At 37.7% G+C, this 72,089-nt stretch overlaps 1 protein-coding gene and 1 non-coding gene across 2 annotated transcripts; both read right to left on the reverse strand.

Annotated features, from left to right (window-relative positions):
* Nucleotides 1-29,162: 29,162 nt before the first annotated feature.
* LOC116115956 (geranylgeranyl pyrophosphate synthase 7, chloroplastic-like) lies at nt 29,163-34,335 on the reverse strand. The gene is made up of 3 exons (XM_031402082.1): nt 34,313-34,335; nt 33,208-33,226; nt 29,163-30,293 (listed from the first exon to the last, which is right to left on the reverse strand). The coding sequence occupies exons 1-3, from the start codon at nt 34,333-34,335 to the stop codon at nt 29,163-29,165; spliced, it is 1,173 nt and encodes a 390-aa protein (XP_031257942.1).
* Nucleotides 34,336-48,570: 14,235 nt separating this feature from the next.
* On the reverse strand, nt 48,571-48,677 carry LOC116115968. The gene has a single exon (XR_004125752.1). It is a non-coding gene; the product is annotated as a small nucleolar RNA R71 (small nucleolar RNA).
* Between the last annotated feature and the right edge of the window lie 23,412 nt (nt 48,678-72,089).

Here is a 72,089-nt window from a genome sequence, read left to right on the forward strand (position 1 = left end):
GATATTTTCTTCTCTAAGGGCAATTTGACCATTCTACCCCTAATTAGTAAAAGTGGGGAGTAAATTGAAAGGATTTTTCATGGAGAATATGTTTATTGTGGGGTTGTTTTTGTAATGAATCAAAGGATATAGATGGAGTTCCTAAGGAAGAGTAAGGGCAAAAGGGAATGCTTGTTTAAAATTGTTTAAAAGGATTAAGTCTTGCAAACCCCTCATTCTTCTTCTCCACCGCCACTCTCCTTTCTCACTTCCTCTCAAATTCTCTTTCTTTTGTTCAGGGATTTTTAGAGGGCTTTTGGAGTGATTTGGGGTAGGAAATCAATCTAAGCATCCTTAGGTAAGTATTCTTGCTTTGAATGTGAAGTTTTGTGTATTTTGAATATTAAGGTCTTTGGTTGATGTGTTTAATTGTTTTAAGGGTAGAGAAAAGTCAGTAAACCAAGAAAAGGAAGTGTTAGTGAGATCTCTCTATCACAAGGTAAGTAAATCCCAACCCATGGAGATTTAGAATTTTCTTGATTAGGGTTTTAATAGCAATTATGTATGTATTGTTATACATGTCATATGCTATGTTATTGAGTCTCAAATGGAGATTATTATTGCTTTGTGATTGTTCATACATTTCAATTATGAGAAATGAGATGTGGGTTGAAAGGTAGTTTGAATGAATTGAAGGTATTAGAATCCTTTTTGGAAGTGTTATTCTTTAGCAGGAATTTGACTATGTGAGGGAGTTTTCTCCCATTTGGGATGTTTTAGAGAAGACATAGAATCTTGTTATAGTAGAGTTTTATTATGCACTTGAGTTTTTTGTGATGAAATGCCTAATAGAGGTTTGAGTATGAGTAGTGAACCTTAATTCTTGCAACATTGCATGTTGGCATTTCATAAGTGCATTAGTGGAGATGAACCATCCATATGCATTAATTGTGCTTTGAGAAATGACTTAAGAAATTGTAGTTTACTTTGTGTAGGCACTTGCTCTATGAGTAGAGAACTTTGTGAACGCAACTACTCTAAGGGTAGAGAGAATGAGAAGTGCTATAAGAAGAGTATGAGAAAAGGGTTGATGCTTTGTGATCGTCACCCGACAGTTATTAGAAATGGGTTGATGCTTTGTAATCATCACCCAACAGTTATTAGGAACGGGTTGATGCTTTGTGATCGTCACCCGAAAGTCATGAGGCACGGGTAGGTGTTTTGTGGTCTCCACCCGATAGCTACAAAAACCGGGTAGGTGCTTCGTGATCCCCACTCGGTAGTCACTAAGAGCGGGTTGGTGCTGTGTGAACTCCACCCGACAGTCATGAAGAGTGAGATGGTACCGGGTAGGTGCTTCGTGATCCCCACTCGGTAGTCACTAAGAGCGGGTTGGTGCTGTGTGAACTCCACCCGATAGTCATGAAGAGCGCGTTGGTGTTGTGTGAACTCTACCCGATAGTCATGAAGAGCGCGATGGTGTTGTGTGAACGCCATCCGGCCGTACCTCCGGTAAGATGAGGCCATGACATTTAATAGAAAGCAATAGAAAGTGTGAGGAAAGGATTAAGAGTTTTACATGCGGGGATAGACAGATAGAGGGTTTACTTACTGAGCATTATTTTGTGCTCACCCCGTTCTTTTCCTTTGTGGATGCAGGAACTAGTCGATGATGTAGTCGGAGGGGCATCGGCAAGCGAGAAGCAATAGCTACACTGTTTCCCCTGTTTTTGTCTTTTTAAATGGCATTTTGTAAATAATGCTCTTTGTGTATAAAAGACTTACTACTTATAATAAAAAGAAAAGTTTTGGGCCCATTTTCTATTATTATTATGCATGCATTGTACTAGTTTACAGCAGTTGTTACACCTTAGGAGAGGATAAAATAAAGAAGCTAGAGTTCTGTGATCACTGTGTTTATGGGAAGATGAGCAAAATTAGGTTTAGTGTGGGAAACCATTGTTCTAAAGGCATTTTAGATTACATTCATTCTAATGTGTGGGGGCCAACCAAACATCCATCTTTGGGAGGATGTAGGTATTTCATTAGCATCATAGATGACTTTTCTAGGAGGGTGTGGATTTATTTTTTGAAAACTAAAGGAGAAGCCTTTAGGAAGTTTAAGGATTGGAAGATTATGATAGAAAACCAATCTGGGAAGAAAATCAGGAAACTAAGGACCGATAATAGGTTAGAATTCATTAATGAAGAGTTTGATAGCATGTGTAGGGAGAGTGGAATTCTTAGGCATAGAACAATTAGACACACACCCTAACAAAATGGTTTAGCAGAAAAGATGAATATGACCATCCTTGAGAAGGTTAGAAGCCTGTTATCCTATTCTAGATTACCCACCAGATTTTGGGCAGAGGTTGCTCATACAGTAGTTTACCTGATTAATAGAATCCCTTCCTTAGCTCTTACTTTTAGAACACCCATGGAAAAGTGGACTGGGTATCTTGCAGATTATAGTAATCTTAGGGTGTTTGGATGCACTGTTTTTGTTCATGAGAAAACTGACAAGCTAAAACCAAGGGCCATTAGATGTGTCTTCTTAGGGTATCCTGATGGTATAAAAGGTTATAGGTGTTAGGATATTGTAGGACAAAAATGCATAATCAGTAGAGATGTTAGGTTTAATGAGGATGAAGTGATTGGCCTAAATCAAAATGGGTTGAGTGAGAGTGAAAATACAGTTAGGACAAAGACAATAAACCTAGATTTAGGTGGAGATACGTCAAACCTGGACAGTATTGATCCAAATCCTAATACTGATGTCCAAACCTAGGAAGATGAACCTAGCCTAGAGGACAGCGGTGATAGTGATAGAGTTGAAAATGAGCTACAAAATTATCAACTAGCTAAGGATAGAGAAAGAAGGGAAATCAGATTACCTAGTAGGTACTCACATGCTGATATAGTTGCTTTTGCTCTTCAAGTTGCTGAAGAAATTAATGAGGAACCTAGGATTGTTAGGGAAGCCATGAGTTATAAAGAATCTAGGCAGTGGAAACTGGCTATGCAAGAGGAGTTTGATTCTTTAATTAAAAACCAAACCTGGACTTTGATTGACAAACCTGAGGCAGCAGGGTAGTTAAATGCAAATGGGTTTTTAAAAGGAAGGAGGGCATACCAAGGGTAGAAGCACCTAGGTTTAAAGCAAGATTAGTGGCTAAAGGGTTTACACAGGTTGAAGGGGTGGATTACAATGAAATTTTCTCACCTGTAGTAAGACATACCACCATTAGGATACTGTTATCTTTGGTAGCTCAGTTTGGTTTAGAACTAGAGCAGTTGGACATTAAAACAACTTTCTTAAATGGTGATTTAGAGGAGAAAATTCTGATGGAACAACCTGAACTGTTTGAAAAAGGGTCTAAGAATCAAGTATGCTTTTTGAAAAAATCCTTGTATGATTTAAAGCAGTCACCTAGGCAATGGTATAGGAAATTTGATTTTTTCATGTTGAATGTTGGTTTCATCCGAAGTAGTTTTGATGGCTGTTTCTATTTTAAATGTTTATATGGTGAATGCTACATATACTTATCTCTATATATGGATGACATGCTGCTAGCTTGTAAGGATCTCTCTGAAATTGATAGTTTCAAAAGGGAAATGAGTAAACATTTTGAGATGAAAGACATAGGACAAGCTAGGAAGATTTTGGGTATGAACATTGAGAGGAATAGGAAAATTAGAAGCCTCATACTGTCATAGAAAGAGTATGCTGAAAAACTAATCAAGAAGTTTAACATGATTGACTCTAAACCTGTCAAAACACCCTTAGGTCAACATTTTAAACTCAGTGTAACCCATTGTCCAGAAACTGAAGAAGAAAAGAAGGAAATGGCTTGTATACCATATGCCAATGCAATAGGGAGTCTGATGTACTTAATGGTCTGTACCAGACTAGATTTGGCCTCTGCAGTTAGTTCAGTTAGTAGGTTCATGAGTAACCCTGGAAAAACTCATTGGGAAGCAGTAAAATGGGTATTTAGATATGTGAAGGGTACACTGTCCACTGGTATAGTTTACAGTAGAGGGAAAATTCAGGAAAACCCCATCATGGGATGTGTGGATGCTGATTATGTTGGAAATGTTGATAATAGGAAATCTATGACTGGTTTTTGTTTTACCATTTGGAATAACCTGGTTTGCTGGAAAGCTAATCTGCAGGCTATTGTAACTCTGTCCACCACGGAAACAGAGTATGTTGCAATTACAGAAGTAGTCAAGGAGGCTATGTGGCTCAGGGGAATGCTTGATGAGATGGGACTGGTTCAGAAACAAGTTCTAATCAAGAGTGACAGTCAAAGTGCCATTTTTATGTGCAAAAATCAGATCTTTGATAATCATATTTTACACTATGATTTTGCATTGAATTTTGATAGGATTTATGATACTTTTCATTCAATTTGGGCCATAATTGCTACCTAATTCTATTAATTTATCTTTGCAGGCCTAAACGATGATTTTGAGCGTAAATTGTGTAACTTGAGCTTGAAAACTCGGAATGACCTGAACTAAGAAGCTTTGGAAAGCTAAGAAGAAGAGCTACAACTTTCATGTTTTTGGTTTTTCCTAATTCTGACTGGACAATGGTGAAAACTTAGCTTGAAGTTGTGAAAAGTACGCTGGGAACTGAAGAAAAATGTCTTTGGACATGCTTTAGTATTTCTACCATAAATTGAGCTGTAGACCTCGGATTGTGCTGAGTCTTGAACGACCAGAAAGATAATTGAAAGAGCTACAATTCATATGTTTAACACTTTTCCAGATTCAGATTATATCATGCTCAAATTTGGCCCAAAATTCTTTGCCGTGGCGAAGATAAATCTTCGCCGCGGCGAAACCTGCCAGATGTAAAAATAAAACGATGCGTTTTGGCTTGCTAGGGCTTTGTCCTTAAGTGAGAGAGGTATAAATTAGAGCGAAAAGGAAGAGAAGAGAGGCTTGGTTCGTCATTTGGGAGGCAGCTCATGGAAGGAGAAGATTATTGAAGATTTGAGCTTCAAATTAGAGAAGATTTCTCCATCTTTTGCTTGTTTTTCAATGATGAATCTTGATTCAGTTTGTTTTTGTTATTTTATTTCGTTTTTGAGTATGAACTGAGTTGTTTAGCTAGGGTTTGATGTAACCTTGATACAATGATTCAAATTTATATGAATTGATTTACTTTGAGTTTTAATTTCATGATTGAGTGTTTATCTCTTTGCTTAATGACTTTTGGATGCTTGATCACCATTCAAATGTGTGTTGTTCACAATGAGACTGAGAAGTGATTTGTGATTGTGCCTCTTGGGATAAATACCGTAGATTAAGCAAACGCTAGAGATAGGTTTAGCGATCTATGAAATCTAGATAGAATTCCATAAAGCTTAAAAGACTTTGAACTATTAATCTTCAATTTGTTGGGTGCGGAAGCTTAATAGGGATAAGTAGGGAAATGTAGCCTAAGAATGTATGTTTTACAACTTAGGGAATTCGATTTTCAATCAAGGAATTAGAATTTGGGTAATAGATTCTATGATTTAGGTTAGCGTATCTAGGTGAAATCAACACCCTAGCATTTTTTTAGAATTGTTTAATTAATTAAGTTGTTGGGTTTTGTATTTGTTTTTAGTTTGTTAATTGTCCATCAATCCAATTTATTGTTGCTTCAATTAGGACTTAAACTAGGGAAATCGGTACTTAGTAACACTATCCTCGTGGGAACGATACTCTACTCGTCACTCTATTACTTGTGCGACTAGTATACTTGTTATTTTTGCATGTTGTAGTAAACACGCATCAGTCTTTCATGAGAGGTCGAAACACATAGATGTTAGACTACATTTCATCAGAAACCTGATTGAAGATAAAGTCATTAAGGTGGAGAAAATTCTTGGAAAAGAGAAACCAGCAGATATGTTCACCAAATCAGTGACTTTAGACAAGTTAAGGCCCTTTAAGAGCCTTTTGCATGTTGAAGAGAATTAAAAGGATTTTTCAGGGCAGTAAGGAAGGGTGAAGATCAAATGCCAAGGTGGAGATTTGTTGTGATGTGGCACTTGATACTCACACGTGGAAGTCAATTTATTTATTGGGTGGTCAATGTAAATTGTTAAGGCTTAAGGGGCATTTCAGTCTTTCTGGCATCTTCAATTGACCTAATCTGTTTTAGGTCGTGCGCAGCTCATTTCTTCACATTTCTCTCTTGGTTAACAGAGAGAGAAAACAATTAGAGATGCTGTGCTGGAAATTCGAAGAACGTCGATGGAATCAACGGTGATGGTAGGTCTTAGCTGTCCTATTTGGTTTGCCTTTTGCTTTGCTGTATAAATTGATACTAATTTTTGCCTATTTGATGTGGTATGAGTGGTGAGAGCATCTGGGTGTACGAGTGTAAAATCAGAGGGGTTTTGTTTCGGGTTTGTGCCTTGTGTAAAAAGGGTGAGCCGAATCTCTGTAAGGTTTCTCATTTTCTCATAGTGGATCTTTTTCTTTTGCCCTGAAGAAGTGGATGTAGGTAATCTTTCAGATTACCGAACCACTATATATCTGGTGTTATCTCATTTTCTCTTACCTTTTATTTTTGCTTAATCATTATTACTGTATACTTGTGGTGGATGCTTGGTTTTGGTTACTGCAATATTTGTTCGTGTTGGGTTTCATGTTACAAGACTTAAGAAGGAATTATTATAATTCTAATACACCAAAGTGAGTTGAATGAATAGTGTTTTGTAAAATAAACATCAAAAGCTAATGGTTGGTTACGAGGGCTCCTCGGAAATCGCGAGCCCAAGTGGAGTAATTGTTGGATCCAGTTAATGTTTGCTTGATGAGAACAATTTTTGGCTCATCTAAGGCCAGCAAAAACAGCACATCCCCTAGTTCAGGGCGATGAGCGATGACTAGAAACATTTAGAAGGTGAACTATCCCGTATTGTAGCCCGGAATGGCAAATGGGTTTGTGTCAGTTGTGATGTTTGGACCAGATGTGGGAGTTCGGCCAGTTGGTTGGTTTGGCTATATTGTGGAGTTTGGGCCATTTGTGGGAATTGGGCTAGTGTGGAGTTTGGGCCTAAGGCTCAATATACTGTGGGTTCATTTTGGGTTTGTAACGGTGGGCTTTGTTCTGTGAGCTGTGGGCTTTGAATGGGGTTTGTGTTTTGGTTGGTTGCCACCTGGATTTTGAGTGGATTGATTAATCTTAACCGAGCATTTGTGTGTTTTTGCAGGGACAAAAAGAGTGGTTAGATAAGAAAATCTGATTGAATATCTATTTGCTTTTGCAGGGACAGAAAAAAAATTGAGAATAGCGGAAGCTAATTAGAATTGAGAGATGAGGTCTTTTACCATGTCAAAGTTTGAAGAAGAAGGCAAGAGAAGCAGAAATATACTGCCAAGAGAAACAGAAAGAGATGCAAAAATGTTTTCTTTATATTATTTTATGTGATGTACTCTGTCCAATTTATACAAACATACAAATGTAAGAATGATAATACAATGAATACGTAATTACATGAAATCAAGGAAACAGATAAACCGTAATTACACAAATCAAGCCATAATCATTGTAATTATGGAATCATGTCGTGATCACAGCACTCTGGAATAAAGGCACCATCACTGTATTCCATCACTACTTAATCAAGCTATTATCATAAGTATTTTTTTTTAGTTTACTGATTCACATTTCGTAAGAATTGGCCTTCAATGAGTAATGCTACAGTTACTGAAAGGAACGCATTAAATGATGTGGCACAATTCTGACCGTCAATTAATATTAATTCATAATTAATCGACGGTCAAAATTACGCCACGTTATTCGGTGCATGAATTTGGTACACTCCTTTCGATAACTGTATTATTTTCCGGCCTTCAATTGTTGGTAAGTTTTCACCAAATTCCTTTGGGTTTTTGAAAATTGACAAGTGGATGTTAACTTTCACATTTTTAATCTAAAAAACTGCGGACTAAGATCCTCCTAATCTCGGTAGTTTTGAGTTTTTAAAGACTTGTGACTGATTGTTACACAGTAGAAATATACTACACAAATAGATCTTAACATAAATAAATACAAATGCAAGGTGTCGATCTTTAAAAGTTAAGATGAGCTTAGATCAAGACATGATCTAAGCTCATCTTAACTTCACCTATCTAAAATTGCATCACCCACTTATACATCTAAGATGGTCCAATTAAATTTAAGATTGATGACAAATTAATTGTGACCGTCGATGGTGGCTCGCTCTTGGTCCTAGTGTTAACCATCACACAATTGTTTTTAATTTACATAAACTTATACATACATACATACTAAATAATATAAAATTTGCTAATAAATAGTTTAGTATGATTTCAATTAAATACTAATAATTTTGTATACTATATATGTTAAAAGTTAAATACTTAAAATATTAACTATGGTATATTTAAAGTAATATTATATAACTAAATAAACATGTTTTTTAAGTGCTTTTTATTTGTCAATTGGTTGGCTTTCTATCCGTAATGTTGGCAAATAGACGTTCTAAACTTTTGTCAAATGTGATGGATCATCACAAATCTCGTGAAGGAGATGTATGTTGTAACTAAATCTCTTTGATAACCTTAGGGGTTGGCCTAGTGGTCAAGAAGGTTTGCTCTCTTCATTGATTTTCTATATTCAAACCATCTTATGGTCACCTATCACATTTATGACTTACTTGGAACATTGGACTTGTATGGTATTCAATAGGTCTTAGGGATTAGTTGAGCTTGCATGCAAGCTGACTCGGACATCCCGGTCATCAAAAAAAAAAAAAAAATCTTCTTCAATATTGGATAATAAAATTTTAAAAAGATGTATACAAATGGGAAATGACTTCAAATAAAATTAAACTAATTAGGCACATGATTACATAGACTTAACACGGATTACTATTGCGACAAGCCACATGATAATTGGTCCTTAAAATTATAATAAACTTTTTAAAGTATAGTATACATCACCATGTATTCATAATTGTTATGCCTAAAAAATCAATGTTGACGTAAGCTTACATCAACGAGCACCAATCAGAATTAAAGAAGGCTTTGCGCCACCTAGAATCTGAGATGTCGCCCCAAGATAAAGAAAATACAGCTATCACCAACTCAGTAAGCTCAAATTTTGTCTGTGAATGAATATGGTCCGCACACCTATCCAAACCCCATATAATTTAAGGATATTTCCTAAGTTATCACCCAATGGGATACAAGGAAGGACTTGCATGGCATGTAGACTTGTAATCATTGCCTTGAACTTAGCGGCTATAAATAGAGGACTCCCCCTCACAAATACAGGATCAAACTCTTTGAATTCAACAAAGCAAATAGCAAAGACAATCCATAAGAAAGAGATTGGCTTAATATTCACTAAGAATAACAAGTTCTTGTAATTCTGCTCGCCGCTAGCAACCTCTTGTAAACTTAGCTAATCACCAAGAACACTCATATAAAAGATAACAGTGGATGTAAGAATCGCTTTAAGCATTTAAACCACTATAAAAATTCTCACTATCTCATTTATTATTCAGTTTTTTCATGTTATTTCTAACCTTCAATCAATTGTTCACATGTAATTTCTAAGACCCTCTTAGCACTTTACATGTGCAAAGTCGTTGGTGTCAAAATTCTGACAAGGCGGTACCACCTCCAAAAATGCTTGTAGGTCATGCTAAAGCATGGAAACGAGCAAAAGCTCATACCACATGCACTACAGTGCATAAAGATAAAGGGAAGCAAGTGGTCGAACATAGGCAGAAAGGCTTTAAAGGGCAGGCGAATACTAGTCGCAAGCCAGGAGAAAACCTATGGCCCGATGACTCGACAGTATGTTGCATCAAGAGCCATCCCATGCCACATCGCAAGGGCACCCCCACAAGAGTACTCGACAGGGAGATTCCCACTATCGTCGACATGATGGTCCCGACCATCACCGCAAGAGAAGTATCTACCATCAGTGGGTCGGTTTTGACCACCATAGAGGTAGGGAAAACTCCCCAAGCTATTCAGTGCCTTCACAAGGCTTCGACCAACATGTGTCAAGGCATGCCGAAGGGTCCAACCAAGGCAAAGAAAGTACCGACTTGTAGTCTTTCTTTAATCACAATCATAGGGAACATACCTACATTGCAGAAAGTGATCCCTAGAGGGCTCCACTTCCTCAAATAGAGGAATTACAGCGAGCTCTAGATCAACTTAAAGCTTAATAGAACAAGCAGGGGCAGGTCACTGAGCATCTCCATTTTTTCCAGTAGTTTTGAATACTCCTCTCCTATCAAGATTTAGAATGTCCAACATTAGGGCATTCGATGGAAATTCTGATCCACAAGATCACCTCTATGAGTTCAACGACCTCACGAAGTTTCACCAAGTTTCCAACTTGGTGAAATGTTGCTACTAAGCAATGACTCTGTCTGCCCATGCTAAACGTTGGTTTAGATCGCTTCCATCAGGGTCTATCAACTCGTGGCAACAGATGAGCTCGTTGTTCTTAAGACACTTCCAGACCAATTGGAAGTTCTCAATGCCGTTAAGCTACCTTAACAACATATGACAAGAGAAGAATGAGTCTCCCTAGTCTTATATTTATAGATTTCACAAGGAACTGAACAAGGTGGATAATACACCCAAGGATTCAGTTTGAACTCTCATGATTGTCGGAGTTCACCCGCAAATCGACCTATGGTAGAAATTGCAATCTGAGGATGATATTTTCCTCACTCGTTTCCACAATCTAATAGAGAAATATCTATAGATAGAAAACTCGATGGTAGCTTTAAATCGCCACGACCCTGGGCCTTTGATTAGCACTCTTAATTAGAGGGAAGAATACCGGGGAGAAAGTAGTAGAAGATCTTATCGTAAATAGGCTAATGACTATCAAAGAAAGGGAAAGAAACAACAGTTTGAGCCCAAAGAAATCCTATGCTCCAATTCCTCGTCGTAATTGCAGCCGTGATCTTTTTACTCCACACTTCACTTAATGCATCGGTTTCAGCTATTTTGGATAAATCAAAAAAAGCTAATATGCTCGGAGAGCCAAAGCCCATGAAAAAGCCCGCCTGTAAAAGGAGTGCCAAGAAATATTTTTGTTACCACTGGGATAATAGGCATCACACCGATGAGTGCTGAGCTCTTAAGTAGGCAATTGAAGATCTCATACAAAAAAGGGGCACTTCAAGAAGTATGTTGATAGTCCAACTCCCTCTAGGGAGAAGGATCAAGAAAGTGATGGGAAAAGGCGTCGAGGTCGTAAAGGTCTTTACTTGGTAAGGACCATCTTTGGGGGACCTCACATAGTCGAGAACTCTTGGAATGCATAAGAAAAATAAGCTCAAGAGGCTCGGCATGAGCCTTTAAATGTTCTGAATTTGGAACCGCAACCCATTAAGTTGCGTAGAGAAGAGGAGATTACCTTTTCTTTGTGAGATGCAAAACGAGTGCACCACCCTCATGAGGATACACTCGTTGCCATGGCTGAGATAGGAAGGTGCAAAGTCCACAGGATGTTAGCGGACAATAGGAGCATCGTGAATATCCTATTTTAGCGAGCCTTCGAGGAGATGAGGCTAGAAGAGACAAACTTGAAGCCTGTCTCCACTCCTTCATATGGTTTTATCAGGGACCATCTAACTCCTCGAGGAATGATTTCTCTTCCAGTCACTTTGGGAGATCTCCACGAAGTGACCAAAATGACAGAATTTCTAGTAGTGGATTGTCCTTCAACATTTAATGCCATCTTTGGACGACCTCTACTATGAAATTTCAAGGGTGTCATCTCAATTTACTATCAGAAGATGAAGTTTCCCACTCCAACAGAGTGTGTGGAAGTCAGGGCATCACAATGTGAATCTTGTGACTGTTATAACCAAGCAGTCGAAATAGCATGTAAAGGAAAAGGGAAAGGGAAGCAACCAGAGGGCGTTCTTGAACAGGCAATGACGATCAACAAGATCGAGCCATAACCTGGTCTAGTGGAAGATAGCATTGATCCTCATGTTCAATAGGAATATACTCACAGTGGGCCGGTTGAGACTTTATCTAAGGTACCTGTCGAGGAGAATGAGCCGACTCTTTTGCTGAGAATCAGAAGCAATCTCAACCCTTAGCTCGCTAACAATTTAACGAGCTTCCTCAGATAGAATGTAGATGTTTTTGCATGGACTCATGCCTACATGATCAAGATTAGCCCAGATGTTATATGTCATGCACTCAACATCGATAGACAATTCAAACCAGTTTGCCAAAAGAAAAGAGTTATGGACCCAGAGCGCTATGCGACTCTTAAGGTTGAAGTGGATAAGCTCCTCTCAATCAGGTTCATTGGGGAAGCTCATTACCCCTGTTGGGTCGCCAATCCTATTTGGTGAAAAAGCCCAATGATAAGTGGCGAACCTGTGTTGATTTCATCGATTTCAACAAAGCTTGCCCAAAGGACAGTTTCCCTCTGCCAAGAATAGATCAGCTTGGTGATGCTACTTTCGGGCACGAGCTACTAAGCTTCATGAATGCTTATTCGAGATATAATTAGATTCTGATGTTCACGTTTGACGAGAAGCATATCTCATTTGTCACAGATTGGGGACTATACTACTATAAAGTCATGCCCTTTGGTTTGAAAAACATTGGGGTGACTTACCAATGTCTGGTTAACCATATATTTTTCATGCAGATTGGGAAAATAATGGAGGTCTATGTTGTGACATGCTGGTCAAGTTGTAAGTCACTTCAGATTACATAGCCAACCTCACTAAAATGTTCGATATACTCCGAAGATATAGAATAAAGTTTAATCCTCTTAAGTGTTCATTTAAAGTATCCTCAGCAAAATTCTTGGGGTATATGGTTAACCGTCGAGAATTGACGTCAACCCTGAAAAGATCCAAGCTCTTCTAGATATGAAAAGTCCCACAAATCGCAATCAAGGTTAGAGCTTGAATGGAAAAATAGCGGCTCTCAATAACTTCTTATCAAGAGCAATAGATCGTTGTTTGCCATTCTTTAATATACATAGAGCCAACAAGAGATTTGAATGGACTCCAGAGTGTGAGCAGACCTTCTAGAACATAAAAGAGCATCTTGGAAAACCACCTCTTCTGTCTAAGCCTCTTCTTAAGGAAATATTGTTTCTCTACCTGTTCGTCTCTAAGTATGCGGTCAACATAGCTTGCATTCGGAAAGAAAGCAAAATTCAGTGGCCAGTATATTACACAAACAAGTGATTACTGGATGTCGACTCAAGGTATCCAAAGATGAAACAATTAGCCTTTGCCTTGCTGATCGCTTCCAGAAAGTTATGACCTTATTTCCATGCCCATACCAGCCATGTGTTAACAAATTATCCGCTTAGACAGGTCCTTCAAAAGCCAAAGGCCTTGGGTAAATTGCTCAAATGGGCTATGGAACTAAGTCAGTTTGATCTACGTTACAGACTGAAAATAGCAATCAAAAGGAAAGTTGTAACTGACTTCATATCAGAGTTCTCTTATCAGCCAGATCAAGAACTCGAACAGCCAGCCAGTGAAGACACCCAAGAAACTATTTGGAACTTGTCAACATAGAGTCTCTATGTTGATGGGTCTTCTAACAAAAGAAAAGCGGTAACTGGTCTTCTGCTCATTAGTCTTAAGGGAACTTGTATTTATGGAGCCCTTAGGTTCGTATTCAAAGCCACCAATAATGAGGTTGAATATGAAGCACTATTTGCTGGTTTGTGACTAGCAAGAAAGATGGGGTCAAATATGATCGACATCAATAACGACTCCAAGTTGGAGTCAATTAGAATTTGGGAGAATATCAAGCCAAAGAAGAGAATATGATCAAATACTTAAAGAAAGCTAAGGCTGTACTCGAGCCTTTCAAGCACTACATGATCAAGCAAATCCCGAGAGATAACAATTCTACCACGGATGCTTCGGCAAAGATAGCTTCATTGCTAGACTTCGATGCACCGGATGGTATCCCGATCAAATACATTGAAGTTCCCAACATCAACTCACCCAACTAAACAGTGACTACAACTGAATCTATGTCTTGGATGATATCTCAAAGAAGAGATTTTTCCTAACAACAAGATTGAGACAAGACTCCTACAGACTATAGCTGCTCGTTACACCTTAATTGGAGATCAGTTGTATAAGCGAGGGTTTAACACTCCCCTCCTCCAATGTGTGACAAATGAAGATGCAAACTACATCATGAGAGAGATACATGAGGGGATCTGTGGTAATCACACTGCTGCACGATCTCTCACCAATAAAATTATATGCGCTAAAAGATTCCTCAATTCCAAAGTCAGGATAAGAGACTTCCAGGTCAGAGACTTCAAGGTCGGTGACCTGGTCCTCAAAGAAGTCTTTCTCGATACAAAAGAACCAAGCACAGGGGTATTGGGGCCTAGTTGGGAAGGTCCATATCGACTCGCTAAGGTGATACGACCTGGGACGTATCATCTCAAAAGGTTTAATGGTTCTCATGTACCGCGAGCTTGGAATGTTGAACATTTGCGCCCCTATTATCAGTAATTCCAAACTCTTGTATAGCTTATATGATCTGTTTTGCTTGTAAATATCTTTAGTAAGATTATTCTCATTTTTCTTCAAGAATTACTTGTGTCATAATCTCAAGTTTTAATAATCTTGATTATTTGCAATGTTTTACAAGTTTTACGATGAGAAAAGTTATATGTATTTCGTGAAGTACTTAAGCTAAAAAAGTGCTATCACAAATAGTCAAAAAGTCTATTTATATATTGGCAAAATATGTACATGGACAACCAGCAAGCTACAAAGAAAATGAAATGAAACAAAGGAGGCTTTTCCAGAGTAGGCGGAAGGGAGGTTGATAATTTATCTTGAAATTCAGGATCCTTGACTTCAGTTGCAACGACGTTAGGGTCGGTTGCTTGGTCTTTAGGGTTTTTTGTTTCTTGTTGATCTTCCTCTTGGGCAGTCTCTTAATCTTCTTGTTTGTCAACTAACTGCATCGATGCAAGCACTGCCTGATACTCTTCAAGGAGGCTAGAAATGTGAAACCCCGTTTTTAATCCTAATACATATTACATATTCTTTGTGATTTTATTTTTATGGAAGGGGATTTCTGTTAGTTTTTAAAAGTTTTATTGGGAATGAAATTGCAAGATAAGGAAGCTGTTGGGTTTGCATGTAACAAGGGGCAAAATCTGGAGGTTTATTTGAAAGAAATGCTGATGTGGTAGGGGTTTAGCGGGATTACCTGTAATCTAGGGGCAGAAGCATAAATTTAGAAAGATTAAAAATATAAAAAAGAAAGAAAAGGGGCTGATTTTGGCCCAAATGAAGAAGAAGGAGACGAGAGCAAAGCAGAAAAAGAAAAGTTAAAAAAAGGGAGGCTGATTTTCGCCCAGATCAAGAAAAGAAGAAAACGGAGAAGAGAGGGGAATGGGTGTGGCTGAAAATTGGTAGAGTGAGAGAGAAGAGTGGAGGAGAGTGCAGGGAGCTTCGGTTGTTAGAATAGTGAGTGGATCTAAACTATTTTCCTTAAAAACTTAAGCTTATGCCCTTGCATGTTGATTTCCTTTTACTACCATCCATTTGCTTTTGCGAAAATCCTTACAAGCATGATGTTTGTAAGTGGAATAGTAGAACTTTGCATAAAATCATGTTTTTAGTGAAATGATTTCTATGTTTGTGCATAAATGCCTTACCTTCAAATTTGTTTAAGCTTTGATATGGTTATATTCATCTTCTGTAAACTATCTTTGGCATGCATGTGAATGATTTTATATATAATGAAATTTGGAAGTAAGTGTGGACATGCATGTATAAATAATTATGCCTATACCAGATGTTGTTGAATGGAAAGCAGAATTTGTGTTTCCGCCTGTTTGATTTGGTTGATGATTGAGAATTCCAGCTAATTTTGGTAGGGCTGGTTTGTTTGGAAATTAATTGGTGGCAGTAATGGTTGGAATGAAGGGTATGGAAATTATGGATTTCATATATTGATTAATTTTCACAAGCATATGTGCATTTTTATGCATATTCACAATGTTTGTGATAGAACAGAAATTATGGGAAGCAGTATGTTGGATATGGTGGCTGAATTGTGTTGTTGACTGAAATTGGAGATTTAATGCAATAGGTTTTATATGGGTAGAGCATATATGTTGATCCTAAAGAACCAAGAGTTATTAAAGTATGTTTTTGGTTATAAAAAGTTATGCTGTGAAATTCTGACAGTCCGAACTTCTGAAAATTTTATATATGTTTCGGGTTTGCAAATGAAGCTAAATTTCAGGTATTTTGTTTTAGACTTATTAGAGATTGGTTGAAAATTGATTTCATCCCAAAATTCGAAGTATTGGATTTTTTAATGAATTTTGAATTCTGCTATGAAATTCTGGAATTTCATGTTTTCTGTAGAGCATGCATTTTTCAGAACTGAAATAATGCACTTATACTTATCCAAATTGAGTGATTTTAAATTCTGGTGAATCCTATATGTGTCTAGTTTAATTCTGGAGAGTTTCATGAGGTTTAGATTAAGGGCTGAATTGTTATGAATTTTACAAGTCAGTAACCTCAATTCTGGAAACAGTTGGCAGATTTAAATGAGTTTGAAAGAAAATTGTGTTTTAAATAGTTATTGATTCTGAAGTGACTTGAAAATATTACTGGATCAACATATATTTGTCTTGAATGCCCCATTGAAATTATAGCTTGATTTGGTGAGTGGATTAAACCAAATCTTCTTCCAAAAGCTTAAATCCATGTTTGCATGTTAACTTATGATTTTATTTTAAATGTTTTGATGAAGTTTGGTATATAGAATTTATATGTATTCACGCTATATGAATAAAATTTTGAGAGTAGAGAATTTGTTGAATTGTATACGGGTTGAGGTTCGTGATCTTGGTAGATGGTTTCTTGGTAAAAAGAAAAAGAGAAGGGGTGCATTCTGTCAGTTTTTGAAAGTATGTTTTAAAACTTGCATTCTACCCCCATTTTGCATGGAATTTCATACGATTTGGCATGATTTACTTTTATATGAAATGTGGTATATATCTTATGATTAGTGATGGACATATGCTATGGAAATGTGATGTTGAAAGTAATTTTTAATCTGGGTTAAACTGTCAGTTTTAAAACATGTTTGGAAATTTTCAGTTTCACCCCTGGATGTGATTTTTGAATATTATGTCATATATGCATGATTTATAAGCACATATGTGGTATGTTCTTGACTTATATATGTTACTTGAGATTAACATGAGATGCATGATTAAATGAGAGTTTAGTGATTTTGATAAATATACTAAATGAGAAACGAAAAAGGGTTGATTTGTCAGTTTTGGGGCATGTTCATAAATCTATATTTTCCCCCCTTGGGCATAAATATCATATTTTTCAAGCAAACTATGCATTTTTCATGAAGAAAAGCATGTTAGACTATATATAAGAGTAAAAGTGGTTTTCAAACCACCCTACGAAGTACCCATCCCCCAGAGATACAGATTATTGGCTCTGCCCGAGCGATGCAGGATTCCGCCGGGTATGACAGTTTCAGATTTTTGCTCTGCGCATGCGTATGACAGATTTTATTGGCTCTGCCTGGGCGTTGAGTGGTCCGCCAGGTAAGACAGTTTCAGTGGCTCTGCCCGTGCGATGATAGATCTTGCCGGGTATGACAGATTTTATTAGCTCTGCTTGGCCGTTGAGTGGTCCGCCAGGTATGACAGTTTTAGTGGCTCTGCCCGCGCGATGACAGATCTTGCCGGGTATGACATGTGCATCCCTTGCTCTGCTTGTGTGTGGGACGCCCACCAGGTAAGACAGATTTCCCCGAGGGTACTAGTTGCGGTGAGAGTTTTTTGTTATTAACATCGAAATCAGTTTTAGAATGTTCAAAAATCACATTCAGTTTTTAGTATCTGCTATGAGCGATAGCCTCAATATGAGTTTTAAGAATGTTAAGAGAGCCTTCAATATTAGCCACAGTTTTAAAATAAGATATCATCTTATAGTTTTCAGTATCAGTAAAAGCTACAGTATCCAGTTTAAATTTCAGTTATCAGCATAAAGTTTACAGTATCCAAAATCAGTTATCAGTGCATAGCTTCAGAAAAATCAGTCTTCAATTTTATATCATCACAATAGTTATAAATTTAGTTACCAGATTTTGTTTTGAGAGTCATGAGTGTTCATTGAATGATGGTTTGGATGTTTGTAGCATGACTAGTAGAATTATTATTTTCATAATCATATGCATTCTTGAGTGATGACATAGATGGTTGCAGCATGAATTATAGGAAATATTGTTCCTAGAAGCATAAGCACTTACAGTTATGTTTTAAGTTTCTAGAAAAAGAATTTTAAGCATTCAATGATGAGCTATAATTCATAATTTGTTTTCAGCTTAAATGATGAGATTACAGTACTTAGAACAATTTTAGAAAACGAGTTATACATGCATACAGGAATGATTTAGTTACTTCCATAACACGTTCATAAAATCATGTTGTTTTCAGGATTTCATAAGAACTATTGCATGCCATGACTATTGTTGAAGAATGTTTTGCAAACTCTCCCCAATCCCCCACTCACTGAGTATTTCAGCTCACCCCTTTTTAGACCCTTTTCCCCAGGTTCACAGGAAGAGTCGTGCTGAGGAGTGATTCCTCTCGAGGTTGGGCCCTTACGTCATCGACTCATCATGTGTGTAAAAATATCATGCTTGTTACCGTTACAGAATTATGTTTTATCCTTATGTTTATCTCCTGTGTTGATTATAAAAGATATGAATATCTGATACCATCCGTTTTTGGATTTTATGAACGTACAAGTTAGCTTTCAGATTTTCAAATATATAAATATATATATCTTATGTGTTTATGCTTTCAAAACGAATCCAAGCGAATGTTTTTATGAAAAACGTATTTAGAATACAGTTTTTTTTTAGATTCCCACATGGCATGTCTCGGCCGCTCGAGTCTCATAGGTGCCCCCGGAGCTTATGGGGTAGGGAGGGTCGAGGCGGGTCGTGTCAAGAAATGTCCAAGTTCGGATTGTCCGCTCGCAAACTATGAATAATTTGCAATGACCAATGATTGGCTTTCCTTTCCACCTCGTTGCTTAGCTGCTTCATCTACTCAATCAATGAAGTGATCCACCATAAGCCAACTTGAGCTCTGTGCCTTTCTCCTTCATTTTCTTCTATGTGTTCTACCATAGAGTAGTTTGAGTCTTTTCGATCTCCTTCTTGCGGTCTAGACTCTCTTGCAGTTCCTTTTCTCTTTGTTGAAGCTTTTGCTCTTGCGAGTTTAGATCTCTAGTGATCTTTGCTATTGTCATCTAAAGCTTTTTGGTCTAGTCGTCCTTCTTTTGAAGCTCTTGCTTCTGGAACTCCACTGCTCGTTGAGCAGAATCCCTTTCTGGCAATAATGTGCTCGCCTGAAGCTGTACATCACTTACGGCTTCATTTGAAATCGCAAGAGCTTACTTCAATTTGACGATCTCCTCCTTCATTTCATGAAGTTTTCCACCAGAGTATATCTTCATTTTGTTGTGCACAATGTTCAGGGCAAGCAAAGACTACAGAAGAAAAAGGATAAAGAGTTAGTTTTTATTTATTTATTTATTTATTTATTTATAAAACCTAAGGAACTCGATCAGCATTAAAGAATTTAGAAAGAAAAAGGTTTGCTTTACCTGCCTTTGCATCTAGAGCGTAGTAGCTACAAGGTCGGAAGGTCGATGCTAGTTGGCACTCAAGGAGGGTAAACACCACCGGCCTTAGGTGATATGGCATCTGCCCCAAAAGGTCTAGAACAGATTGATCCTAACCTCCCATGGTGGGGACCTCTTTGGTCTGTTCCTGACCAGTTTCTCCCTAAGTGGCCACGCCTTCCTTCCCTTATGAAGCCTCTAGTGCACCCTTCGAGGCGACCTTTAAGGTAGGAAGTTGGGTAGGTTGTATTCTGAAGTCATCCAACTCATACTCAAATGCTTCAGTTGTTATTGTCTTCCTTTTCTTCGAAGTCATGGTCTTCTTCCTTGTTAGACAAGCTGCAGCAAGCTGGGGAGCTTCTTCACGTCGCTCTACAGTTGATTGCCTTTTGGTACTAGCTTGGGTCCCCATTACAGGGACATCAATTGGAATTGATCCAGCCTGCGAGTTTGGATTCAATCTCGAGAAAGTAATTCCCCAAGATTGCTTCGATTTCTTTGATTGCATGGCATACAAAAACGATCAATGTAAAGAGTCCAAATATGCCAAAGACTTGGGTTTTTTCTATTTTAAAAAAAAAAATTACGAGCTGAATCGTCTAAGTAAGCTTCAAGAGGGAAGAATCCGTACTTTCAAAGATTTTTAGTTGTTGCGACGTCTGTCAAGAAGTTGGCGAATGCTTGGATGCGGCTATGATTAGTCAATAGCTGCAATCTAGTCGTTTTGTTTTCTGCAAAGAAAAGAGTTCATTAGCTTATACTCTGAAAAAGAATTAAGTAAAAAAGGATGAACGACCTGAAAATTGAAAGGGCAAAACCTATTTGGTTCCTGAAATTTACAAATACCATCATACTTAAAGGAAAAATAGTTGGTCTCGTAAGCTCCCACGTTACTAGGATAACCAAATATTCCTCCCTCGATCGTTGGTCATTTAGAGAGGTAGTACGAGTCCTTATCTTTACTCTTCTTCAAGATATAGGCACAAGTGAGCCCTAGTGTCGTTGGGTCTCCGAGTTCGTGCTCGCAGAATGATATATACATAACGACAGCTATCATATATGTGTTTGGCGTCAGCTGGAATGGTGCGACCTAAAAGTGGTCGAGAATCGACTTGATGTATGGGTGGAAGGGTATCCTTGAAAATAGCTTTTGAGATCACAGCCATTCCCTCGGGAGGATCTTGGGTAGTGTACATCCTCTTTTGATACACGTCCATGTCAATCGCATATTGCTCTAATGCCTTTTTGATTTCGTCTATTGAAACGGTCGACCTTATCACCTTCTCGGGACCTACAGAGGTGTCTAGTGAGTGTGAGCTTTCTTCGCTGGCTGTACTCATCTCACAGATCTCCGTTGGCCTTAGAGTCTATAAAGGTATGACATTTAAGGGAGACTCAAACCTTTTACCTCATATGACGACTCAGACGAGGTGGAGGATATCTCTAATATTTCTACCATGGTCGTCAAGCTTCTAAACCTTAAAAGCAGTCCTTCAGGACTCTTTACCCTAAGTTTTTTTTACTTCAAGTGTTTCTTTGAAACGCTATTCATAAATTCTCTTTTCCTAAAACCTACCAGATACCCATGACTACTGTGACTGTAAAAAAGAATTTTTTTGCAAGAATGTGAAAAGAAGAGAAAAAGGAAGAGGTTTCTTTACCTCTTGGTTGCCTGAAATAGGTGCTCTATTGTAGCGTTGGGTTCGCATGAACTAATGAAAGAGGAACAAATTTTTTGGGAGAAAGGAAAACGTTGTTTTTCTCTTTGAAAAATTTTAGCTCTTTGAAAAACTAAGGCAAAGCTAGGGTTTTATGGTGAAGACGATGATGTTACAACTTCTTTATAAGCGGTGATTGGGCGGGAATTCATTATGGGCCGTAGATCATGCCCACGTGTCATCGATCCATGGGGAGATTAACTCCCACACCTTATAGAAACAACCGATGCTTTTCTTTATCGAGAACGTCAATCGCTAGCATGATTATCTCTTTAACATTTAATGCATCTTCATCTACATTTACTGCATCAAAAGGGAATATCGTTTCAGTATGGCTTGCATTTAGTGCTCATGGCTGACACTTATTGCACACAGAGACACGTCTGTCAAATAAAGTTTACTTTATTGACCGAGCCAGCTGTCAAGTGTAACAAATAATATCTGAAGAGGTCGTTCAAAAAAGACAATTATTCAACATGTCAAACACGAACACCAAACAAGCTGATTCAGAATTTTCAACCACGAAATTTTCTAAGTGTTTTCAGGTCATGAATAATAGTTAGAGTTCTAAACACATCCCAATGACTCAAGACAAGATCAAGCTCAAATCGATAGATCTCAGTAAACGATCACGTCAGGTCGCTTGTGTTACTCTCAAGGCATAGTTCACAACTTGCTTACAGTTTGCGAATCAAATCAAGACTACATTTTAGAAGTCAGATCAAGCAGTCGGCTTCAAGTTGTCTGCAATGATGTGATTACACCTTAGTACTCAACTTGAGCAAGCATTTATGAAGTCAAGTTAGGTCACGACATAATCTTGAAGTTCTCGAAATCCAATTCCTTGAATCTCATGAATTGGGGAGTTTCTATTATGCCTAAAAAATTAGGGCTAATGTAAGCTTACATTAACGAGCACCAATCAAAATTAAGGAAGGCTTTGCGCCGCCCAGAATCTGCCACATCACCCCAAGACAACAAGAATATGGTTGTCCCTAACTCAGTAAACTCAAGTTTTGACTGTGATTGAATGTGGTCTCCACACTTGTACAAACCCCATATAATTTAAGGATATTTCCTAAGTTATCACCTAATGGGATACAAGGAAGGACTTGCACGACACATACCCACTTACAGACTTGTAATCATTACCTTAACTTAGTGGCTATAAATAGAGGACTCCTCCTCACAAAATTAGGATCAAACTCTCTGAATTCAAAAAAGCAAATAGCAAAGACAACCCGCGAGAAATATACTGGCTTAATATTCACTCAAAATAACAAGTTCTTGTAAGAAACCTAATCTCTCTTACTTTCATGTATTTGGATACAAATGTTACATCTTGAATGATATAGAGAATCTAGGTAAGTTTGATTCTAGGAGTGATGAAGACATTTTTAGTGGATATTCTTCCAATAGCCATGCATTCAGGATTTATAACATAGATTCTGAAAAAGTTTTAGAATCCATTAATGTTGTGTTTAGTAATGCAGAAGATTTTTTAGAATATTCACGAGAATGTGAAATTCAAGACATATCTGTTCCTCATGCGCCCACACAAGATGGTGTGAACACTGCTGAATCTCCTAAACCTAAACCTTCGGCAAATGTATTGTCACCTACTTCTGGTGCCACAGCAATGGGATATGCTCCATGCAATGAATCATCTGCTAATTCATCATTGCAAAATGAGGGGATAGAGTTGGTTGTTGATCTTTCGGATGAAAACCTTCAAAGAAGAAATCAAAGAAGAAAAGATCCACCAACATGGGTTCAAAAAACTCATCCACTTTCTATTGTGATTGGAGATCCAAATGAAGTAATGGTTACAAGAAGGAGAAGACAAAATGAAATTAACCATCTTTGTTATGTGTCTCTGGCAGAACCGAAGAATGTCAAACAAGCTTTGGAAGATGAAAATTTGATTGAAGCAATGCAAGAAGAACTAGAACAATTTGAAAGGAATGATGTGTGGATACTTGTTCCAAGACCAGAGGGAATCAACATAATAGGTACCAAATTGGTTTTCAAAAATAAAACTGATGAGTTTGGTAATGTTGTCAGGAACAAAACTAGGCTTGTAATTCAAGGATATACTCAAGTTGAGGGAATCAACTTTGATGAAACCTTTGCACCTGTTGCTCAACTTGAATCAATCCGTTTGTTGCTTTATGTTGCTTGCTACCTCAAGATCAAATTGTTCCAAATGGATGTCAAAAGCGCCTTCTTGAATGGAATGCTCACTGAAAAAATGTATGCTGAACAACTGATTGGCTTTCAAGACCCTCACAAACCTGATCATATATTCATATTGGAGAAAGCTCTTTATGGTTTGAAACAAGCCCCACAAGCCTAGTATGAAAGGTTGAAAACTTTCCTTCTTGAGCATAACTATGAACGAGGCAATGCCGACAAAACCCTCTTTATCAAGTGTGTTAACAATGAAATCATGTGTGCACAGATTTACATTGACAATGCTGTGTTTGGTTCTATATCTAATTCACATGCACTTAAATTCATTAGCCTGATGAAAAATGAGTTTGAGATGAGTATGGTAAGGGAATTGAGTATGTTTCTTGGACTTCAAATTAAACAAATGAATAATGCCATGTTCGTTTCCCAATCAAAGTATGCTAGAAACATGTTGAAAAGATTTTGTTTTGAGAATGCAAAACATGCTAGAACCCCTATGAGTGCTACCCTTAAATTGTCCAAAGATGAACATGGTAAAAAGGTAGACAATAAGATGTACCGAAGCATGATTGGAACTCTTCTTTACTTAACTGCAAGCCGATTTGATATTTGCTTTGGTATTGGTGTTTGTGCTAGGTTTCAAACTAATCCATCTGAGTTGCACTTGAATGTAGTGAAAAGAATCATGAAATATGTTTCAAGTACGTGTGATTTTGGCCTTTGGTACTCATTTGATTCTAACAGTTGTTTGGTTGGATATAGATTCTACCAGTTGTTTGGTTGGATATAGTGATGCGGATTGGGCAGGAAGTTTGGATGATAGGAAGAGTACTTCAGTTGGATGTTTCTATCTTGGAAACAATCTTGTCACATGGTACAGCAAGAAGCAAAATGCAATGTCCTTGTCCACTGCGAGGTTGAGTACATTGTCGCAGTAAGTTGTTGCACTCAAATTTTATGGTTAAAGCAAATGTTGAATGATTATGGTGTTGATCAAGATTGTGTGACTATTTTTTGTGATAACACGAGTGCCATTAACATCTTTAAGAATCTAGTTCAGCATTCTAGGACTAAGCACATTAACATAAGACATCATTTCATTAGAGAGTTAGTTGAGGAGAACATCATTGCACTTGCTCATGTGAACTCAAAATCCCAATTGACTGATTTATTTACAAAGGCACTTGACTATGATACTTTTGTTTTCTTGAGGAAGTTCATTAGACTACTTCAACTTGAATAGTTTTTCATTTCAGTTGATGAATAAAGCATGAACATGTTACTTTTATTTTTGTTTGTCATGACTCCTTGATATGTGCTAGCATTCTAATTGTCATTTATTTTCTCCTATCAGTGTGCTAACTTTGGTATGTTGTGTCCACTGAGACTCTCTCTATAACATGACCTTATTGCATCATGAGTTGATTGTCTATTCTTGTCACCATTATGAAAGAGCTACCTTGCATCAAGTGTGAAAGTTGTTTTGAGTAATTTTTTGATTTGTAGAGACCATTATATTTGGAAAATCTACCATTAAGAGGACTACCTTCTTGCACGTGTGAAAGCTACATTTTGGTTATGTTTGAGAGTTACTTTCCCTTTAATCAAAATAAAAAGAAAAATTTTTATTTTCTATGCTGAAAAAGAAAAATGCAAAATATAGTTGGGCATGAGGGAAGAGGGAGTTTCTCTTGCGAAAATTTTAAATTGACCAATGTATCATTTAACCCCTTTTAGGACACTATCACACACTAAGACAAGCTCTTGGAAATTTATCTCACTTGTGTGTGATTGATGAAGTGTTGTTTTGATTGCATTATGTTGACAACTTTTGTATGATTTTTTGTGCCTTTTAAGATTGAAAATTTTAATTGATTAGGATGATTTGCACAGATTGACTATCTTGACCTTCAAAAATTTATGTGAAGCATTTCATCATTTTTTTTTTTTTTTTTAATTTGTTCAATAAAGTCAGTCTTTTGAAATTTTGATGTCTCTTTGGGATGTTGTGCTTACAACTTGTTTTAAAAGATTTGTTTTCTTTATGTCTGCTCCTTGCGTGCTCAAATATGTTGAATGCTTTCACATTTTGCTAAGTTTGCTTGTTGTATGCCCACACTATCACGCAGTGCGCACATCTGTTTGAGTAGAGTCTTTATTTAAGTGAATCTCGTTTTTAAGGTTTTGATTTTATTGTGCTATCACACCTCTTGTCTGCGATAAAACCCTTTTGCGTTGCCCCTGATTTTTTTTTTTTTTCAACTTTTTGCTCTAATCTTGTTTGTTTCTTCAGTTTTATCTCTCCATTTGCTTCATGGATCTTCAGAAGTCATCTCTGTCAGGAAAGCAAGCTGATGAATTCTTCCCACTTGTAGATCAAGTTGCCATTGAGGTTTTGTTCAAACCTTATGAACAAAGAGGGGGAGAGGATGTTGAATTGAGGGGGAATGAAGTTAGAAGTTGGATATGTTATTTTTAAGTTGTTTATTTTTGCTACAATTTTTGAACTCTCTTTATATGTTTATGTTTTGGCTCATATGAACTGATTGACTTTGATGAACTTTTGCTGAGGGGGAGTTTGTTTTAGCCTAATTACTTGTTGAATTTCTTAGATTTTTTTGTTTCATATTTGCCTTGATTCATATTGTGTTGGCTAACTTTTTTTGTTGTCTTTGTGTTTGTGTTTATTTCTTGTCTCGGTTTATTTGATTGGTTGTTTCTATGAGACAAGTTTATATTGATCTTATGATCAATTTGTTTCTTTGTTCATAAGTTTGACAAATTGGGAGATTGTTGAATATTTTTGTCAAACTTATGTTGTATGTGTGCACAGCTGTTGTGTGTGTGCACACTGAAGTCAAACATATACATGTTGCATTTCATTTCATATTTTACGTCGTGTGTGCGCACACTCTTCTTCTGTGCTAACATCACATGTCTGACTCACTTTGCACAAGTTACATTTTTATCTTTGTCAACTAAGATATTTTTTGTCCATCTATTATGTTGTCATTTGGACCACCTACAGGTGTCCCAATATCCTTTATCTTTGTCAACTAAGATATTTTTTGTCCATCTGTTGTGTTGTCATTTGGACCACCTACAGGTGTCCCAATATCCTTTTGTGGTCCAAGAAAATAAGTTTTTTCCTGTTTTGGTTGTGGTCCCAAAAGATAGATGGAATCTTTTCCATTTTTGGACCATCATATGTCAGCCTTGTTTGCTGACTTGACAAGAATTGGGGAGCACGAAATTGGCATTTATCATTCTTGCTCATTTGTAAAGCCAACCTTTGATATTGTATTTGTTTGTACTCTGATTCTTTTTGCACATGTGGCGTCTTTCTTATATTATCTTGCCCATCAAGTTTTATCTCTTTCATGGTTTTTGTGTGAGTTTTCTTTTTATAGGTGTCCGCCTCTCCTCTTGTGGTCCTACAAAGCTGGTGACCTTTTGTTTGTGGTCCCAACAAAAGATGAAAGAGATTGTTTGCCACTTGTCTTAAAGAGATTGGTCAAGCAAGGATTATTTAAACCCATCTTCTTCCCCCTTGCATCTTTGAACTTGGACTTTATTTTTGTTTGTGCTCTGAAATTTTCAGAGAGTTTATTCCTTGACAAGTTCCATGTATGGTTTAATGCTTAAATCATTTTGTTCATCTTTGTTTATTGTTTGTTGTTGCTGGAACTTGGTTACTACGCTAAGAGATTGAAAGGAGTTCAAGTCGTGGAAGTTGGAGGTGTTCTTCGGCGAGTGAAGCTTGGGTGGAGCTCAAGCATTTTCTGGGAGTGTTCCTGGTGTGGAGTGATCCTAGAAGCGACAAAGCATTATAGATTCAGAGGGTGGTGTTTAGTGTAACGTAGAACATAGAGTTCTCTTTGCTGTAGCTAAAATCAACTCTAAGTGATATCTTGTAATGTTCGTTGTTATAGTAGATTAGCTTCGATCTGGATGAGGTCCTATGGATATAGGCTAAGAGTGGTTTTAATCAAACCATGTATATGATTGTGTGTTTTATCTTTACCGCTTCTGGTTGTTGATTCATGCTTAACTTGGTAGTCATTAATCAACTTGGTAAAATCTTCCGTTGCACTTTAAAAATTGGTAATTTAACACCAAAGTGAGTTGACCAACTCTAACAGCCCCAAATACGATTTTGTTGAAGTGGTAAGCTCTGGATTTAGTGTCAATACAAAACATATTAGAGTTATATCGAATCCAAGCACACCAATTGTCTATATAGTTACTAAAATATAATTAACTGATTAAAATTATGCAAATAATGAATTCTTGCATTGGTTAATTATAAGAATAATATGATGCAGAAAAGATTAAATTAAATCAAACTTAGATATAATTACAAAAAAACATAGTTAAAATTATAATTATAATTACCTTTTTATTTATGTTGATTTCAATAAATTCATACTGGAGTTTGAATTTATCATATTGTATAATCCCATTCAGTTTTGCATTGCACCAAATACAATATAATATTGTTTCATCTAGTGCCTTGTCGTGTCGATAATTTGCTTCGTACCATCACATATGCTCCTGGATTCTCAAATTGGAAACTCGTTAAAGTGTCTTGCGAATGGCTTTAACAGCTCCACTGATTCGGCCTGGACTTTTCGTAGGGACAAGTTTCCGTTAGCCGAATGGAATTCTAATTAACGAGGTTTCTTAGACCATTCATGGAGTTCAAGCGGAGAGCAGATGCCATTGCAATCGTAATATGCTTTGCATGTGATACAATCAAACAATAATCTTTATCATATACATTCATACCATAATTTTTTTTTTTTTAGATCCACAGATCTGTATCTAATGACAAATACTCGTTAAAGAAAGCTTAATATACGTAGAGTAGTGATGTACTTATTTTATTTATTATCCTACTGTCAAACACAGCAATCTGACTTCTTCATGCGAAAATCGAATAAGAAGCACTACTTGCCTTTCCAATGATCTTCTTTTATTATTACTATTTGTTGTTATTCTACTTTAACATTTCATTTACATACTAAATTTAGTGCTCTATGCATTTAATAGTGAGATACATATATATATATATAAAATATATATTTTAATAAAGGTTATTCTTATGATATTGGATCATCACATGCATCTTGATCTTAGTTCTTGTATTATTTGAGCGCTATATATATTATTCTTAAGGTCATTTAAAAAATTTAATGTTTTTTTTTTTCCCTTGAGTTACAATATTGTTGTAACTTGTAACTTGAAATTTGTAAATTCAATTTATAGATAAACTTGAACTTTAAAAATAAATCTCATGGATATTTTTCATTTAAACCGCAGTTTCAAGTATCAATTTGAAACTTAAAGTTTAAAGTAAACTTTAAGGTAGTCAGACAATATATAAATAATGTATATGCTTTCAAACGCCAGACCAATTTTATTGTTTGTGTTACTTCAGGTTCAGGAGCCAGAGTTCAAACTCTAATCAGACAAACGATGACATGTATACAAATTTTAATTTGTCATCATACAAATCAAATAAGAAGAGAACAACATGAAATACAACTTTTACTTATTAATTTTGTCGACTAGCAATATAGTTAGCTAAATGGTACAATGGGGCAGCCCTGGCATCTTCAAAATAGGCAAGCTCTTCAATGGCTTGAGCCACCAGTTCAGTGGCAAGTTTCTTAGCATTGTCGATGCCCATCAACTTCGGATATGTAGCCTTATCGCTCACCAAATCCTTCCCAGCCGTCTTCCCCAATTCAGCAGACGACTTCGTAACATCCAATATATCATCCACAACTTGAAATAGCAACCCTATACACCTTGCATAGTTTCTAACTCTTTCTATATCAATCATGTTTCCTCCTCCCATTATTGCTCCGCAAACCACCGATGCCTCCAAAAGCTTTGCAGTTTTGTGCACATGAATGTATTCCAATTCGGCCAAACTCACATTTTTCCCTTCACTGTCAATGTCCACAATTTGCCCTGCCACAAGCCCTTTTGAGCCAACGGCTGAACCTAGTTCGGCAATGGCTTGAACCACGCGGTCAGGTGAAACATTGAACGTCTTGGCCGCTACATGTTCAAAGGCAAGGGTGAGGAGAGCATCACCAGCAAGAATTGCGGTATCTTCACCAAAAACTATGTGATTTGTCGGCTTTCCTCGTCGAAGATCATCATTGTCCATGCACGGGAGATCATCGTGAATTAACGACATCGTATGAATCATCTCTAGCGCACAAGCGATTGGCATAGCTGAGGATTCATCTCCTCCCACTAATTCACATGAGGCAATGCATAAAACTGGGCGGACACGCTTGCCGCCGGCGAGAAGAGAGTATCTCATAGCTTCATGTACTTTTACCGGAAGTTGCAAGGGCACTGCCTCATCGAGTGCTCTGTTAACTTGTTTTGCCTTCATGGTCATGTATTCTTCAAACTGGAATATGGGTAAAGGCATGTCTATCGACTTGGAGTTTGATTCTTCAGATGTGAATGGCTGCACCAAAGCTGATTTTGTAGCATGGACTGGGGCTTGGGTATTCCTAGGAAAAAATTTCAAGTGCCCAGATGGGATTTTAACGAGATTTTTGAAATCGTTAATGGGATTCTTCAGGAGGATCGGTGAATTGCTATGACTTGCAGAGAATGCCATTGGAACTGGGTCTGAATAGAAGCTAGCTTTATCATTGTACTTATATGTAGAACAGTAGAAGATGATGAATTAAATATAAATGATATTGCGTTTATGCCAAAACTAATCTATTGCTGTAAGTGATAATTATTCCTTCTTGCAGAAATTGGACTCTAGTGTATGGTGTTGTCGTTTGCTTCTGTTATGATATAAAAGGGCATCTACTTTAATTTTAAGTTTGTCTTTCCAATTTTGGGTATATTCAGGCACGTATGACGTACCCACGTAGTAGTTCGTGGTTCAATTAACCTATTTAATTTTTCAAAAATTTGTCAAAAATTATTAATAATTTATAAATTTTATAATTTTAATCTCAATTAACTTCATATTAATCTCACAAAATAAATTATTAATTAATACTTTTTAAACTTTTTTATTTTTTTTTATTTCCTCTCTTTTGCTCTTATATTATATTTTTCTTTTGGTTTGATACTCAAAAAAGACTACTCGTTTAGATTACAAAATAAGATGATACTAATTTTATTTTTAATTTTTTACTTAAAATTAATTATTTCTTTTTAGCTTTTTTAATTGATGAAAGATCATGAATTATGAGTTTTTGTTGAGTTTAATAAATGAGTTTGAAATAATTCTTAAATTTTAATGTGAGTTTTGATTTAATCTTGTTTATGTTGAGGTATGGGTTAATTAATTGCTATTTTAAGTTGGGTTTGATAAATTGTGGTTAATTATTGAGTTAATTTTGAATATGGTTTAAATAATTGATGAAATCCTAAGTTGTAGAGATTTGGAGATTTGATTTAATTTCGATATATTGGTTAGTTGCTTGATATTTACAGTTAGATTTGATGAGCTTTCATGAGTTTATGCGTTGAATTTTATTGGATTAGTAGAAATTGTTTGAAAAACCTAAGTTATGAGTTGAATTTTGATAAATTTGTGTTGTTTTTTAATTGTAATTGCAAATAAATTATCTTTCTGATAATAAAAATTCTTTTATTTTCTTTAGTTATGGACAAACTTTTTATCAAAAGAATGTTTTCTAATGAGGAACTATCAATTAAACAAAACACAAGGTGTCACGATAGTGTTCACAATAAGCCTATGAAATTTTGTTCAAGACAAACATATGTTAAGTTTAACTTGAGTAATCCTCCTACAGATCTTGGATTGAGGATTAAAATTTTAGAATATCATCCTAATGATAGAGACAAAGTGAGAAAGACATGCTTACAAAAAGGACTTTGCCAACCACACAATCATAATTTTAAAAAGCGAGCAATTGAGAATTTAATGCGTCGTTTTAATCTCATTAGATTTAGAGAATATGCAAATTGATTGGAGTATAGTGTAGAAAATGAGGGTGTTTTTGTTTGTGTTGTTATCTTTTTAAACATTAAATTAGCATTGATATTACATGTTGCAACTGCAAGTATTGAAAGAGCATTTTCTTCTATGAAGATTGTGAAAAATTGACTACGGAATCGAATGGGAGATCAATTGTTAAATGCTTGTCTTATTACATAGAATGAGAGAGAGAGATATATATTTGATGGAATTGTCAATGAAACAATTATGCAACGTTTTTTGAATATAAAAAATCGTCTAAGACAATTGTAAAATTGATAATTTGGTATATATAACTTTTAAAAGTACATTTTTTATGCTTATTACTTCAGTATATATTTTATTGTAAATTTATCAATTTTGATATTTTGAACTCACGGACTCACAATCCTAACTACGTCCCTAGGTATAATAGTTTTGCTGTCATTATCTACTTACTATGTTTAAACCTCGATGATTATTATGTTGCGTCCCATGAATAGGTCAAATATTGTGTTATTAATTAAGAAATCACGAGTTACCATTAAGCTACAGTTCTCCAAACAAAATCAGCTACCTACTTTATGTGATACAAAAATTGATAAGCCACAGTTTTCCAAGAAGCAGCAGCTACGTATTTTATATATATACAGAGACTTTCATACATCTCACATGAATTTATAGAAATATAAAAATCGGATAAGTCGAATATTGTCCAGTGTCGATACGTGATTCTCGGCCAGAAGCAGACGAAATCTCCAAGTCTGTAACGATGGTTGCGGACTTCGCCAAGTAGCAACCCAACTGTACTTCAAAATATTGACTAATTAAAAAGAAGTTTCGTAACAATATGCAATTAATATTTGAAAATTGACATATTGATTGACACTTATCATTTAATAATGTATTAATAATACATCAAAATTCAATATCAAATTTTAATTAATGACTTAATTAGTAGGGGTGTTCAAATTGGGTACCCGAACTGGTTAGGGGTTTGACTAAAATGAACCGAAAATTCAGTTCAGGGTATAAGTCGAACCGAATCCAAACCAGTTTGTGGTTGACCCGGTTTTTTAACCAAATTCTTAGCTTTATGCTTCATTCCAAAATTTCAAAGAATTGACTTCTAGACTTCCTCAATTTTTAATTTAAGTAGATAAAGATATATTATAAACCAAACAAAATATGTTTTACATTGCAGCTAGTACAATTCAATATAACTTGTGAAAAGAAATAATGTACTAACAAAATATTTCATACTTGAATGAATCTGTGAGGAGCAAAACCTTGAGTAAATATGTCTGAAAACAACAATCAAATTCACAAGAGACACAAGCAATTTTACGTGGAAAAAACCTCTTCAATGTGAAGAGATTGAAAAACCACGGGATCAAATGATTCACTTAAATCCACTATGATAAAAAGTGTTTACAACAACCACAATCCACCAATAATATTCCACACATATTTAGAGCTTTATCACAACTCCAACAAAGTGAAATACACAAAAGAGTTACGAAAAGATAGAGTAAAATCACCAACAAAACACCCAAAATGCACGATATATCACTCCAAACTCAACCGTTAAAATCGAAAACTGTTGATGCGTGATTTTGACACCAACCAAACGCACGTGTGAAATACTGAGCGGGCCCAGAAGACACACATGAATGCGAGAATGAGAGTAAATGCAATGGAAAATAGCGTTTAAAGTGGTTCGGATGCTAAGGAAGCGAATCCTACGTCCACTGATTTTTGTATTAATGATAGAGGTCAGGTCGCGTTAGCGGACTGACTTGCAAATGATTGTACAAGAGAGAGAATGCTATATATTTTTGAGAGAGAGTAGCTCATCTCTTAAATGAGAGAAGAGCTCTTAATTTATAGTGGAATGGATTAAGGCTATCATTACTAAATCTGTGAGTTGGTGGGATTATCCGTGCAAATCCTTCTTTATGTCACATTGCCCATCTTTCAGAGTGATTTACGTGATTTGGTGCAGGGATTGGACACGTGGAATCATTATGGCTTCCAGCTGGTCTGGCGCGCACCCACTTTATTGACAGGAGTGTGCTGCTCAGGTCACCACGCGATGTGGTTGCTTCTAACTGGCTGCGGGCCTACCTAAGCTCTGACTTTTTATGCTAACTAAGTCTTGCGTCAGCCCTATATTTTCAGGCATAACAGAAGTCCCCTAGTTTTTAAGGTTTGAGAATCGAACCTTGGAAACTATAAATGCCTTGATCTGATGTGTTTGAAGAGATGTTGGCCGATCCGACCTGATTGCAAAGGAGATCATGAGGACATCTTCCCATAAGCGACCTAGGATGATCCGCGACCTCAGGATCAATGACCTGGTCACGGTTACCTAGTACTAGTGATGATCCTAACCTGAGGGAATTCCCGACCTGTTCTCACTTAGTAAATTTTTAGGACAAATGGCCATGCCACTTTGTAGTCGGTCACATCGCTTTGCGATTGACGTGATATGGGGTCGAACAATCACGTCGCTTTGTGATTGATGAGAAGTCCGAAGAGTCACGTCGCCTCGCGACTAATGATGAAGAGTGTTTCTGGTAACGATCTTTTCGGATATTATCCGTTGCACCTTTGTAGCAGGTGCATTAAATGAAATGCTCTTTGTTATGACAGACGTGTCTTATGTGCAATAAGTGTCAGCTATGCGCATTAAATGTAAGCCATGCCGAAACGACATTCCCTATCAGAACATTAAATTCGGCTGTGGGCGCATTAAATGTGGAGAAGGGAAAACGTGCCGTCGCTTGAGCGTTTCAACGGAAGGGGGTGACGATCTGGTTTCTTGAGGCGTGACTGTCACTCTTCTTCGTTGATTCGTGACACGTGGTCGCGATCAACGGTCAAATGCATTTTTTGCCCAAACGTCGTTTGATTTCGGGAAACCAAAATGTCATTTCCTTCACTATAAAAACCCAAGCTTTCTTCAGGCAAAGTCACAGTATTTTCATTCTCAGAGAACAAGAAACTTTTGCCAGCCTTGATTCTTTGCCTTTCGGAGTGGTGTTCGCTCGATATTCAGAACAAAAGAGCCAATCTTTCTCATTCCTAGAGGTAAAGATGATTCCCTTGTTTTATCTTCAATGTTTGTTGCTTTCGATAGTTATCATGCGATAACTGTCCGTCGGTAGCTCATCGGAGATGAAATACTCTCCATTGGGTTGGAGCCATTGGTGGTGGCTCTTTTAAGTATTTTGTTAGGGTTTTTCTGGGTTTAGGGAGGAAAAGCTTTCCTCTATGTCATCGTACGAAAATGTACGAAGACTGAATGGTACCTTTTTGTCATTTTTGCAAATTGTAAAATGGACCCCCCAATGACCAGAACCAAGGAAGGAGCTACCTCGGCCGTAGAGGATGCCCCTGCGGGCCCTTCTTGAGAAATTTATTCGGCGCTTACCGCCAACGAGCTATGAAGGGTGGTTGACTAGTTCGCTGTCAGTGTAAAGGTTTTCCGCAACAGAGTGCATACTGCCTGGGATGGTCGCGATCTCGGAAGATATCTTCAAGGGTGGGGGGTTGATCCCTTTCCACCCTTTCACTAGGTCGATCCTTGATCAATTCGGGATCGCACCAATGCAGCTCACCCCGAACGCGTACATGATCGCCATTGCCATGTACATCGTGTGTCAGGAGAATCGTCTGGGCGAGCTAACCGCAGTTGAGCTCGGTTGCTCGTACATCATAAAAAAGAGCAAGGACAAGGATTCTTGGTACTTATGCAGGCGAAACTCAATACAAGCGGGGATACATAGCTATCCGAGTAATGCGGGACCATACGACACAAAATTTTTCTTTTTTCGTTATGAAGGCATAAGCCGCTTTTAGGATCCGAGTAGGTTTTCTTTCCTTCTGAACTCACTCGATTTTCGTTCTTCGCTAACGAGCTGTTTGTTTTCCTTGACAATTAATAGAACGACCAGTCTGAACTTGCTTGCGGACCCAGACAGAATTGTTTCATTCGGTTTTCTGCCCGCGGAAAGTCGAGACGCGAGGTTGCTTGTGACAACTGAGAACTTGCGGAGGTACGGCTTCTTCAACGTGGACGCAGCCTTAGAGCCCCCACCAAGTAAGTTTCTAGACTGTCCTTTCTAATTTTTCTCGCAGCGAATTATTTTACTAACGGTGTTCACATGCAGCGACCATGCCTCCTCGGGTGTCCAAGTCACCATGATCAAGACAATTCTCTTTCCCCTAGAGGCATACCACCGGGCCAACTGGAGCTGTTCCCAACGGTCCCCCCACTAGAGGGGCACAGGTGGGTGCTCCAGTTCGACCTGTGGGAGCTCCCCCATCTTCGACTACTCGTCCGAAGTAGAAAACTACGGCCCAAAGGCCTAAGAAGAGGTGACAAATTCGGACCGAGGAGTCAGAGTTCGAAGAGGAAGGCTTGGGCATTCAGCTCGAGAGGTCGCAACCTTACCAAGCATTTAGCTCGGGAGGGCCACTTAGAGGTGTGACCGACATTTCCATAGGTCAGTTGACGTGACCAGCGGTTACAGACCCCGGCAGGAGGTCAGGCAAAGAGCCCGCGGGGCAAGCTTTACCTACCGAGGGTGCAGGCACACCCGTGCTAGACTCGATGGCCCAGCTCCCGGATCATTTGCAGCAAGTGGTTTTAACGCTGTTGGAATGTGGGCTTGCGGAGAAGTTCAAACAGTTTGTGGCCTCCAATTTCATCGACCTGTTGTCCACATCATTCCAACTCCTGAGCTAGGTAAACGAATTGTCCTCGACGAGGACCTTTACTCTTTTTTTAGAAGAGAGTAACTTTTTTTTGCTTTTATCATGCAGGCCTTGCTTTCCCTGCATATGTCCCAGCAGAAGGCTCAGCTGGGGTCTGCCGAGGAATTGGTCGAGCTGCAGGAGGAGAATGCGCGGCTTATGCAGGAGTTGGAGGCCCCACAAGCAGACAGAGACTCATCCATCGCTCAGGCAGACCAGCACATGTCTGAAAGGGACGCTGCCCGCCGTGTAGTGGACTTTCAGAAGATTGAGCTGAAAAAACGCGGCGAGGAGGTGAAGGAGCTCCAGCGGACTGTGGCCAAACTTTCTAGGGAGGTTGGTGAGAAGGATCAAGCGCTTCAAAATACCTCTAAACAAGCTTCGTGAGCTGAGCAGGAAAGGGCCAATCTGTAGGAGGCTACTGAGAGGCAGCGATCAGAGCTTGAGGTTGAGCTCCATTATACTCAGGGTCGCGTTACTACGCTAACTGCAGAAATACAGCAGCAGGAAACGGATATGGAGAACAAGGCTGCAGATTGGACGATCAGGTCCATCTTTGCCCTTCAGGCGAAGAACCTTGAGATGGATCTGTCCGACCTCCCTGGTGAGTACCGAGACGAACTGGTTATTCTAGCGCAGGCCAAGGCTAAGGAAATAGCTCGAGGACCTAATCTGGAAGAACATCCGGAGTACGTCCTAGAGGTTGAACCCGAAAAGGAAGCCGACGACCAGTCTGGGGATGTAGAGGTCGCCTTTCTGGGGCCTAGGGACGAGGATCAGTGATCCGCCTTTGTAGCTTTCGTTCTGCTTGATTATGTACTCCTTTTTATTACAAAAAACGATCACTTTTGGTAATTCTTTATGAGTACTTATAATTTTTGTATCATTCATTACATATTAGATCGCATACTAACTGCTTATAATTACACTGGAATAAGTCTATGCGAACATAACTACACATTCTATGCGAACAGAATTGTTCATGTAAAGCGATTACAAAAGAACTGAATTACATCCGTTATTTACAAAGGTTATAAAAGCTTTATAAGGAAAATGTGAGTTCGGAATTACTGATAGTAAGGTCGGAGGTGTTCAACATTCCAAGCTCGCGGTACTATGGAACCATTTAGCCTTTTTAGGTGGTAAGTCTCCGGTCTTATCACTTTAGCGATGCGGTATGGGCCCTCCCAGTTCGGTCCCAAAACTCCTGCACTTGGTTCTCGAGTACCGAGAAGAACTTCCTTCAATATAAGGTCGCCGACCTGGAAGTCTCTTCGTCTGACCTTAGAATCGAAGAACCTTTTCGCGCGTTGCTGATAGGCTGCTATTCTTAGCAGAGCCTTGCTGCGATGTTCTTCAATAAGATCCAGACTTGCTCTCATAAGCGCTTCATTATCAGCTTCATTGTACAAGTCCCTCCGTAGTGAACCGGTTCCTACCTCCACAGAGATCATCGTTTCGTAACCATATGCTAGCGAAAAAAGGGTTTCTAAGGTAGAGGTTCTCGGAGTTGTCTTGTATGCCCATAGGACTTCGGGAAGATGGTGGGCCCAATTCCCTTTGGCTACGCCAAGTTTAGCCTTCAGAGTGTGCTTGATGGTTTTGTTGACAGCTTCAACTTGACCATTTGCTTGCGGTCTCGCGACTGAGATGAATTTTTTATGAATACCCAACTCGTCGCAAAACTGTTTGAACTCCTCGTTGTCGAACTGTTTACCATTATCTGAGATGAGGGTATGAGGAATCCCGTAGTGGCACACAATGTTTTTGAAAACGAAGTCCTTGAGCTTTTTGGTCGTGATCGCGGCTAGTGGCTCGGCTTCTACCCATTTGGTAAAGTAATCTACTGCAACTACGACATAATTGACTCCCCCTTTGTCGACTGGCATGGGACCAATAAGATTGATTCCCCACATGGAGAATGGCCAAGGGCTGGTCATGGTTATCATTTGGTAGGAAGGAGCTCGCGGTATGTTCACGAACTGCTAGCACTTATCACACCTTTTGACAAAGTTGTAGGTGTCTTCTTAGATTCGAGGCCAGCAATACCCTTGACGAACAACTTTGTTAGCGAGAGATCGTGCGACGGTGTGATTACCGCAGATCCCTTCATGTATTTCCCTTATGATGTAATCTGCTTCTTCGCTGGTTACACATCGGAGGAAGGGGGCGTTAAACCCTCTCCTATACAGCTGGTCTCCGATGAGGGTGTAACGAGCAGATCTTGTTCGCAAAATCCTTGCCTCGACCTTGTCGTCAGGCAAGGTCTCGTAGTCCCTGAGGTATTGAATAATGGGGGTTATCCAAGAATCTGATTCTGTTACATTCACGGCCTGTTCGATCGAGATGATACTGGGGGTCCTCGATGAATTAAATAGGAATGCTATCTGGTGCATCTGAGTCAAATGACGAGGCTATCCTTGCCAAGGCATCTGCCATAGAATTGTTATCTCTAGGAATCTAAGTGATCGTGAAGTGCTTGAATGACTCGAGTACGGCCTTAGCTTTCTTCAAATAGCGGATCATATTTTCCTCCTTGGCTTGGTACTCTCCTAAAATCTGGTTAACGACCAGCATGGAGTCGTTGTGGATACTGATCGCGGTTACACCCATTTCTTTGGCTAACCATAGTCCAGCGAGCAGAGCTTCATACTCGGCCTCATTATTGGTTAACTTAAACCCGAACTGGAGAATGCCATGAATGTGAGCCCCTTCGGGACTCAAGAGGAGAAGACCTACATCGCCCCTCTTTCTGTTTGATGATCCATCGACGTAGAGGCTCCAGGTTGATAGATTTTGAGCGGTTTCCTGAATGGCTTCGCTGGGCTGTTGCTTCGACTCACTCGTTGGAAGGTATGAGAATTCTGATATGAAATCGACAACAGCCTGCTCTTTGATAGTTGATTTCGGTCTGTACTTCAAATCGAATTGACTTAATTCCATGGCCCATTTAAGCAATTTACCAGATGCCTCTGGCTTCTGGAGGACCTGCCTGAGCGGGTAATTAGTCATTACATGGATTGTATGGGCGTGGAAGTAAGGTCACAACTTTCTGGAAGCGATCAGCAGGGCATAGGCTAACCATTCCATTTCTGGATACCGCATCTCGGCATCCAACAGACGCTTGCTAGCATAATACACTGGCCATTGGACCTTGTCCTCCTCCAGAACTAAGGCTGCACTAACCGCGAACTAAGAGACGGACAGATACAGGAGGATGATCTCTTATGGGAGAGGTTTAGACAGAAGAAGTGGCTTCCCGAGGTGTTCTTTAATACTTTGGAATGCTTGTTCGCACTCGGGAGTCCACTCGAACTTTTTATTGGCCTTTAGAACACTGAAGAACGGCAAGCAGCGATCTGTTAACCTTAATATGAAGAGACTTAGCGCCGCTATTCGCTTATTAAGGCTCATGACCTGTTTTTTGCTGGTTAGACTTTTCATGTCGAGGAGAGCCTGGATTTTCTCAAGGTTGATCTCTATTCCCCGTTGGTTAACCATGTATCCTAGGAATTTTCCCGAGGATACTCCGAACGAGCACTTGAGGGGGTTTAGCTTCATTTTGTATAGTCAGAGAATATCAAACATCTCAGCGAGATGCACTATGTGATCTGAAGCGACATGAGATTTGACCACCATGTCATCTACATAGACCTCCATTGATTTTCCAATCTGTTCGAAGAACATCCGGTTAACCAACCATTGGTAGGTCACGCCAGTGTTCTTGAGGTCGAAGGGCATAACTCTATAGTAGTACAGTCCCCAATCTATAATAAAATATGTATGCTCTTCGTCCAGCGCATACATAGAGCATACATCTGAATTTGATTATATCCCAAGTACGCGTCCATAAAGCTCAGCAACTCATGCCCCAAGGTGACATCCATGAGCTGGTCGATTATGGACAGGGGAAAGCTATCTTTCGGGCATGCTTTGTAGAGGTTGGTGAAGTCGACGTAGGTTTGCCATTTACCGTTAGGCTTCTTTTCTAGAACCGGGTTGGCAATCCAAGTCGGGTAGAGTGCTTCTCGGATGGATCCATTTCGGAGGAGGTTATCCACCTCTAGTTTTAAGGCGGTATATCGCTCTGGATCCATCGCTCTTCTTTTTTGGCTTACCAGCTTGGCTTCACTGTCGATGTTCAATGCATGGCAGATGATATCCGGGCTGATCCCGACCATATCTACGTGCGACCAGGCGAACACATCGATATTTTCTCTTAGGAAACTGGTCAGCTCGGTAGCGAGCTGGGGGTTGAGATTGCTCTCAATTCTTAACACTCTGCTCGGCTAGCTCTGGTCGACCGATACTTCAGTCAATCCTTAACACTCTACTCGGCTCACTCTGGTCGACCGATACTTCAGTCAGATCCTCAACTGGCCCATTGGAAGGGCATTCCTGAATACGAGGATCCATATTATCTTTAGTTGGGCTAGGCTATGGCTCGATCCGGCTGATCGCCATAGCCTGTTGGGGAATGCCGCGCGAGATACCTTTTCCTTTGCATGCCATCTGTACTACTTTTACGTAACAGTCGCGAGATACGCGCTGAGATCCGCTAACTTCCCCTACCCACGTCGGGGTGGGGAACTCCATCTTCAGATAGTATATCGAAGTGACTGCCTTGAAGTTTCTCAGCAGAGGTCGCCCCAGGATACCATTAAAAGCGGATGGGCAATCCACTACCAAGAATTCAGTTACCTTGGTCATTTCGTCGAAGTCACCCAGCGTGACTGAAAGCAAGATCGTTCCTTTGGGGATTAGGTGGTCCCCTATAAAACCATATAAGGGGATCGAGGCGGGCTTCAGGTCAGCCTCGTCTAGGTTCATTCTTTCGAAGGCTGTCTAGAATAGAATGTTCACAGCACTTCCGTTATCCACCAACATTCTGTGGACGTTATGGCGCCCTATGAGGGGTGTGATTACAAGAGCGTCATCGTGGGGATGATAAAAATGAGCTACATCCTTTTCGGAGAAGGTAATTTCCTCCTTCCTGCGAACCTTTTGTGGTCGCTGCGTCATGCTCATCACATTGATAGGGTCATGATGAGTCGCGCGAGCATATCTCTCCTGGGCACCTCGCGAGCTCCCCACGAGGTGCGGCCCTCCAAAGATCAAGTTGACATTGCATATGCCTTTACGATCATGATGCTTCTTTCCTTATTCCCCTTGATTTTGCTCTTGTGCGGGGTAGATTCATTAATATATTCCTTGAAATGCCCCTACTTGATGAGGTCTTCGATTGCCTGCTTGGAGCTCAACACTCATCAATGTGATGCACATTACCCCGATGGAAGCGACAGTATTTCTTACTATCTCACTGACAAGGGATTTTTCATGGGCTCAGGCTCTCCGAGTAGGCTGGCCTCTTCTGACTTGTCAAGAATGGCCGATACAAACACATTTAAAGGCGTATATTAATTTCTATCGTGATCGCGACGAGGAACGAGAGCATAAGACTTTTTGGACTCATAGCGCGGTTTCTTTTCTTTTCGTTGATCGTCAGTAGCCCATCTACGATCAACTCTTCTACTTTTCTCCCGACCAGGCGCGCCACCCGAAACAACGGGGTTGCGGCAGTGGAGCATCGCCACGAAATTCTCAATACGGAGATGCTTCTCCGCAAGGTTATAGAAATGGGTGAGGGAAACATCATCCTCAACCTGTAACTTTTTCCACAGGTCAGTCTGCGGGCGAACTCCCGTTATGATGAGAGTCTAAACAGATTCCTTAGGAGTGTGAGCTACCTTATTGAGCTCTCTGTGGAATCAATTGATGTATGATTGGAGGGATTCATCCCTCTCTTGCCTTATATTGCTAAGGTAGCTCAAAGGCATTGAAAACTTTCGGTTCGTTTGGAAGTGCCTTAGGAACGTCATGCTCATCTGAGGCCACGAGTCGATCGATCTCACTAGGAGCAACCTGAACCATCGTTTGGCATGAGAGGTTAGAGTCACTGCCAAACAACGGCACTTCGCCAAATCTGAAACCTGGTGAAGCTCCATCAAGTTATTGAATTCATATAAATGATCCTACGGATCAGAATTTCCATCGAACGCCCATATATTGGGCATTCTAAATCTTGATGGGAGTGGGGCGGCTAGCACTTTCGAAGAAAAGAGGGATGCGGATGTGACCTGCCCCTACTCATTTTGTTGAGCTCTTAGTCGGTCTAGAGCTCACTGTAGCTCCTCAATCTGAGGCAGCGAAGCTATCTGGGGATTGCTTTCTCCCATGTGAGTCTAACCCTCGCGGTTGCAGTTGAGAAAAGCCCGGAGGTCAGATTCCGCTTCGCCTCGGCCAGCAGTTTGGGCCACTCTCGACACACGCTGGCTAGAGCCGTGTGATGGCGATGAATGGTACGGGGAATTTTCATGACCTCCGCGATGGTACGACCTCCCCACGAAGTGTGGGAACCTCCCGTACGATGATGATCAGGATCATCTTTCTGGCGGTGATAAGAATCGCCCCGCCTAGCACTTTTATGGGGGTGTGTATGCGACGTGGCATAGGACGGCTCGGGCTGCGGCCTTTCGCCGAGTCTTAATGCCACTGGTATTCTATTTGGGGCGTGGTCGGTGTTCGTCGTCCCTTTGAAGCCCTTAGGCCCGTTTTTTGCCACTTGCTTACCCTTTCTTTGACGCGCTGGAGTGCTTGCGGCATGGGCTATCACCCTTTGCCGCACCTTCGCACGACTTACAGGCGTTTTTGGCAATTACACCGCCCCAGCTGATTTGGGTGGCACACCCTGGTCCAAACGTTCTAACCTTCGGTTGACCATCTGAAAGGTATTGTTGAACCTTTCCAGGTAGCTCATAATGGCAGGGTCAAGTTGTGAACTTGACGGGATATCCCCTGCGACATTTTACGGAACCGAAGGTACCTCAGAAGAGGTGTCCTCCTGGACTTGGGGGATCTCCTCAGCACCCTGGTTGGTTCACTCAGGTTCAAGTTGGTGAGCCATTTGCTGTTGTAAGACGAGTAAGTTAGAGATTCTCCTGATGAAAGGACAAATATTAAATCAAGCCCTCCTTCTAGCGCCAAACTGTTGATGCGTGATTTTGACACCAACCAAACGCACGTGTGAAATGCTGAGCGGGCCCAGAAGACACACGTGAATGCGAGAATGAGAGTAAATGCAATGAAAAACAACGTTTAAAGTGGTTCGGATGCTAAGGAAGCGAATCCTACGTCCACTGATTTTTGTATTAATGATAGAGGTTAGGTCACGTTAGCGGACTGACTTGCAAATGGTTATACAAGAGAGAGAATACTATATATTTTTGAGAGAGAGTAACTCATCTCTTAAATGAGAGAAGAGCTCTCAATTTATAGTGGGATGGATTAAGGTTATCATTACTAAATCTGTGAGTTGGTGGGATTATCCGTGCAAATCCTTCTTTATGTCACATTGCCCACCTTCCAGAGTGATTTACGCAATTTGGTGCAGGGATTGGACATGTGGAATCACTATGGCTTCTGGCTGGTCTGGCGCGCACCCACTTTACTGACAGGAGTGTGCTGCTCAGGTCACCATGCGACGTGGTTGCTTCTAACTGGTTGCGAGCCTACCTAAACTCTGACTTTTTATGCTGACTGAGTCTTGCGTCAGCCCTATATTTTTAGGCATAAAAAAAACCAACCATCCAAATTGAATAGCCAAACATCTTCTACGTTACGACCAAAAATCAGGTTGATCATACTAGAGATGACCTTCCGATCGTCAGGCTGAAAGACAGACTGACTGAAATTCTGCAACTCAAACTCTTTGATTTGGCTGCTTTCTAGAGGCAAAACTCCACAAAAATGATGGCTATCACAAAACTGACTGTTGGATATGAAGATCTTGCTGTAAATACAACGCTCTGAAATTTTATAAAAAACGGAGCAAGATTCACTGTTGGATCATCGCCGGAATAACCTAGTGTGGTTGCCTTTCTCTCACTTCTGCGGATTTTTAATTCTATGTACACTACCCTAGTTTTTCACACTATTCACCCACTCAAAAAATACCAAACTCAAACTGCTTCTTTTTTGTTCATTTTTTCTTTCTTTCTTTTATTTTTGGGCTTTAGGATTTTGGGCCATCCTCCACATGAGGGAAACCCAAGCCCAACAAGTCTCCCCCTTTCCCGAATATGTGGGGAAATGGACTATACCAACAATAGCTCAACAAACTTCAAGCTTCTCCCTTGCTAAAGCCTTTGTCAACGTATTCGAGTCATTCTCATCTGTATGGATCTTCTCAAGTTCAAATAGACCATCGTGAAGAGTATCCCTTATTAATGACACCTTACATCAACATGTTTAGATCTCGAATGGAATGTAGAATTCTTAACAAGATGAATAACACTTTGGTTGTCACAAAACAAAACATACGGTTGTTATTTAAAACCAACCCTCTCATGAACTTCTTCATCCATCACTGCAAGAAATTTAAAAAAAGGTGATGAAAATTTTCGTCACAGAAAAATAAAATTTGTCCTAAAAAGTAATGCAGGACGATAGATCAATTCATCCCCAAAGCTACATTACCAAAGGGTAATGCCTATGAAAAAACAAATTGTCCCCAAAGCCACATCACTGGGGACGAAATACGGTTTCGTCATTAAAGATTATTTATTTTCTGATGAAATTTTTTGTTCACAAAAGAATAACTATTCGTCCCAAAAAAAATTGTTTCATCTCATAAAAAAGCAAAATTGGGGACAAAATTTTTTGTCCTTGATTAAAAAAAAAAAAAAAAAAAAAAAAGCAAAATTGGGGATGAAAAATTTTGTCCCTGCTTGGGTTGATAATTAGGGGAAAATGTTTTCGTCCTTGTCTGTGTGGTGAATTGGGGACGAAAATTTTCATCGTTGATTGTGCCAAGATTTGGCGATAAATTATTTCATCATTTCTTTTATGATGAAAATTTGTTCCTGATTGAAAACTAACAAATGTATTGATTCTCAAAGTCAAAAAATTCATATGAAACATCTTTTTAACTAAGTAAAAAATATTAATTAATGTCAAATTGATACTATTACAAATCAACAAATAACCAAGTAATAACAAAATATTATATATCTATACATGTATCATAAACACATCCAATTGTAACTAACATATAAAAAAAAAGTATAGAATGTATCAGCCATTAGTGTAAAATAACTACACTTTGTTAGTTGGATGTCAAAATATATACTATTTTCTTCACTACTTGGATGTCAAAAAAGGTACCACTCCTATAGTAGCTGCATGTCAAAAGAAGCAAAAAAAGAGATTGTTGAAGCCACTTGACGTCTAGGTATATGCATGTCAGACAAGTCTGCAACAATCATTATAATAATTACTCAACTATATATTTATCTAAGGTTTGTAAGATAAAGTGCACATAAAACATTAGGGAGACATATTGCTAAAGATTTTTACCTTCAAGGAGAAGGTGGATGATTTCTAGAGGCAAGCCACATTTCCAACATCTTTTCTTGTTGTTCTAAGTGTAAGGTTAGTTCATCTACTTTCTCTTGATATTTGAGATTTCTCTCCTCTGATTCTCTAAATCTATCTTCAGGTTCTTTAAGATACAAGTCTTTTAATTTGAATACTTTGTCCTGTTTTTTTATTAGGCTTTGGACCATACCCAAGTCCCTTAATATACCTTGATCGAGTTCCAAGCACTTGATCACAAATTTCATTTGCAGTTAATGGTTTGTCATCTGATGAACTCTTTTCCTTCAATTATATCATTTCATTATGCATTTTAGGACATTCAATATGAACATCAAATTAGGTTAAACAATGCCAATCATAGTAAGCAAACACAACGTTGTTACATACAATCAATTGAATACTAATTAATTTCACTTACATATTTTGCCTCAGCTTCTGGGGCATCCAACCCTTTCCTTCTTTGAAATGAGTGAATTTAAAACAGCTAATTTGATCACATTTCTCCCCATTAAGTTCCTTCTCCTCCTGATTTCATGTACATCCAAATTGGTCACAATACAATTTCAAATTCCAAATAACTGGATTTATATGACTAATCAAATTTGATTTATATATATGTTTGTACTAAACTAACGAAAACAATCCAGTTTAAAAATGAAGGCTATTCAGAGTACGTATAATCTCATTGCGGACCACCACAAAAGCCATAGATCCTTGGTTGTGTGACATAGTATGCTTTGTTCGATTCTCAGCATTTGTTTTCACATTTTTCCTATGATAATCCTAGGATTATACTGTTTTTCTGTACTTTTTGGTAGGATTTTGGATACTTCTTAAGTCGTTTTGTAACTTAAATTCATATATTTTACGTTTCAGGCCAAAACATGCAATTGGAGCAAAACCAAGCGAAATTGACTTTCTGGACCCGAAATCAAGAGAAATTTAGGAATCGGGGAAATTCTGATGTGGAGTGGAAGCACTATGAAGCTTGTTCCTATCGGGGATCACGAAGATCAAAGATTCAAGCGAAGAAGCAAGCGGAGAGCAGTTTCATAATTTCAAAATATATGAGCAAAGTTCGCCACGGCGAAGATAATTCTCTGCCGCGGCAAGCTAGCCTCGAGTCAGATGGTTCAGCGAGATTTCAATTCAATGCCGCAGTGAAGTTTATTCTTTGCTGCAGCGAAAACTGCAATTCTTCTGTTTATTAAAACGTTGCGTTTTAAATGTATTGCATTAGAATCCTAGGTTTTTGGCCGACTATTTAAGAGAGCCTTAGCTCATTTTTGAGGAGTTCAGATTTTGAGAGAAGAATAGGAAGAAATTGGAGGTTGGAACAATTTTGGGTCTTCATTTAGGGAAGATTTCATTCTCTTCTTACTGTTTTAGTATGTTGAATTCTTTACTTACAGTTTATTGTCTGAATTTCTTTAATTTAAATATGAACTAATCCACTTTTGGGTTAGGGTTTTGACCTAACTTTGATTACAATGGTTTAATTTAATCTATTTTAGATGTTGTTTTTATTTTCTATTGCATTGGATTTTGTATTTATTCTTGTTCTTAATGAAATTGAATTAAATGTTGAGCTTGATGAGACTGAGAAGTGATTCATGTGTTAGCCTCTTAGAGTAAATAACATAGTTTAATGAACACTAGAGATAGGTTCGAAGATCTATGAAATCACTTTAGGGTTCCATTTAGCTTAAAAGACTTTGAACTATTAATCTTCATTTTGCTGGGTGCAGAAGCTTAATAGGGATAAGTAGGAAAATATAGCCTGAGAATGTATGTTTTACAACTTAGGGAATTCAATTTATAATCCTCGCATGTGAGTTTACTAGTAACATCAACCGCAGATTGAATCAGAGTAACTTAGTGAAGTCAAACCCTAACCTCTTTATTTTGAATTGATATTTTTGTAATCAGTTGATATTTTCTTAATTTGTTATAATTTTAATTTAAGTTATTGATTTTTTGTTAAATTCTGTTTTTGTCTTCTACAAATCCAAAAATCTTTATTTTCTTCAACTAGTTACAAAAGTAGGAAAATTAGTACTTAACACGCAATCCTCGTGGGAATGATACTCTATTCATCATTTTATTACTTTTTGCGACTAGTGCACTTGCTACACATATGCATGTTTGTGAAATCACGCATCAAGTTTTTTGCACCGTTGTTGGGGATGGATTTAGTGTTAATATTGAAGTTTTCTAGTTTTCACTAGATTGGAGTTTTATTTTTGTTTTAATTAGTTTTAGTTTAATTGTGTGTTTCTTTTCATTCATTTGTGATCTTGTGTAGTTTATGCGAAGAGCGAAACAACATCTAGTGGTTCCCATTGATCCAGAGATTGAAAGAACCACAAGAAGACTTATTAGAGAGAGAAAAGAACAAGAGGCAATAGTCATTGAGATGGCTGAAACCAGAACTTTGAGGGAATTCTCAGTACCCTCCGTTGATGGTAGTGGTCCAAGTATCACTAGACCACCGATGCAAGCCAACAATTTTGAAATAAAGTCGGCAATCATCCAAATGATCTAACAGTCGGTACAATTTGGGGGAGATGCAAAGGAAGATCCAAACTCACACATTGCAAACTTCTTAGAGATCTACGACACATTCAAGGCAAATGGAGTGTCAGATGACGCCACCAGGATAAGATTATTCCCTTTTTCATTGAGGAATAAAGCAAAGGGATGGTTAATGGCACTACCAACAGGAACAATCACAACTTGGAATGAATTGGCACAAAAGTTCCTAACTAAATACTTCCTTCCAACGAAATCTGCGAAGATGAGAAATGATATCACATCATTTCTACAGGAAGAGAACGAGTCACTTTATGAAGCATGGGAGAGATATAAGGAACTACTGAGAAAGTGTCCACACCATGGTTTGCTTGTTTGGATGCAAGTCCAAACTTTCTATAATGGGTTGCTAACAAATGTGCAAACAATGGTAGATGCAGCATCTGCAGGAGCATTGCAAAACAAGACAACTGAAAAAGCATATGAGTTACTTAAAGTCCTGGCAAGTAACAACTACTAGAGACCCAATGAAAGAATTCATCTGAAAAAGTCTATGGGTATTCATGAAGTAGATGCTTACATGGCCCTTTCAGCCCAACTGACAGCACTTCAGAAACAATTAGGAGGTATGCAAGTAAATTCAATTCAAACACCTCAAGTAACATGTGATTTTTGTGTAGGTAACCATGCGAGCATTGAATGCCAAATGAGGAATAATTTTGCTTCAGCATCATTATCATCAGAACAAGTCAATTGTTTGGCTGGGAATCAGACAACAAAACAATCCTTTCTCCAACACGTACAATCCTGGTTGGCGAAATCATCCAAACTTGTCTTGGGGCAATACTCAATGGAATCAAAGAACAATGCCAAACAATCAAGTAGGGGTGAATAATCAACCAGGGGATCAAAGAGTTTCAAAATTGGAGGATATGTTCGGAAAGTTCATGCAAGAGACCACAGGTTTTATGAGTAAGACGACGGTGAATTTCAGAAACCAAGGGGCGTCAATTCGAAACTTGGAAATACAAATGGGTCAAATAGCCGAAAAGTTGAAAGAGCAACCTCAAGGTTCCCTACCAAGTAACATAGTGACAAATCCACGTGAACAAGCAAATGCAATGACTTTAAGAAGTGGAACAGTCTTGGAAGAGGTTGAACAAAAAGGGAAAGAAGAGAACCCACCAAAAGAAAGAGAAGAGTCCAATGAAGAAGTTGAAGAAGAAATCATTGTTGAGGAAGAGTCAAAGAATCTCAAAGGAGAAGAACCAAAGAAGGAAGAGATGCCAAAACAGAAGAAGGAAAAATTGCCATTTCTTGAGATACCGCTAGAGTTGGCACATCATACCCCTCTTGTGCCTTTTTCGCAAAGGCTCAGAAAGCAAAATTAGGATAAGCAATTCATGAATTTCCTTGATGTATTTAAAAAACTGCACATTAACATTCCTTTTGCAGATGCCGAGCTACACTAAGTTCCTCAAGGAAATTCTAGCAAACAAGAGAAAGTTGGAAGAGGAGGAAATAGTGATGCTTATGGAGGAGTGCAGTGCCATTCTACAGAAGAAGCTACCTCCAAAACTCAAAGATCCAGGGAGTTTCACTATCCCTTGTATTATAGGAAATATTGCATTTGATAAAGTTTTATGTGATCTGGGTGCGAGTATTAATCTAATGCCTTTATCCGTTTTCAAGAATAGGGATTGGTGAAGTGAAGCCTACAACCATATCCTTGCAGCTTGTAGATAGATCTATCAAGCATCCAATGGGCATTATTGAAGATGTACTGGTTAAGGAGGATAAATTCATTTTTCCAGCAGACTTTTTTATGTTGGATATGGAAGAAGACAAGGAGATTCCTCTCATCTTGGGATGACCATTTCTTGCTACTGGAAGAGCCTTAATTGATGTACAAGAGGGGAAGTTGATCATGAGGGTGCAAGATGAAGAAGTGCCATTTAATGTCCTTGAGACTCTAAAAGTTCCATCGAAGCAAGATTCATGTTTCAAAACTGACTCGGTGGATCAGTCGGCAAGTAAAACTTCCAAGATTGATGATCCTAAATCGCCAATTAAGGGATGCATGGTCAAGTCAAGGCAAATCAAAAATGAAGATCATAAACCAAAAGTTTACACAACATACCTAGATGAGCCATAATCGAGCAAATGTCTTCATAAGGGACAAACTTCTCAGTTCAAGAATGCTGATGGAAAGTTAAAAAATCCAAAAGCTATCGATGAGAATGCCCGAACCCTAAAAGGAATGACCAAGGGATGGAAATGGGTGGTTAAGCTCTCAACAAAGACTCGATGTGACAAGAATCATAAACAATAGAAGCCTCAATCCAAGGAAAATATTCAGGACGAGATGCATCTGGATAGTCCTGATTGACGAAGGACTTGAGAAAGTCGAGCTTCCGACTATAAACAAGCGCTTCTTGGGAGGCAACCCAAGCGTTCTCATTTTTTAGTTGTTTTGAAGTTTATGTGTTTTTTTTTTTTTTTTTTTTTTTTTTTTTTTTGACTTAGGAAATAGTTTAATTTCGTTTTCCTTTTGGTGTTTCAGGTGAATGATCAAAATGCGGCATGAAACAAAATTTCCCAGACTTCGCGTGGCAAAGAAATAATCTCGTCGCGGCATAGTATGCACTGCCAAATGTGTACTCGTGAAATTCCAAACTTCGCCGCGATAAAGAAAGAATCTCATCGCGGCATAGTATGCACTACCAAATGCGAAGTTAAGGCATTTCCAGATTTCGCCATGGCGAAGTTTACTCTTCGCTGCGGCACTGTACACACCGTGACCTTAAGGAAATTCAAGATTTTGCCATGGCGAGGTTTACTCTACGCTGCGGCATTGTATGCACTATGATGCTTAAGGAAAAATTTCCCAAATTTCGTCGCGACATCGAGTAGTTCGCACAAGTAATTCAAGAACTTCAGGCGCGGTGAAACCCATATTCTATATAAACTTGCATCAGTTCTCTCACTTTTCACGAGTGCCCAAAAAGCTTCCAAGAACAAAAGATTTTCACTTTCAATTCCTGAGCCTTCCCTGTTGATTTCGCACCCTATTCCACTCTAGAACTCCCATAAACATCCAATCACCTTACCTTTTTCAAGAAATTTGTAGATTATTGAAGAAATTGACGAAATTTAGGTTTCCAAAAAATTGGGAATCTTGCAATTTGAGTAGAAATTGGCAAAATTCAAGGTGAATTTGTGGTGGGGGAGGTACAAATTCGTGTTTTCTAGCTTTGTATTCAATTAATTTTGATTCTTTAAATGCTTTAGGTTTGAGAAATTATTGAATTGCTTAAGTGTGAATTGTTGCAAATTGTGAGGTGGATTTGAGTTGCGAATTGTGGAGTTTGAATTGTTTGTGTTGAGGAAGTTTGGGTGTATGCTTGTAAAGTTTGTGAGTGCATAAGGAAGTTTGGTGATTGTTGGGGTGTGATTGTTGATTTCGAAATTGATAGGGTGAATTGAGGAATTGAATTGAAGTTGTGAGATGTGTGCAGTAGTGTTAGAGTAGGCAGTTGAATTGCTGATTTTGGTGGTAGAGTGTAGAGAGTTCTTTTGAGAGAAAATGCCACTCAAAGCAGTTCCAAAGGGTAAGGGCAAGTAGGTCGATAATAGATTTGTGAATGAGAAGGCTAAGCAGCGTTAGGAAGTAGCAATTAAAAGAAAAGACAAGAGTTTTATTGCTGAGAGAGGATTGGCCACTGTAAATGCAGAAGTTTGGATCAAAAGGAAAGGTTGGGACGTCTTTCTGCTTGAACCGAAGCATTTAGCCATAAAGCCAATTGTAAGAGAGTTTTATGCAAACTTCCCTAAGTGTGAGCCTGGGCATGTATATGTGAGGGGTATTAAGGTGCCAGTTAGTGCAAAGATCATCAATGAATTCTACCAGATTGATCCAATTTACCGTGATGAGTATGTAGAATTCAAGGCTAAGGAGATTAATTATGATGAGATACTCAAGGTTTTAGCAAAGCCAGGTACCTCTTGGGAATTCTCGAAGAAGGGAAGGAGAAGCATAAAAAGGACTACTTTGATTCCCATGGCTAGAATTTGGCAATACTTTGTCTGTGCGACGATGGTTCCAGAAACACACTATAGTTCAGTGGCTTTTGAGCGAGCACTCTTACTTTATGCCATTGCCACTAGAAAGAAGATGGATGTGGGGAATATCATAATGGAGAATATAAAACATGCAGCCAAACCAGGGAGAGCAAGTTTTGCCTTCCCACATCACTGAGATTTGTATGAAAGTTGGAGTCAAGAAGGCAGATGATGAACCACTTCTTCATCCGGCGTTAGTCCTCCACCAAGTCTATTATTATAAGCTCCTAGATCGTTGTACCATTAGAGAATCCAGTTCAAGCTCAAAAAGACCAAGAACCACAACCTCGACCATAACTCCTGTTCCATCTCCCACGATAAAAGAGATGCTACAAAATATCCTGAAAAAGATGGACAGAATGGAAAGGCGTCAAGATTGGATGGCAGATCAGACCCACACATTGTACGAGATGCAATCGAAGTGCTGCACCAATCTGGGCATTGATTTAGCCGATTTCTAATGGCAAGAATAGTAAGAGGAAGAGGAAGATCAAAGTCAGGATGATGCCATGGAGGAAGAGGACGACACTGATGGAGAGGATGTAGATGAATGAGTCTAGAATACATTTTTGTTTTGTTTTATTTTTTTACATTGGAACTCAATTTTTCTTGTTTTAACGTTTACTTTGTTTTTCATGCTTCGGTTGTAGGTTTAGTTGGTTAAGGTCTGAGAATGAGATGTAATTTTTCCCTAATCTGTGAGGTTTTCTAACACATTTTGGACACTTGAGTTTATGTGTTTTGATAGATTTTGCTGATGGAGAAGACGATGAAGAGATGTCCAGATTTGAGCTCACTTTGATCTTCACGGATTAATCAAGGGAGTATCTCACACCTTATGATCGTTTTTTTTTTTACTCCAATGTGCACTATTGATTGACATTGAGGACAATGTCGTTTTCTGTTTGGGGGTAGAGAAAAATTTAGAAATTTTTGCATGTTTTAATTAACTTTTATCTTTGTGTGTTTTATTGTTTTTGGGTTGTGTGTTGAGTTAGTTTGTGTGTTGTTTTAGCTACCTAGATGATTTGCATTAGTCCATGATGAGATTTTGATTGTTGGGATTTTATTTATAGAAAATGCGAAGCATTGCTTCAAGTTTAGGTTGGTTAACTTGATTTAGCTTGAGGTTCGTTGAGCGGTTCAACCACCATTTTCATTCTTTCGGCATGCTTAGAAACATTTTATGTGGTTAGGTGAAGTCTTGATAATGTTGGTGGACTCTAGAACCTAGTTGAGAAGTGCTTGAGGCGAAATTCTAGGATTAGACATTGTTGAGGAAATGATTTAGGCATTTTTCGGAACGTTTGAGCCTTTCTAGCCAACCCATGAATGAATCTTTCCCTAGTCACCCATTTGAACCCTATGAGATTATCATTGCCTTAGTTTTCTTGTAAACCAAAAATTGTCCAATCCCTATACCCTAAACCTGTCATCATACCCTTTAAGAGAATTTCGAACCTAATGTATAACACAAAAGAGCTTAGAGAGTTGTGTGAAAAAGCGATGGACCAAAATCTTAAGTTTGAGGGTTGCAAAAAGGGCAAGAAGAAAGGGAAATTGACCTCAATGGTGTTGTAAATGTTGTATTAAAAAAAATATAAATTTTTAGTTCAATTCAAAATCAAAATAAGAAATGCATTCGTTTGAAGGTTGTAAAATAGTTGAAACTTTGATTGGTGGTTGAAAAAGAAAGCGGAGATTGATGTAGCTCTTAATGTTTGCATGAGGAAAAACCGAGTTCTCTTACCTTGTTTATGCTATCCTTTTCCTTCGAACCCACTACCCGAGCCTAACGTTACAAGCTTGCAAAGACTTTTTGATCCTTAGTGATGTCTAGTCCACATTAGTGGAGAGTAGTTCGATACTTAGGCTTATGGAGTCTACCACAATTTGATAAACTTTGCATTTCTGCATAAAGTAACCCGGGAAGTCAGAAAGTGGATTGAAGTGGGGATTACCTACTTAGGGGACCGATAGAGAAAGATAGTCAATCAATTTATAACTTCTTGAAGTGTTAAGCATTTTCTTGTAATAATTGTTCGACAATTTTTTAGACTTGCATTTGCAATCAATTCTAGGCATCTCTTTTGTTTTTTATTTTAAGTTTTAATTTTCTGTTTTTCTGTTGTTTTTCTTTAGTCTAATTTTGTGACTTATGTTCGAGGATGAGCATACCTTAAGTTTGGGGGTATTTGATAATCCTAGGATTATACTGTTTTTCTGTACTTTTTGGTAGGATTTTGGATACTTCTTAAGTCGTTTTGTGCCTGAATTGCAACTTAAACTCATATATTTTACGTTTCAGGCGAAAAAATGCAGATGGAACAAAACAGAGCAAAATTGAGTTTCTGGACTCGAAATCAAGAGAAATTTAGGAATCGTGGAAATTCTAATGCGGAGTGGAAGTAGTATGAAGCTTGAAGCTTGTTCCTATCGGGGATCACAAAGATCAAAGATTCAAGCGAAGAAGCAAGTGGAGGGCAGTTTCATAATTTCATAATAGATGAGCAAAGTTCATCACGGCAAAGATAATTCTCTGCCACGGCAAGCTAGCCTCGGGTCAGATGGTTCAGCGAGATTTCAATTCGATGCCGCGGCAAAGTTTATTCTTCGCTGCAGCGAAAACTAAAATTCTTCTATTTATTAAAACGTTGCGTTTTAAATGTATTGCATTAGAATCCTAGGTTTTTGGCCGACTATTTAAGAGAGCCTTAGCTCATTTTTGAGGAGTTCGGATTTTGAGAGAAGAAGAGGAAGAAATTGGAGGTTAGAGCAATTTTAGGTCTTCATTTAGGGAAGATTTCATTCTCTTCTTACTGTTTTAGTATGTTGAATTCTTTACTTACAGTTTATTGTCTGAATTTCTCAAATTTAAATATGAACTAATCCACTTTTGGGTTAGGGTTTTGACCTAACTTTGATTACAATGGTTTAATTTAATCTATTTTAGATGTTGTTTTTATTTTCTATTGCATTGGATTTTGTATTTATTCTTGTTCTTAATGAAATTGAATTAAATGTTGAGCATTATGAGACTGAGAAGTGATTCATGTGTTAGCCTCTTAAAGTAAATACCATAGTTTAATGAACGCTAGAGATAGGTTCGTAGATCTATGAAATCACTTTAGGGTTCCATTTAGCTTAATAGACTTTGAACTATTAATCTTCATTTTGTTGGGCGCAGAAGCTTAATAGGGATAAGTAGGGAAATATAGCCTAAGAAGGTATGTTTTACAACTTAGGGAATTCGATTTATAATCCTCGCATGTGAGTTTAATAGCAACATCAACCGCAAATTGAATCAGAGTAACTTAGCATTTTTGTAATCAGTTGATATTTTCTTAATTTGTTAGAATTTTAATTTACATTATTGATTTTTTGTTAATTTCTGTTTTTGTGTCCCACAAATCCAAGAATCTTTATTTTCTTCAACTGGTTACAAAACTAGGAAAATTAGTACTTAACACACAATCCTCGTGGGAACGATACTCTATCCATCATTTTATTACTTTTTGCGACTAGTGCACTTACTACACATATGCATGTTTGTGAAGTCAAGCATTAGCCTACATTAGACAAAACCGGTAAAATAGTAAATCTCGTAAATTCCTTATATTGATTATTGGTCTAATACAACTATAAGATTTTATACCTTGACATTAGGATCAAACCAATATTTGCAAAGAAAATTCCAATTATCTCGAGTCAAACTGTTTTCTTTTGGCTTGTTTCTTTGTGCCTCCTCAAGTGTTGTAAACTTCTTAAAATAGTTGTGCAACTTATACTGTGCATTCCCAGATCGATTCTTCAACAATTGCTCAATCTTCTCTTGTATTGCTTCATCACCTATGTCTTCAATTTCCATGTGGAGCTAAACAAATAATAGGTTACACTTTATTACTGTAGGCAATTGTCACAGTTGAAAGAAAGAAAACAAGTATGCATGCTAGCTACTTGTTGAAAGAAGAAGAACATATGAAACTCTCTGTATGTAATACCCATTAAGTGACTCTATATAGTGATCAAATAAACCAAATATATATCTATGTCTCTATTAATGAATAGTACATCTAATAAAGAATGATCATATAACCTAATATGTGTCTATTTCTCAAATCATATCAAGTAAAAGAAAATAGAATTATTGTTCCCAAAAAAAATTAATAAATAATGAATACACTTCCATCTAAGTTATCCAGTGCAAGCTTGAAATCATGAACCTCCACATCCTTCCATTTAATTGGTACAAGTATAAACTTCCGAGAAATTACTCCTAGTTGAATTGACAACTTAGCTGACTAAACTCTATTTACTGGCCTTCCCTTATCCAAATCAACTTGCACTTTCAACTTCTTACCAAAGGCTTTGTTCAGTTTACTTAGGCCTTTTTTTGTGTGCTTCACTTTGGTTGAGGTGGAATCTATTGTGACAAAAATGAAATTTATCATTAGTAGTAAAAAGACTTATACTATTAATGAAAACATATAAGGAAGACTAAAATTTTAAGCAATTTAATGAGAGCCCAAAGTTATAGTAGGAAGAGTGACCTCCTCCGAATGAGATAAGGTGATAGAAGGAGCAATGGGAGGAGTAGGCTGAAATTGTTCATCTTGCAAATAGACAACCTGAGGAACATCTTCAACTGAATTAAGTGAAACAGTTGTACCGCTAGTTTATGCATGAGAAGGAATAGTTGCAGATTTCCCCATAGCCTTAGAGCGACGTTGTAAAACTAAAACCATCTTCTACAATAAAGTACCTATCATAATAAAAACATATTAATCTATTATAAGATGCAAAATAACATAAGCTATATAGACATGTAATCAAAATGTCAAAAATCATTAAGTTACATTACCAAATTTATGTATCAGAATCTGTATCATTATCATCACAACAATTGATTTCCTCTTATTCATCACTATCATAATAAATGAACTCATATTCTTTCAAATTTCTTTTCTTACATTCTACTATATTGGCTTCCAAATTTTTTGGATTTATATCCCCTCTCAACAATAAATCAATTTCTTCATCCCCGTTCGTAGCCACATTCACATTTTCTTCCAACTCATTTTCTTGATAAATTTCATCATTTGAACTAGATAATTCTTTCTCATTTATTGCCTTCGTTTGTAATTATTACTTGCCAATTCTTTCCCAACTTTGTGTCTGGAACATAAAAAATTTGTTTCACTTGACAAGCTAATACATAAGAATCATTTTCGTACCAAGTGCGATTGACATTAACACTTGTGAGATTTCTATCAATATGTATACTTTCTTTTCTATTATACATCTCCAAGGTGGTAGGTTATATGGCATGAGAATAACCGACCATATGCTATAAGAGTTACTCATATTTCCTAATGGATTGAATCTATCAGTTGCTAGGCCAAGACGTACATTTCAAGAGTCTTGTGCAAACCATGGGAAATTGCTATCTAAATCTTTCCATACCTGAGAATCAGCTCAAAATTCCATCATCTACTCTTCCATCTTTATGCCACCTTATTTCTATAGCTGTTTTTCTTAACAGAGACAACCTTTGAAGCCTCGACTTTAAGGGGAAATATCGCAAAATTTTATGAGGAATTTTCTTGCCTTTCCCATCATCTATTTTCCATCTAGAAGTACCACACTTAGGACAATATTCATGATGCTCATAATCCTTCCAAAATAAGGCACAATCATACTTTCATGCATGTATAGAGATATATCCTAAACCCAAATCATGCAATATGTTTTTTACTTCGTAATAAGCTTTTGGAAGTTTCTCACCAATTGGTTTCACTTGTTTAAGTAAATCAAGCAACATGTCAAATGATTTGTTGCTCCATTTGTTGTACACCTTCAAATGAAGCAACTTTACTATGAATGAAAATTTTGTGAAATTTGAACAACTCGGATACAACTCTTGTTGAGCTTCCCTCAACAACTTTTCAAAACTCATATATGAATGCCCTGTTGCCTCACTATGAACATTGCCACGAGGACCACTTCCCATACAATGATCTCTTAAATTCTCAAAGTCATTTAACATCTCTTGGATCCCATCATCCTCTCCCTCATTATTAGGTGTTCCATGATAGTCCTCATCATCACAACCATTAGGATGAGAAGGAGAACCAATATCAAAATTAGAGTGCTCACCATGATAGATCCATCTAGTGTACTTGGTATCTATCCCTCGAATAAGTAGGTGATCACAAACAACATTTTGCCTTTGGATGTACAAATTTAGACAATTTGTACATGGACATCTAATATCACATTCCCCACCTAAGTTGTTCTCCACAAATTTAAAAAAAGATCTTACTCCTTCCACATATCTTTTCGACCATTTTTTTTTTTCCTTCATCCAAGTCTTATCCATGATTTAATAACTATAAGGTGACAAAACTATAACCATTTACCAAAATAATCACATCAACTAAATTTAACATCAAGTAGCAATCATGCTCTTTGGTATGAACAATAAAACCAAGAAATTCATATCTTATATCTAATAAATTGTACACAGTGCTAATCTCCTCAATAATTTTTTATGTTGCCCTACTCCTTTCTCTTGAACAATGTATGTCATGAACATCCTCCGCTACTTGCTTCAGAGTTCTAACTGTAATTTTTAACAAAAATGAGAATGTAAAATTTTCAAATTCAGATTTATAAATTCAATAGTAAAAACTATACATTACCTAGCAGCTATAGATTCTTCAAAATCCTATAGAAGATAACACATATAAATGAATTACCTAAGTTTTGAACAATAAAAATGAAACCACTTCGTTAAACAAGAACTTACTAAACAAAGAAAAACCCAAGAACCATGACAAAAACTCAAAATCCCTTTGAAAAATTAATGGAGAAAAGAAAATAAGAAGTTGAATTCAATATTTCCGTAAACAATCAATTAAAGACGAAAGCAAATCCCACGAAATCAGTTTGGCTAAAATAAGAACCCTGGAAAATAAGCAACTAAATAAGAAACTTGATTCAATTGTAGAGGTGAAGCAAAGAGTGAAATGAAGAGAAACAGGAAAACGACGGCCTGTTTCGAGCATGTCGGGATCCTCAAAGGTGGCCACCACCATTCAAACTATCAATTTTTACCATTATCATCACTACCACCACTGCCATAAGCTTTAATGCTGGCAGCTCTGCAAACATACCACCAGTGTCCTCACCATAACTAATTCCATCATGACTGTTATTATCCCTACCATCACTATCAATGTAGCCATCAGAGCTACCAGCCTACCACCACTATGAATGTCATTCTCACTAGCATCACTCTACAATTACTAACAATGCCACCCATAGTTTCCCCCGCACGACTATTTATGTCATGACAATGGCCATCATAACAGTTGTAGTTTCCATTTTCATTACTCTCATTTCACACATATTTGAATCTAACATATTACAATTTCAGTACAAAATTAGAAAGAGAAGTAATTGCATTTCAAGAAAGAGAAGTAATTGCATTTCAAGAACAAAGCGAGCAAGGAATTTTAAATTTCCTGTACTGTAAATTCTTGGATTTGTAATTTCTAAAACCTCAAAATCCTAAAACAATTTGATACAAAATGCAAGGACCTATAGCACCCTAATTCTCGTGAATGCTGCTCTAAACTAGAAGATCGTTGCTTCCACATAATTATGTACAATGGGAACTAAAATTTAAAAGGCGAGAAGGGTACAATATGGCCTCTTTACTTCAAAATCCATCCAATCAACTTAATTTATGAAACGCAACACAATTATTTATGGAGAAAAAGATATATCTTACCAGCAAGTCATGTGATAGCAACCTTCAATGAGCTCAATCATCCTACGGGACTGCTAGCAACGCCATGCCTTCCTGCCATTTTTAGTCGATCCTCATTCGCTACCTGCACTTAATTTTCAGTTTCAGAGCAAGATGTCGAGATTCACTAGCAAGCAAGTCTGGGTTTTGTTTCAAATGAAATAGAAAAGGAATTAGGTGTTTTTACATTTACCTAGAACTAATAATATTTCCTCTCTAATTAGTTTTTCAAATTTCATCCCTTAAAAATGTATTTTTCACAATCGTGGACAAAATCATATTTCGTCCCTAATAAGTTTTCCAAATTTTATACAATTAGAGATAAAAAATTTCATCCCAGAAAACAAAGGTTTTTAGCTACAAATTTTTCGTCCAAAAATAATAAATTTTGTCCCATAATGATTTCCCTCCATATTATTTCATCTTCCCTCCATATGGCCGATGAAATCAATTGTTGGTGCAGGTTGGAAATTGAGTGCTAAGCATTTTTTGATGAAATTACAATTTCATCCCCTAAAATGACCATTCTGGGATAGCAACTCTTTGCAAACTAAATTTGTCCCTAAATATTTCGTCCCTAAATTAAAAATTTGTTGTAGTGATAGCAACTCTTTGCAAACTTCTGTTATAGCAATAGATTCTGCTTCTATCGTAGAAAGTGCAACACACTTTTGCAATCTCTATTGCCAAGAAATAGTTCCACCAACAAAAGTAATTAGATAACCAAAAGTAGACTTACGAGTATCCATGTCTCCGGCCATGTCAGCATCTGTGGAGCCAACCAAAACTGGTTTATCACTTCCAAAACAAAGCTTTAACTTGGAAGTGCCTCGTAGATACTTTATAATCCACTTTACTACATCCTAATGCTCTTTCCCCGAATTTGACAAAAATCTGCAAACAGCCCCAACTACATATGCTATATCTAGTCTCGTAAACACCATTGCATACATCAAGCTTCCTACAACTAAAGCATAAGAGACTTTTTCCATTTCCTCCTTCTGATTATCTGTAGAAGGACTTTGCGTTGCACTTAGCTTGAAATGAGTAGCTAGAGGAGAACTCACTCCTTTGGCCTTACCTATATTGAACCTTTCAAGCACTTTTTCAATATACTACTCATGTGACATATACAATTTCTTCTCTTTTCTATCTTGACAAATTCGAATGGCAAGAATTTGCTTTGCTAGCCCTAAATCCTTCATAGCAAATGACTTACTCAACTACTTCTTCAAATCATCAATCCTAGAAGAATTCCTGTCAACTATCAAAATGTCATCAACATAGAGCAATAAAATAATAAAATCATCCTCAGAGAATTTTTGTATAAATACACAATGATTAGAAGTAGTCTTCTTATAACAATGCTCCCCCATAACTGACTTAAACTTCTTATACCATTGTCTGGGTGCTTGCTTCACACTGTAGAGGCTTTTTTTTTAAAACGAAAAACATAGGCTTCTTTTCCTTTAACTTGGAAACCCTCTACTTGTTCTATGTAAATCTCTTCCTCCAAATCACCATGAAGAAATACAATTTTCACATCCATCTACTTAACCTCTAAGTCCAAATTAGCCTCTAAGCCTAAAACCACACATATAAAAGATAATTTCACAATAGGCTAGAAAATATCATCAAAGTCAACGCCTTTTCTCTGACTGAATTCCTTGACAACTAATCTAGATTTGTAAGGTGGCTATGAAATATGTTCTTCTTGCTTCACCCTACAAACCGACTTGTTTTTTCTTACCCTTAGGCAACTTTATCAACCCAAAGGTGTGATTGTCATGCAATGACTACATCTCATCTTCCATAGCATCAACCCAATTTGCCTTGTTTTCGTCTTCCATTGCTTCTGCATAACATTGAGGCTCCTCCCCCATCAGTCAATAATACATACTCATTAGCAGAATACCGTGAGGAAGGATGTCGATCTCTAATAGACCTCTTGAGTGGAATCTCTGGTTCTGGATGTTGATCAGTAGTCTAATAATTTGTCTTAACCTACATAGGAGCATTTGCATCATCTAAATCCTACTAATCATCCTAAACATCATGTTCAACATTTGTTGGCAAATCTATGAAAGATACTGGATCCAAGTCAATCAAACCATCACTATATTGAGGCCTTACTTTCTCTGCTTTTTCAACATCTTGTATAGTTTGATCTTCCATAAACACAACATCATGACTTCTTACTAGTTTCTTCTCCACTGGATCATACAACCTATAGCCAAATTCATTCAGACCATAACCTATAAAAATGCACTGTCGAGTCCTCATATCAAGCTTGGACCTCTCACCTCTACGAAATGCACAAATGCCTTACATCCAAAAACACATAAGTGATCATAAGAAACATCTTTGCCACTCTAAACTCTATCTGGTACATCAGATGAAAGAGGGACACAAGGTGTGAGATTAAGAACATGTATAACTTTGCTTAAAGCTTCACCCCAAAAGGATCCTAGCAACTGCGTTTGTGAAAGCAAGCATCTCGCCTTCTCAATTAGTGTTTTGTTCATCCTTTCAACTATCCCATTCAACTGTGGAATCTTGGGTGGTGTCTTTTGATGCCGAATGCCTTGTTGTCTACAATCATCAAATGGACCCAAATACTCTCCCCCATTATCTATTCTAATGCATTTCAATTTTTTCCCAATTTGTCTCTCAACCAAATCTTGAAATTGTTTAAACAAATCAAACAATTGATCTTTTGTTTTCAATGTATAAACCCATGACTTTCTTGAATGATCATCTATGAAGGTCACAAAGTAAGAAGCACTACCAAGTGTTTTCGTCTTCATAAGTCTACCAACATTGGAATGCACCAAATTAAGAATACCTTGTTTTCTTCAACGGAAAGTAACTCTTGAAGGAAACTCTATTCTGTTTTCCTGCCAAGCAATGAGTACATCTTTTCAAATTTGCACTTTTCATTCAAGAGAGAAGATTATTTTTAGCCAATATTGCCAAGCCTTTTTCACTCATGTGGGCAAGTCTCTTATGTCATGAATCTACTGTAAAGTCATCCTCCATTACATTAATAATGCCTTTGGAAAGTCTTGCTTGTAATATGTATAAAGTAAAAAGCTTCTTGCCTCGAGCCACAACCATGGCACCCCTAGTGAGCTTCCATTGACCATCACTAAAAGTGTTGCAACAGCCCTCATCATCAAGTCTACCTGTAGAAATCATATTCAGACGAATGTCAAGAATGTGCTTCATATCTCTAAGGAGTAGACTACTACCATTATCCATTTCCAAACACACATCTCCAATAACAATGACCTTTGCCAGACCATCATTGCCCATCTTTACTGTCCCAAAGTCACCTGCAGCATAGGAAGTAAAAAGATATTTTCTAGATGTAGCATGAATAAAGGCACCACTATCAATCACCCAACTCATCTCGTGGCATTTATAACATCATCATCATAGAGAATAAAGAAATCTTCAAAAGTAACAGTAGCAACTTGATCATTATGCTTACCATCATTATTTTTCTCCTGCTGGCTATTTTGTGGTTGTTGAACCAGTCGTCACGGCCACAAAATTAAACCTAAATGCCGTAGTTAGAGATAAGCAGGGTCGAATCCACAGAGAGCAAGACTAATGACCTAATGTATATTTGAGTTAACGAAAGAGAAATTGACAAAATGATTGATTAAAACTAAGGAAACTAATTAATTGTAGGAAATTAAAAGCATCAAATAAATTGCTAACTAAAACACAATATTAAAAGCGTTGCCGTTATGGGTTCGGTTTGACTCAAGACCAACTCTCACAATTCCTCTCCTCGCTCTTCAATTTCCTAAACCTACAAGGCTAGGCAAATCAATAAAAATATCTCTCAGCAATCTAGGTATAATCTATCTTGTCTCCCCGTCATCTTAGTTACAGATCGATTGGTTAAAGACTATCGTTGACTAACCGAAAAATGCTAAACCTTTAAACACCACTAGTTGGTACAATGTTAACAAGTACAACCTATCAACTTGTATCATCCAATCAACTAATTACACAACAAATGCATTTATAATAGAAATGATATTAAACGCTACTACAACTTGATTGCAATCAATACCAAAGCAGTTTAAAGTCATAATCAACATTCAATAATCTCAAACCGACATTCAATTATGAGAAAAGTTATATATCAATAAACGTTCTCAATGGACATTATCAATTCAGCACGTCGAGCATTAGAATAATATTAAAGCATCGCAAACAAACTGAAACGAAAACAAATATAATCTGACTACAAGAAACTTAACCAAATGTCCAACATTCGGGCTCATCCAACTAGTCGAGAGCTGATGAGGAGAGCAATGGAGTCAATCTCGATCTCGCCTACACCGTAACAGATAACTGGGAACTCAGCCGCTCATGGTGGTGTCGACAGAGGCTGAAACAATGGAAACAAAGTTGATCATGGCGGAGAGGAAGTAACCAACAACGATATGATGCGAAGAAGGGGCGAAAAAGACCAACGGACAGCCCGAAATATGAACAGTTGCACTCATTGGAAAACGTTAATTTTTCGGCGGGTCTTCCGAAAAATGGTGGCGAAAATGGGATCTGAAGGTACCGATGGAAAGTTCTGGTGATGGGGAGTTCAGATCAAGTCTTGGGTGGTGAAAGGTCGCCGAAAATGAGAAAGATCTTGGTTGGAAGATGAAGAGGCGTAGCGGTGATTTGGCAGATTCCTGCAGTTTTTGCGGCGGCTGAAGCTTGGAATGGGCAGATCCAGCCGTGGGGAAGGAACATCAACCTCCAGGGAGCTGAAACATCGCCAGAAACTGGAGAAATCATGGCTGGAAGATGAAGAGTCACCGCAGCGCAATGCGAGACGTCGCGACGCAATGCGTGATTTGCGGTGGAGGGTAGAGGTTCGCTAGCGAAAGATGAAGGGTTGTCGGCCTGGAAGATGAAACGTTGTCAGCCGATGACCAAACTCTGGTGAGAGGCTAGGGTTTTTGGGTTTTGTTTGTCGTGTCCCCCTTTCACGACCTTCACTTGGAAATTTATACACATTACGGCAAATATCCATTTGGTCCCTACATATTGAAAAATGACAAAATCAACCCCAAGTTTTATGACAATTTGACCTCTTAACAACATAAATGAGACAACATCAACCCTAGAAAATAAATCAAATCCTAATATCAACTTACACAATCTCTAATTTCAATCCAAACATGCCAAATTAGTAAGAAAAACTCAAAATATAATTTTTATACATAAATTCATAATTTCTCTTAATTATCTCAATATGATTTCATTTTAGTCACACATAGGGTCTTTTTATGACCAAAATAGAGTCAATTTCATGACTCTAACAGCGGTTTGTTCTCCCTTTTCCATTTATAGCAATATTTCTTGATAAGCCTAGTTTTACCACAATAGTGACATTCAAGACTCTTGTACTTTGACCTTGATTTGCTCTTGTTTTTACCTAAAACATTTTGCCCTTAACCCTTACTCTTGTTTCTCCTTCTGTTTTCACTGACTAAGACCTTAGAATGTGATGATGAAGAGCCTTGAGCTCTCCGTTGCACCTCCTCCTTTAAAACACCACTCTTGACATATTTCATGGTCTCAATACCATTAGGAGCAAAATTTGTCAAGGATACAATGAAAATTTTCCCAAGAGTTAGGCAAAGTATTAAGGAACCAAAGTCCCTAAATATCCTCATAAAATTTTACAACCATACCAAACAACTGATCAAAACAACCTTGTAATTCATTCAAGTGATCCAAAATAGAACTCTCTTCCTTGTATCTCAAATTCATAGCTTGTTTAAGCAAGAACAATTTATTATTTCTTGTTTTTGAAGCATACAAGGTCTCAAGTTTATTCCACAAAGTCCTAGCATGAGTCTCATTAGCAATATGATTCAGAACATTGTCTTCTACCCATTGCCTAATATAGCCGCACACTTGTTTGTGCTCAAACTCCCATTCTTCGTCACTTTTAGAATCAGGTTTTTCCTAAGCAAACACTAGCAAGTATAGCCTTTTCACAAATAGAAGATCTTTCATTTTCCCTCTCCACTTATGATAATTTGTTCCATTCAAACAAACCATTGTACTCAAATTTGCCTCCATCATTCAAACAATCTACAACCTCACTTTGATACCACTTTGAAGGGAAATTATGCACTAACAAAATATTACCTACTTGAATGAATCTGTGAGAAGCAAAACCATGAGCAAATATGCCTGAAAACAACAATTAAATTCACAAGAGACGCAAGCAATTTTACATGGAAAAACCTCTTCAATGTGAAGAGATTAAAAAACCACAGGATCAAATGATCCACTTAAATCCACTATAATAAAAGTGTTTACAATAGCCACAATCCACCAATAATATTCTACACAAATTTAGAGCTTTATCACAACTCTGACAAAGTGAAATACACAAAAGAGTTACAAAAAGGTATAGTAAAATCACCGACAAAGCACCCAAAATGCAGGCTGTATAACTCCAAACTCGACCTTTAAAATCGAAAAACCAACTGTCCTGATTGAATAGCCACATGTCCTCTACTTCCTAACCAAAAATAAGGTTGATCAGACTAGATATGACCTTCCAATTGTCAAGCTGAAGAAGGATAGATGGATTGAAATTCTGCAACTCAAACTCTTTGATTTGGTTTTCTTTCTAAAGGCAAAACTCCACAAAACTGATGGCTATCATGAAACTCACTGTTGGATGTGAAGATCTTGTTGTCAACAACAACACTCTAAAATTTGAGCAAAAACGGAGCCAGATTCACCGTTGGATCGTCGCTGGAATAACCTGGTGTGGCTGCCTCTCTCTCATTTTTGCAGATTTTTAATTCTATGAACAATACCCTTGTTTTCCACACTGTTCATCTACTAAAAAAAGTGAGAATTCAATCTACTTCTTTTTTTTCTTCTTTTTTTTTTGGGCTTTAGGATTTTGGGTCATCCTCCACATGAGGGAAACCCAAGCCCAACAACTTGTTGGTGCATTTTAATAGAAACAAGTAATACATACTTTTAACTAGAAGAGATGTCAACTGAAGAATAGAAGAAGAAAAAGAAAATGGAGAAACAAATCTTTTATCATCCACTTCAATCTCAACTTTCACACATGGTTGAATAAGTAGATGAGAGCTTTTAGAACTAATGGCAATTTGTGGACACAATATAGAAGATGCCGAGGATAATGAAGTGCCAGATTTCTTCATCCATTGCAATTGCACCTAAGATCTTGCTGTAAATATGTGCAACATGTAATCACAAAAATTAAATTTCTTCATCCTTTGAAGAACCTGGATGGTAGACGAAGGATTGAGAAGCAGGTAGAGCATGAGACGGATGCCAGACAGAAGTGAGAAATGAGAAGATTACATATTTAAATAATTTTAGAAGAGAACTTAGAGAAATGGAGAAATAGGTTAGGTATAGTAAACTAATTCTACCAAAAAAAAAAAAAAATTGTTATCAATTTCAAATTTAGGCAAAAAAATCGGTTTAGTTTGGGTAACTGGTTTTTTGCCTAAACGAACTAGTTGCCAAACCGAAAATCCGAGTATCTTCCTACAACAACCCAAAACCGAACCAAATTTCTAGCTACTTGATTTTTTTCGGATCGATTTGGTTACAGTTCTGATTCAATACTGGGTTTCGGGTTTTTTTTAAAACCCCTATTAATTAGTGCAACCTTGGTTTAATCTTCTTATTACATTAGTGTAGCCACTATATATTTTTAATAGTATGTCCACCATTGTCTCCATTATAGAGCTGGTCAAGGATTGGTCCCAAGCGGGCCCGGGCCTAGGCCCGTTTAGGACTAGTCCCATTTAGGACCAGTCGCTCATAGGCCTGGGACCCATGAGCAATTTCAGGACCCGGACCGGTCCCTAGGACCAGTCCTGGTCGTATGGGCCTGCAAAATTTTATTTTCCCCCCTATCTTTTTTTTATATTTTAGGGGCGAAATGAAATTATGTAGAGGGGTTTAGTAATTCTCAGGGGTAGATTAGTAAGTTTTTAAAAGTTTAATTAATTTTAAAAAATAATAAATTAATTAATGGTTAATTTTAACATAAATATAATATTCACACATTCACGTTTCACAAATAAAAAATTAAATAAATTTTTTTATTAAATTATTCATCTTCATTGTCAACAATATTTAAATCATTAACATCTGTGTTCTTAAAGAGTTCGAGTAGTTCGGGATCTTCAGGGTGTTGTTGTAGTCTTCTCTTTGCATGAGTCCGATCCCGTAAACACGTTATCACTTCAATCATCTCATCGGTTAAAGAGCATCTTCTGTCTTCAACAATTCGACCACTTGTTGAAAATGTTGACTCGAATGCAATTGTAGAAACCGACATTGATAAAATGTCACGTGCCATTTGGGCTATAATGGGAAATCGATTTTGATGTTGGTTCCACCATTGAAGCAAATCCATCTCACGTTTCTCCTTCTTCGTCATGTAGGACATGTCTATTTGCAGGTAGCGATTCAACTCATTTGGTTCATGTATGTACGAGCTAGAGCTGCTACTTTCGCCATGTTCCATATACGTCCACATGCTCGATCCTTGATTGAGGTCTTCATCAGGGTCCTGATCGCCTCTCTTGGACATTCCACTTCCACTTCCATTGTACCTGTTCTGATATAAAGAAAAAAGGTTTTCCAATTTTTGTTTAAAGTCAGTCAAATAAGACATATAATCATGTCCTAAATGCTAGCCTATCTCAGTAATTATATAGTTAACTACGTGTAATTTAAACCTAGGATCTACAACAAGGCCTAATCCATATAAGAATATAATATCTAACCAATATTTCTCGTATTTTTCTTCCATCTTTAAAACAATTTCCATTAAAACATCATTATATCTATGTTTACCAAAAGTTTTAGATATTTGAAGTAAAATATCTAACGCTAAATTAGTAGACGGATAATAAATACCATTTAATGTATTAGTGGAATCATAAAAAATTTAAGAAATGAATAAAAAAATTCACAAACTGCCCAATCATCATAGCTAACAACTTCCGCTGGATGGTTCTTGCAATTGACAAGATCTGTAATTTGTCTTGCGGTTGGCAAAGTTTTTTCCAACATCAAGTAGGTGGAGTTCCAATGGATAGGCATGTCTATACATAACTTCAAAGGTCGAACCGATGGGTCCTCTTGCCTACAATATTTGACATACTCCTGCCATCTTTAATTGCTACCGCTAACGATAAATCCGATAGCTACACGCACTCTCTCCATCTTCGAATGTATAGCCTCTAAACATGCTTTAACAATCAAATTGATGATGTGGCAAGCACAGCTTTGGTGAAAAAATTTGTCTTTACCACACAGATCCAATCTCTTTTCAAATAAAGAGATTGCTGCAGTGTTAGCAGCTGCATTATCAAGCGTTAACGCGACAACTCTATCAGTTAATACATATTCTTGCAAAACTTCAAGAATTGTAAAATAAATAGTGTCAACACTATGTTTTTCATATAATGGTTTAAAACCTATCAATTTTTGTTGTAAACCCCAACTATGATCTAAGAAATGTATTATGACAGTTAAAAAATTTGTTTTTGATCTACAAGCCCATATGTCTGATGTAAGTGCAATAGATATATTCCTAAAATTTTGAAATTTGTTTTTAAGTTTATTATTTATTTTGTTATAAAGTTTTAGTATATCTCTTCTACTTGTACTTCTACTAACAGGGGTATATGCTAGACAAAATGCATTTTTAATCATGTGAATAAAATAAGGATTTTCAGATAAACAAATGGGAGAGTCCATAGCAACTATGAATCTTGTTATTTCCTCTCGTGCAACATGTACATTGTATTGCCATGTTGAGAGAGTTGAGGATTGTGGATTAAAATTAAGTCGAGTTTGAATTTGCCTACCTGATCCAGTTGAAGATGTATCGGACCACTGCATTATTTGAGGGTACTTCTTCTCCAAGTGTCATCGCATCGTCGAAATCCCCTTCTCAGCGCCAATAATGGTTCCACAAAAATTATATACCCCAGATGATTCTTCCCCCTCCCCATTTGTCTTTGGCCATTTTGATTTAGTGAAATGTCGTCATACATCGAACACGACCCTCTTTGACGGTCAGGGGGATTGGGCCATGCTTGTGCCCATTGAGTCCCAACTCGCTTGTGTTTGGCTGCATCTCATCTTGGCCAAATGTGGTTATTGAATTGCAGTTATTGCCAACAATGAATGGTCATGTGACCGTTGGCTAGCAGCCAACGATTATTAAATGCAAAAAAAATATTATTTTTTTTAAATCTTATAAATTTTCATTTTAACCCTATAATTTCTGTTTATTTCAAAATTTATAGGGGGTTTTATATAATTGTCTAAGGGCTAAAAAAATAAACCATAATGGTTTGGGCCCGAGCTTTGGAGGAGGGCCCAGTGGAGGGACCGAGCCCTCCTCCTTAGGCTTGATCAGGTTTTGGGACCAGGCCTGCTTGGACCGGTCCTTGAGAGGACCAGTCCTAAGATCAGGTTTTTGGGCTACGTTTTTTGACCCGATCCCAAATGCCCAACTCTACTCTAATACCATAAAATCACCAACAAATCTTTATCATTAGACAATCTCATAGCTATTACCTCCATAATTATTATCAAAAAACATACATTAATTACATTTATCACGATATTTATAATTTCTTAAAACCAAATTTTGGGAAAAGTGTTGTTACTTACCACCTATAAGTTTTATCATCATGGTGGTCTATTAATGTGTTTTGTTTTATTTGAAGTGTTTTATAAATTGTGAAAACGTATTTTTTTTTTTTTATTATATAAACTTTTTTTTTTTAAGTTCTAAATAGCTGTGGCATTCTGCTCCTAATTGAGGATGTTACTGTTGGGATTGTGCCTTGAATCCCATATTGCTTGGGAATGGGGTTGCAAAGGGATTCTCCCCTTTAAATAGACTAGTAGATTAAGCTTTTAAAGTATCTCAAAAAATGTAAATAGACACCAAAAGAACAGTCATTGTGGGCTGTTATTAAGGATGTAATTGGGCTTTTTGGGATAGTGTAAGGAGTTTGCAATTTTTCTCTTCTAAAAATTGTACAGTTGTAAGCTTTTGTTTAATGGATTATTTGAGTGGATAGTGGACGTATACTAAATTGATTGGGCCGAACCACTTTAAAATTCTTGTGTTTGTTTTCTTTATTTATTTATTTATTTTGTTGCTTGCTTTAATTTTACGTTTGAATTATGGGGATCTTTTTTCAACAAGTGGTATCAGAGCCCACGACTTGTGATCTAGGAGAAGGCAAGCTCGAGAGGAGGTTGGATTTAAGAGTAGATCAACGATTGTCAAACATCTCAAATTTTTTGGAGGTATGTCTAAGTTTAAGGCTCCTTTATTTGATGGTAATATTAATTTTATGTTATGGCAAAGTTCAATACAAGACCTTTTAGTACAACAAGGTCTTGATCAGACATTAGAAGAGAGTAAGCTAGAGAAGATGTCTGATAGAGAATGGAATAAAATTCAGAGGAGAGTTATCAGTACAATTAGATTGGCTTTAGCTCCAAAGATAAAGTACAACATGCTGACTGAGTCTACACCAAAAGGTTTGTGGGAAAGATTGGAGGGTCTTTATGCATCGAAATTGTTGACTAACAGGTTTTGTTTGAAGATGGATTTGTATTCTCTGAAGATAGATGAAGGTACGAGTCTCCATGATCATTTAAATGAATTTAATAGGCTAGTATCTCAATTGTTGCCTATTTTTTATTAGTTAAAGGATGAAGAAAAGACATTGATATTGTTGTCATTTTTGCCTAAATATTATAGACCTTTA

The sequence above is a fragment of the Pistacia vera genome, unplaced genomic scaffold, assembly GCF_008641045.1.
Source record: "Pistacia vera cultivar Batoury unplaced genomic scaffold, PisVer_v2 Contig757, whole genome shotgun sequence".
NCBI lineage: Eukaryota > Viridiplantae > Streptophyta > Magnoliopsida > Sapindales > Anacardiaceae > Pistacia > Pistacia vera.

Coding starts and splice junctions, on each gene's coding strand:
- LOC116115956 (XM_031402082.1), bottom strand. CDS start 34,335: ATGCGCCCACAGCCGAATTTAAT.